We start from the raw sequence: 72,089 nt of genomic DNA, 5'->3' as shown, positions 1-72,089 counted from the left end.
AGCAATGAAGCCATTTTAAATCAGAAATGCTGTGAGATTGTAGGACCATAGACCAGGTATTACAGAGACTGGAAAACTCCCACATTGCCTGGAAATGCCCTCACAAGAACTTTGATCTTCAAAGCCAGGAGCCAAGCTAGGTGGTCATTGCATATTTTTGTGACTTCAAGTGGAAAACTTGTTTCTATTTCATCCTCTAGGATTTGGCATGAATTCGAGGTCTCTGCTTTGGTTAAAATGCAAAAATGCCACTGATCAGAATGATCATCATCAAAAAATAATCTACAAACAATAAATGCTGGCGAGGATGTGGAGAAAAAGGAACCTTACTACACTGCTAGTGGGAATGTGAACTAATACAGCTACTATGGAGAAAAGTATGGAGATTCTCTAATAAGCTAGGAATAAAACTACCATGAAGTGAAAAAATGAAAGTATTCATCGTTTAGTTGTGTCTGACTGTTTGTGACTCACTGGACTGTGGCCCACCAGGTTCCTCTCTCCATGGAATTCTCCAACTGGAGAGGGTAGCTATTCCCTTCTCCAGGGGATCTTCCCAGCCCAGGGATCAAACGCAGGTCTCCTGCACTGCAGGCAGATTCTTTGCCATCTGAGCCACCAGGGAAGCCCCAGACTACCATATGACACAGCAACCCCACTACTGGGCATATACCTTGAGAAAACCGACCACAATTCAAAAAGATGCATGTACTCCAAGGTTCATTTCAGCACAATTTACAATAGCCAAGACATAGAAGCAACCTAGATGTCCAGCTACAGAGGAATGGATCAAGAAGCTGTGGTACTATATACAATGGAAAATCACTCAGCCTTAAAAAGGAATGAATTTGAACTGACATAGATGGACCTAGAGCCTATTATATAGAGTAAAGTAAATCAGAAAGAGAAAAACAAATATTGTATATTAACACACATATATATGGAATCTACGCTCGATTCCCCTTCTGATGTCAATGTCAGAAACTTTCTCTGTCCCTTTTTCACTTTAATAAAACTCTGCTACACAAAAAAAAAAAAAGAAAAGAAAAATGGTACTGATGAAATCATCTGCAGGGCAGGAATAATTGAAAAGCAGAGACATTATTTTGCCATCAAAGGTCTGTCTAGTCAAGGCTATGGCTTTTCCAGTAGTCATGTATGGATGTGAGAGTTGGACTATAAAGAAAGCTGGATGCCGAAGAATTGATGCTTTTGAACTGTGGTGTTGGAGAAGACTTGAGAGTCCCTGTACTGCAAGGAGATCCAACCCGTCCATCCTAAAGGAAATCAGTCCTGAATATTCACTGGAAGGACTGATGCTGAAGCTGAAACTGCAATTCTTTGGCCACCTGATTCAAAGAACAGACTCATTTGAAAAGTCCCTGATGCTGGGAAAGATTGACGATGGGAGGAGAAGGGCACGACAGAGAATGAGATGGTTGGATGGCATCACCGACTCGATGGACATGAGTTTGAGTAAGCTCCGGGAGTTGGTGATGAACCCTGGCGTGCTGCAGTCCATGGGGTCACAAAGAGTCGGACACAAATGAGCGACTGAACTGAACTGAATAAAGATGCAGACATACAGAATGGACTTGTAGACACAGCAGGGGAAGGAGAGGGTGGGACAAATTGAGAGAACAGCATTGAGACATATATTAATACATCACCATAAGTAAAATAGATAGCTAGTTGGAAGTTGCTGTATAACACAGAGAGTTCAACCATTTGCTCTGTGACAACCTAGAGGGGTGGGACAGGATGGGGAGTGGGAGGGAGGTTCGAGAGGGAGGGGATATATGTATACTTATGGCTGACTCACATTTTTGTATGGCAGAAATCAACACAACATTGTAAACCAATTATCCTCTAATTAAAAATAAATTTTAAAAATAATAAAGTTCTCCTTTCAATGAAAAAAATGCAAAAATGTCTATTTCCATAGGATACCAGGTACATTAGAGATTGTTGGGATCAATGTACAGAAATGTGAAAAATGGGACTTGGTCTTCGTCAAGAGACCACAGCCATGGTCTATGGCTTATTCTTTTTGTTGTCAAGAAATTAAGAAACACATACCTTGCTGCACTCACTATCCCTTGCTTCACATCAGCAAGGTCATTTTATTTTTCCATGATCAGAATGAAGTGGTGTCACTGCTGCTTAGTTGCAAGGGCTCATGGGAGCAAACACTCTTCTTAATAGATCTCTAGCCTTCTAGATGATGCTATCCCCAACCTTGTTGCTATGGTTAGAGCATACGCTGCCCTTCTGTCTCTAACCTTCTGCTGCAGTACAATCATCAGCATGTATTCGTGCTATTCTCAAGCTTACTATAAAACTGAGCGAAGTGAATATTCACCCTCAGGCATTCAAGAAATACTTACTGTGCATCAATATGTGCTTACTTGGTATCTCAGGTTGATTTCACCGATCTGAAAAATTCTTGCTTGCAGATGGATTACCTTTCTATTGTATTAGTTACCAAATGTTCCAAATAAATGTACAGGTGGAGGCTTCATGAAAATTATAAAAATGGAAGTGACATATCCCAGGATTCCTTAGTCAACCCTTTTTCCTTCCCCTTCTCACTCCACTTCTCCCTGGAGTATAAAATGTCCTTTTATGGTTATAATTACTGTCTAAAGTCTATATCACCTGTCCATATATCAGTGCTGAAATTCAGATCTGTATGTCCAACTAACCAGTCATCTTCAGAAGTCTGGCAAGAAACCAGATTCATGATGTTCCCAAACCAGAATTCACTGTCTGACAACCCCCAGCCCTTCCTCCTCACCTTCACTGCATCCTGCATCCTTTCCCTGCCAACAAACCAGTTTCCCTCCTTGGACTCCAGGTCTTAGCTGGACGCGCCACCATCTAGCCATCAAAAACACTGCTGTCCCACTAGACCGCTTGTCCTCTCACAGCAAATCAGAAACAAGTACTGCTGAGGAAACCTCCCAGACAGTCCTCACAGCTCTTTCTCCCTTTCATCCCACAGCTATCACTGAAGTCTCAGTATCTCTCACTTGGACTATTTCTCTGACTGGTCTCTTTCCCTTTAGCTAAAAACCTCAGTGGAGGAATTCCTTAGTTGTCCAGTGGTTAAGAATCCACCTTGTAATGCAGAGGACTGGGGTTCGAGCTCATTGGGGAACTAAGGTCCCATATGTCACAGGACGACTAAGCCCACTTTTGCTGCAACTACTGAGCCCACTGGGGCACCAACAGCTAGACAGAAGTCCACACACAGCAACGAAGACCCCACGTGCCTCAGCCAACCTGACACAGCCAAACAAATAAACATTAAAAAACAAAAACCTCGGCGATCTTCCTAAAATGCCAATCTGATCATGTTACCCTCTACCTGGCCCCACCCCATCTCCCACCATCCTCTGCCCAAAATGCTCAAACTTTCCTCACCACCTGTGCAGTAAAATCCAGGAGGGATCGGATCCCTGTATTTTCTCCCACTCCCCCTGTACTTAATCTGTGATTCAGGTCTACCTATCTTTAATAATCCCCACATGGCCAGCATAGTCCTGGCCACCATATTGCTGCCCTTGCTTCCACTGCCTGAAAGCATTTTCCATTTCATCCATCTTGTAAATCCTTGCTGATGCTTGAAAACCCACTGGTTGTACCGCCTCTTCCTGGAAGTCTTTCCTGACTCTCTTGCTCTGTTTTGTGTCTGCCTCTTACACCCGCATCTGCTATTATTATCCCATTGTTGTCACTGGGGACCCCCTAGGAAGCCATGAGCTTCTTAAGAGAGGGATTATGTCTTTCTTTCTCTATCCCCTCAGCTCTGGGTACTGTGCCTCAGTCGCCATAGAAGTAAATGACTTAGAAAGCGTAAAGAAGATGCTCTCAACTGGATTCCCAAGAAGAGGGAAGTCAGGGAGGGGGAGAGATATTTTTTAAACCATCAGTAAATTGTCTTGTCCTTTAAAGATGGGGATTTGTATTCACCTCTGAGGGCACACTGTTCCTTTGTTGCTGTAAAACTTGAATGATCCTTTATGCAAAAGTGAAACTATGATCCTTAACTGTGATGGAGAGCTTCTACAGATGATGAGAAGCTACACTCCTCCACATGAAAATATAAAGAGTAGTCTTTCTTGATGATGGAGAGGCATCCTGAGATAATTACACTGCTGAAAGACTGCCAGGGACTAAAAGTAAGGAGGGCACGGGAGTAGTGAAGAGGAGGAGGGGTCTGCAGCAGACAGGCAGGAACCTGGCGAGAATGCACATTGTGTAGGGATGCAAACCAGCCCAGCAGCAAGGCCAGGGTGGGGAGAAGGAGGAGGGACAACTGGGAGGGGATCTCCATGAAAAAGCATGGCCAAAGGACCTGAGAAAAGACACATGGTATCCAGTTTTAAGGAACCCGTGACTCCCTATGTCATTCCTTCCATGACCCTACGCTTCAGTAAAGCTTTATAAAATTTCACAGCTCCATCTTAGTTGAAATTTGGGGAAATTAACAGAGCAGCCAGTGTCCACTATCACACAATCAACACAAAGACCATCAAAATAGTCTAAAATGAAGGCAGCAATTTGTTACCAAGCAAGCAAAGGAGATTCATGTTCCTTAAGAAAAGTCAGTATGCTGTGCTTAGTCGGTCAGTCATGTCTGACTCTTTGCGACCCCATGGATTGCAGCCCACCAGGCACCTCTGTCCATGGGGATTCTCCAGGCCAGAATACTGGAGTGGGTTGCAGTGTCCTCCTCCAGGGGATCTTTTCAACCCAGGAATCGAACCCAAGTCTCCAGCATTGCAGGCGGATTCTTTACCAACTGAGCCACCAGGGAAGCCAGGAAAGGCAGTGGGTCTCCCCAAAGCTGAAAGTGAAATGGACTGATAAAATATGGAAAAGGGGAAGTTTTCCCAAATTTCTGGTTGGTTCAAAAGTGGATTGTAAAGTACCATGCCAGACCCCCAAAACTGGTGCTCTGTGACAACCTGGAGTGATGGGGTGGAGAGAGAGTGGAAAGGGGGTTCAGGAGGAAGGGTCTACACATGTATGCCTACAGCCGATTCAGGTTGATGTATAGCAAAACCCATCACAATATTGTGAAGTAATTATCCTCCAATTAAAATAAATTTTAAAAATCACAAACAAACAAAAAGAAACATATAGGAGATCAAATGGTCTAGGGAAGGGTTAAAAAAAAAAAAAGTGGATTGTAAAATCTCCCTTGAGGCACAGGTGCAGTTCTCAAACAGGTCCAGAGGGCTATGAGAGGCTCTAGGGGTTTCCACATCACTCTGTGTCACTTGAATGGGCATACTCAAGGCTTGGAAATATTGTTCTTCAATATTTTTCTTGGAGTAACAGTAAATCATCTGAGCCACCAGGGAAGTGTCCCAGTGGTAAAGAACCCATCTGCCAATGCAGCAAACACAAGAGATGTGGGTTTGATCCCTGAGTTGGGAAGATCCCCTGGAGGAAGAAATGGCAACCCATTCCAGTATTCTTGCCTGAAGAATCCCATAGACAGAGGAGCCTGGCAGTCTACAGTCCATGGGTCACAAACAGTCAGACATGATTTAGCGGCTAAACAACAACAGTAAACAGGTAGCTTATAACTGTCTGAGTGGCCATAGTTTAAGGCCAGACGTCAGGCCAAGGTGAGAAGAAACAACCAGGGTACAATTTGAAATGCGTGGGTGTTTCTGAGGATCCATCAGCACCCTGGAGAGGTTCACGTGCTAGACTATTAGGGACTTATACAATGGATATTTGGCCTTTAAAGGAGAAAGACTCCTGAACTTGGAACAGCTAGGGCCCTCAGGGTTATATATGGCACACCACCGCCAAAATAAAAATAGTTATAAATCCAGTTCTTCCCTACAACCGGTAATACTGATTCTTACTCTCCTTCTAAATTGAACTCAGGGGAAACATCACACCAGAGTTAGAGGTGGGAAATTTGATCTATTTTTCATAAAGCAAATCATGCTCCAAGTTACACACCAAACAGACAAAACCAAAACAGATGCTGGTTTTGTCTATTTAAGCAACACAAGGCCTCCACAGTTTTGTTTTTTTTTAAAGAAATCATTGTCATTTCCTTTCTATGAAAAACTACCATAGAGGCCTCGTTCTTTTTTTTTTTTTTTTAACACTATTGAAATTGTATGGTAGGGAAGTTTTTAATTAGTCTGTTCTGAGCAGGAACTGTGTGTGCTCACTGCAGTAGGAACCTCATAAATTACTTCATAATCTCAATTGGAGGCTTTGTGTTGGAAAATACTCATTAGTTTGCACCAGCAGCCAGTGGCTTCCCCTGAAAGGGCTTAGAAACGTGAGGCATTGGTGTAGGTCAAGTTTCTCACAGCAAACTTCCAGGGCAGTAAAAACAAACCAGGCCTAGATGGAGAGGGAATCCAGGTGCATCCGAGCTTTGGTGCCTGGAGACAAAGGAACTTTCTAAACTCCATACCAGCCCCTTCTGCCCAGTCCTCACTTTCCTGTTCCTAAAGTTCTTCTCTGCCCCGCACGCCTAGAAAGGGCTTTTTAGCTTTTAAATCATCCCACTGCCTTTTTTTTAACTGTGAAGAAATCAAATGTTTGGAAATACTTGTCCCAGACTAGTAAAGAAAGGTGTTTTTTTAAATTGGAGTATAATTGCTTTACAGTGTTGTGTTGGATTTTGCTGTACAACAGCACAAATCAACTATAAGTATAGATATTTCCCATCTTGAGCATCCCTCCCATCCCCTACTTCCATCCCCACTGGTCTAGGTCATCATTGAACACCAGGCTGAGCTCGTTGTGCTATACAGGAGCTTCCCACTAGCTATTTTACACATGGTACTATATGTATACGTCAATGACCCTCTCTCGTCCCAGCCTCTCCTTCCCTCTGCCTGCACCCACAAGTCCATTCTCTATGTCTATGTCTCTATGTCTATACCATTCGATTTAGATAGATGGTCTTCCCTGCTGGCTCAGTGGTAAAGAATCCCATGGCAGAGGAGCCTGGAGGGCTACAGTCCATGGGGTCAATCGGTGGTGGTGGTAGTGTTCGGTTGCCCAGTCATATCTGACTCTTTTGCAACCCCATGGACTGTGGTCCTCCAGGCTCCTCTGTCCATGGGATTTTCCACGCAAGAATACTGGAGTGAGTTGCCATTTCCTTCATCAGGGGATCTTCCTGATCCAGAGATCAAACCTTTGTCTCTTGCACTATTGGGTTTATTCTTTACTGCTGAGCCACCAGGGAAGCTCCAAGACAGACACATACATATATACATACATGTTGATCCATCCATACGCATGTACAATACAGATAGATGTAGAAAGTGAGTGGGCAAAAATACTAGCCCAGCAGTAAGTTGGTTCCTCTCAAAGGGAGCATAGTATTTGATATACTGATAGGTCAACTGGAGTAAAGGTGAGGTCCCCAGAGGCAGGCTCTTAAGGGTTAAAAAAAAAAAATAGTTCCCTAAATTGCTTTCTAAGAAGAGACGAGTTTGCTGATTTCAGGGTTTTAATATGGTTGCACCCTGATGGTTTGGTAAATAACCGTGTAGTTGCTGAGGTAGACTGGTTCTGCAAAATAGAGGTGAGACTTTGAAACTGGGGATGGAGGATTCTGAGAGAGAGGAATGAATTAATAGCATGAGGCTTTGTATGCAAGAAAGGAAAGAGGAAAACACTCATTTCTTAGCAGAAGAGACCTACAATGTCTATGGGGGATTTTAAAGTTATTTGCTGTAGGAGATGACAGTAAATTCCTTCCAACTACCCTAGAAAACTATTTCCCAGAAGCAGACCCTGAGACTAGATTGGTGTACAGGGGTTTTGTTAAGGAACCAGTAAGGAAGCAGGGAAATGAGAGGGGGAAAGTCAAACTATAGTGTGAGCCGGGTGAGGTCCATCAGGAGTGAAAGGACAGCTCAGGGTCGTCCCACCAGAGGCAGGGAGCTGGGCTTCCACACTCCTGCACTTGTCAGTCATGGTCAAGGGTACGATGGGGCAAGGGAATCAAGCTCCAGATGCTCTGGGACCTATTTTGGAGGGAAAGTGGCACCTGAAGCCCAAGGACACTCTACCTGAGTCCCCGCAGCGTACTCTGAAGAACAAGTGCTGAGTGTCAGAAGCTGAAGGGGCAAGCGGGGATGCACAAGATTGTACAAGGGGAATCTGAGATCTGACAGAGCGTGGACATTGTCCACCACAAAGTCTTGATAAACCCTATGCTTGCTCACTAATGTTTGTGCATGAGTCAACTCTTCACAGCAATAAAATGGAACCGATATATGCACCCAGGCCAGACCCCAGGGAGTAAGAGCAGAGACTGTGCCTGTGGCTGCAGAGGGTGAGGGAACACTTGACGTATGAGTCCATGTGCGCTTAGAACCAAACTCACAATCAAATCCAGATATGTACATGCATGAACTTATACTGCTAATGCCATAATGAAATGGACTTCCTCCTCTCAACGTGTGGTTTATTTATAGGAGATGCACATAGTCACATATGTGACCATTCAAAACAGCCATTGCTCCTGCTTGCTCAGCCTCCACAATCCGGCTCCAGCCGTGCACTCCAATTCATCTGAGCCACGCTCCTGCCGTGTGCTGCCTCTCACCCACAGTTCACGCTGTCCCATCACAGTTGCCACCAACTAGACCTTAACATGCACCAGGCACTGGGCTACTGTGGGTTATGAGTGTCACTCAGTCCTAACAACAACGCCACGTCCTAGGTGCTACTGTCTTTACTCCACAGAGGAGGAAACTGCGGCTAAATGAGGTCAAGCCTAAGTTCGCTGAGTGCGTATGGCGTTGCGTGGTGTTTGGACCCAGGACTGGGTGACTAAAGACCAGTACTTTCAGCTGCTGGGCTTCTGGCCTCTGTGGACACTGTCCCCCCATTCTAAAGCCCCTTCTCCATCTCAGGATTTCAGTTCCTACCACCTTCCAAGATGCAGTTCCAATGCAATATCCTCCGCAGAGCATTTTAAATTAGGCAGAGCTCTTGGAGGAAAGAGACAGAAATCCAATATGACTATACAAAAGAGGAAAATTACAATACAAAAGAGGTTTGAGTTGTTGGGAAGAACGCTGGGGTGGCCCACGTTTGAAGGGATTGATTGCCCAGAAACTAGGGCCTAATAAGGGACTTAATGCAGCTGGAATTCTCTACCTCGATATTTTATCTTGCACCCCCCATCACTCCCCCAACCCCAAACCTCAGCCGTCTGAAACACTTCTCTCTCTCATTGTCCATTTACCAACCCAGAAAGGCCTTGATTGGCCCTTCTTGGTCCATGTGCTTGTCCTTGCCTTAATCTCAAAGTCCAAAGGAATGGAGTACGGTGATCCACCAGACCAAGGAGTCTGGTTTGTAACCTAAGGAAGTTCAGTTCAGTTCAATTGCTCAGCCGTGTCCAACTCTTTGCGACCCCATGAATCACAGCACGCCAGGCCTCCCTGTCCATCACCAACTCCCAGAGTTCACTCAAGCTCATGTCCATCGAGTTGGTGATGCCATCCAGGCATCTCATCCTCTATCGTCCCCTTCTCCTCCTGCCCTCAATCTTTCCCAGCATTAGGGCCTTTTCCAATGAGTCAGCTCTTCACATCAGGTGGCCAAAGTGTTGGAGTTTTAGCTTCAGCAGCAGTCCTTCCAATGAACACCTAGGACTGATCTCCTTTAAGATGGATTGGTTGGATCTCCCTGCAGTCCAAGGGACTCTCAAGAGTCTTCTCCAACACAACAGTTCGAAAGCATCAATTCTTCGGCGCTCAGCTTTCTTTATAGTCCAACTTTCACATCCATACATGACTAATGGGAAAACCATAGCCTTGACTAGATGGACCTTTGTTGACAAAATAATGTCTCTGCTTTTTAATATGCTGTCTAGGTTGGTCACAACTTTCCTTCCAAGGAGTAAGCGTCTTTTAGTTTCATGGCTGCAGTCCCCATCTGCAGGGATTCTGGCTAAGGAAGGGGATGGGAGGAAAGCATTTGGGCAATTCACAGCGACAGTTCCTGCTCCTCGCCACACCATGTATGAAGATGCGGACAAAGTCAGGCTGTGCCAGTTTCTCTGGCACAGAACAACTATTTATCACGCTTTCAGATCTGCAGGTGAGGCATGTGGAGGGACACAGTGCGGAGGGCTTTGCTCTGCTCCACACTGTCTGGGGCCTGAGATCAAAGCCTCTAAACCAGGGGCTGGGTTCATTCACTCTCACATCTGGCAGTTCATTCTGACCATCAGCAGGGGAGCTCAGTTCTCTTGTCTTGGCCTCTCCATGTGGGCTCTCTGCCCGAGATGGTTGGGGCTTTCTCACCACAACCTAGCTAATATACTGACATACTGAACATACTGACAGAGCCAGTCAGGTGGGACATATATTGCCTTTTTAACGTAACTTCAAAGGTTCTGCTGCATTCAACTTGTTGGAGCCTCACAAGCCTGCCTGGGGCTTCCCAGGTAGGACTAGTGGTAAAGAATCTGCCTGCAATGCCAGAGACCCAGGAGACGTGGGTTCAATCCCTGGGTCGGGAAGATCCCCTGGAGCAGGGCACCACTAACCACACGAGTATTCTTGCCTGGAGAATCCCATAGACAGAGGAGCCTGACGGGCAATAGTCCAGGGGTCGCAAAGAGTTGGATGCAACTGAGCGACTGAGCATGCGCGCGCGCGCGCGCACGCACACACACACACACACACACACACACACATACACATACATACAAGCCTGCCCAGGGTTTAAAGGGATGGGAAATAGACTCCATTCCTTGCGGAGCAAAAAGTATTCTGGAAGAGAATATGAAACCAGACATACTGCTGCAACATTTTTGGAGAATACAGACTGCCATACATTTTTCTTCCTGTGAATTCTCTTTCTGTGTGTTTGTCATATCTTTCCTAAACTATTGTGAACTCTGTGAGCTATTTATTTTTGTAATTTTATGCAGTACCTTGAACAAGACCTTCGACACACAAGGTTTTTGGAAATGTTAGTATGCTATCCCTGACATAATGGTATCATAATTTTCCCACCAGCCAGCTGTGCAACTCTGAGACAAATGACATATCATCTCTGAGACTCAGCTTACAAACTGGGAAAGTTTAAATAAAGTTGTTGTTTCTAAACATTCTGGTTTAGCAGCAAATTATAAATCATTTTCTTCAAATTACGTCTAACACAGAATACTAGTCTATACAAAACTAAAAACACGGATATAGAGAAAAGGGAACATTTGCACACTGTTGGTAAGAACGTAAATTTGTGAGGCCACTATAGAAAACAGTACGAATATTACTCAAAAAACAAAAAGTAGAATTACTACATGATCCAACAATCCCACTTCTAGGTATCTATCTGAAGGAAATGAAAAGAGAATCTCGAAGAGATAGATATACTATGCACTTCCGTGTTCACTGCCACATTCTTCACAAAGCCCCGATATGGAAAAAATTTAAGTGTCCATCAGTGGATGAAAAATACCTACAATGGAACATTATTCAGCTGTGAGAAAGAAGGATGTCCTGCCACTGGCAGCAATATGGATGGACCCAGAAGGCATGATGCTAAGCAAAATAAGTCAGACAAACGAAGATACTATATGATGTAATTTATACATGGGATCTGAAAAAGCTGAACTCCTAGAAGCAGAGAATAGAATCTTGGTTCCCAGGGACTTTAGGGGTGAGGGTACTAGGAGAGATGTTGATCAAAGAATACAAACTTGCAGTTAGAAGATAAGTTCTGGGGATATAATGTACAGCCCATAATACTGTATTGTATACTGGAAAGTTGATAAGAGATTGTATCTTCAATGTTCTCCTCATAGTAAAGAAATGGTAGTTCTGTGAGGTGATGGTGATGGGGGTGTTAGCTAACACTATGGTGGTAATCACTTTGCAATATATAAGTGTATCAAATCACCTTAAATTTATATAATATTATATGTCAATTATGGGGTTCCCAGGTGGCAGAAGAGGTAAAGAACGTGCCAGCCAATGCAGGAGATGTAAGAGATGTGGGTTCAATCACTGGATCGGGAAGATCCTCTGAAGCAGGGCTTGGCAACCCACTCTAGTATTCTTGCCTGGATAATCTCCTGGACAGAGAAACCTGGCGGGCTACAGTCCATAGGGTCGCAGAGTCAGGCACGACTGAAGCGGCTTAGCACACACACGCACATATGTCAATTATATCTCGGAGCTGGAGGAAATAAACAGAGATGCTCTTTTGAAGCAGGTGTAAGAGGACTAGAGATCTACCCACTTCCTTCCCCTCCCTGTCACTGCCTTGGCTGATCCTGAGACAGTGTTGTGGAGCTGGTGGCCATCTGCTATTTTTAATCTTCTAAAATCTCTTCTGTAAACAGAATCTACCTCTTTTCTAGGGGAATTACTCAAGATTTTGTATCCGTCTCTCCCTCTTTCCCTCTCAATCTGTCTCTCCCTCCAGGTCTGTTTGACTCACAGGGGACTCCCCAGCACCACAGATGGGAACGTGACCAGATCTGGTGAAGCACAGTCACCAGTGACTGCCTCGGAGATGAGAACATGACTCATTCAGGGTCCATGAGATTTAATTCTAAGATTTTTTTTTTTTTTCCTGAAAATATGAGGAAGGAGGATGCTCTTTGTCCTGGAGCTGCTGCTGGCTGTCTTTGCTACTTTATGGGAGAGAGTCTGACTGAGAATTAAGCTCTAAAACAGGGAAGAGGAAGTAAGAGACAAAGTTAAGGGGAGCGGGGAGGGAGCAACTTGAGAACACTATTTAAGCACCTGGATCCAAGCATGCCTGATGCTAATATAAACCCGAGATTCTCCCAGACAGTTTGAACAGTTTTTATGCCACTGTAGAATGAAAGAATTATGGCAAATACACAGAACTGCAGGTTCTGTGAAACATGGTTTGAAAACCACTGAATGTTCCCTCAGGTCCCTTCCCCTGACGTGAACCTCTGAAGCTCTTTCAGCTCCTCATCTTTCGTTGCTATAGCACCAGAGCATACAAAATGCTTTGGTTTCTCTGAAATTGCAGAGTATCAGGAAAATGCCCATGGATACAGGCGAGGCTCACTTCTGATCCTATTTGACATTTGTTCTAAGGCATCCTGGACTCTCTGAGACTGAGCTTACTAGATATGCAGGCTGTTAATCACACATTCCTTCTATATTAAAAAGCCATATGTCTTCTGTAGGAAGAACTGCATCAATGGACCTTCAAACTACTGTTGATTGTGGAGTGGGGAAGCAGGGCATGTAGTCAGATACCCATGTGAGCAGAAGAATAAACAATGACACTGGCCACCAGATCTGACTGGCTAGCTTGCTGCCGTCTGCCATGTCCTTTGCAAAGCCTGGTCCCCTTATCCGTGGAGAGGGGGATCTCACACACACCGCGAGACATGCTTTAGGGATTGAAAGTAATCCCTGATGCTGTCTGGCACTTCTGTTCTGACTCCTGACTCCTGAAATGTCCTTTGACTTTTTCATGGAGATTTATATGAAGAACATGGAGGGCTTCCTTGGTGGCTCAGATGGTTAAAGATCTGCCTGCAGTGCAGGAAACCGCCTGCAATACAGGAGACGGGAGTTCGATCCCTGGGTCGGGAAGATCCCCTGGAGAAGAAAATGGCAACCCACTCCAGTCCTCTTGCCTGGAAAGTTCCATAGACAGAGGAACCTGGAGGGTTACAGTTCATGGAGTTGCAAGAGTAAGAAACGAATCGCCAGTCTAGGTTTGATGCAGGATATAGGATGCTTGGGCTGGTGCCCTGGGATGACCCAGAGAGATGGTATGGGGAGGGAGGTGGGAGAGGGGTTCAGGATTGGAAACACGTGTACACCCATGGTGGATTCATGTTGATGTATGGCAAAACCAATACAGTATTGTAAAGTAAAATAAAGTAAAAAAAAAAAAAAAAATGAAACGACAGCGACTAAACCACCACCGCCATGAAAAACATGGAACCACAGAAACACCAGGGACGGATCTCTTATCCTGGTCAGTACTGACCACTGTAGGATCTGATGTCTTTATCAGAGGACGTTATTCCAGCATCTCAGGGCCCAGAGCAGGCTTGGTGCTGAGTCACCAGCCGGTCAGGTTGGATGCTTTGCCTCCACGTGATGCTGCCTCTGCTCATTTCCCTGTGCTTATTTCAGAGAGCGTTCATAATAGACAAAAATTACCACCAAAGAAGATGATGTGAAAATGGTATTTAAATAGGAACCCCTGCTCTTTTCCTGTGCTTTTCTTGAGTTACCTTTGTGCCTTTTCTCTTTCCAAATGATATCACTGAAACAGCTGTGTTTTCAATTGAGTCCCTACCACTTGCAGGAATTCCTCTCTTTTTTGCCGGCTGCTTCTTCCTGACTGCAGTCAGACTGTCATGGAACAGTCGTTTTCAGGAAAGCAGATGCTGCTGCCAGAGGCCCAGCATCATGGTTTCCCTGTATAAAACAAGACCATTTTCAGTGCAATCGCTTTTAGAAATATACACCTCAGAGCGAACCCGAGGAGATAATGATGAGGCAAGAGTGAGGCCTGAAGGTAAGATCTCTTCCTGGTGTAGGAGCCCCTCCTAACTATGAAGGGGACTGGACCTAGCACACAGTAGGTACTTAATGTGCCAATTGAATGAATGAAAGACCAGATGGGTGGCATAAAATGTGCCATTAATACAGTAAATTTCCACTGCTATCTAATTTTACATATGGTAATGTGTATGTTTCAATGATCCTCTCTCAGCTTGTCTAAATCCAGTGCTCGGGGGTAACCTAGAGGGGTGGGACGGGGTGGGAGGTGGGAGGGAGGTTCAAGAGGGAGGGGGCATATATACACCTATGGCTGATTAATGTTGATGTATGGCAGAAACCAATGCAAGATTGAAAGCCATTATCCTCCAATTAAAAATAATAAATTTTAAAAATAGCTGGATACAAAAATCGAGAGGTAAACAGTCTGGGCTAAGCATAAAAAATAAAGAGTGGTGTCACGGGGCTATGAGATACAGCATAGGGAATACAATCAATAATATTATGATAACTTTGTGGTGACAGATGGTAACTAGACTTACCATGGTGATCATTTCATAATGTATAAAAATATTGAATCACTATGTCATCTACTGGCAATTAATATAAGACGGTATGTCCATTATAACTCAATTAGAAATACAGAATAGAAAAAATGTGCAATTTCATTCCATTTCAGCGATTTTTACATAGGAGTCCTGATTCTAATTAGGATTCTAAAATTTTAAAAACTAATTTTCTAAAGAAATTATTAATTTCCTAAAGAAATACCCTAGATCCTCACCTTATTGATACTGGGAATCGAAGACCTGGAAAAGATTTTACATGCAGAAATTCTCTTTTAAATATCTCCAGCTGGCCCTGAAGTTCTCCAAACTGAGTTTTTCAGAGAACATCGTAGAGTATTAAGAGAACATGGTAGAATATTAAGTGTTGTTTGGGGACTTCCTTGATGGTCCAGTAGTGAAGACTCTGAGCTCCCAATGCAGGGGCCTGGATACGATCCCTGGTCAGAGGACTAGATCTCACCTGCTGCAACTAAGAGCATGCATACTGCAACTAAAGGTCCTGTGTGTCACAACTAGGACCTGGCACAACCAAATAACTAAATAAATAAGTCAGTCTTGTTTGCAGAAGGGACTCCACATGGAAAAGAGTTTGGGAGGTAACATGGTAGGTAGAAGTACACAGGCGTCTTCACTCCATGATTTCTCCAGTCTCTCAGACTTCCCCACTCTAGGACTTTAACAGTCTTCATCAACAATTGCTCACTGTAAACATCCAAGGGGCAACACACTGGATAGTGCTGATCAAATATTTTGAACATATAATCCTCTTTTTAAAAAATTTCTTCTGTTACCATTGGAAGGGTCTTTGATAAACATTTGGAAAGGCTGTCCTGGAACAAAGTTCCACTGAGTTTCTTTTTATGTCTCCTATGGATATATTCAGAGAAGGAAATGGCAAACCACTCCAATATTCTTGCCTGAAGAATCCCACGGATGGAGGAGCCTGGTGGGCTACAGTCCACAGGGTAGCAAAAGAATCAGACATGACTGAAGCGACTGATCATGCATGGATATATTCAGCACGAAGGAGAATCTATTTTCTTCCCCTGCTCTACCATGACCCTTCCCTCCTAAAAATATAGACCCAAGACTTCAAAAAATATGTTGGTTTTCCTTGTTATTTAATGAAATACAAATAAAAACACTGATAGGTTTTTTTTTTAACTAGTCAAGATAATTCTAATGTTTAGATGAAAAAGCAAAAATAATGATGATACAAAGAAAGGCTGGGGTGGTCCTCATCAGATGCCAAAATTTATTATAAAGTTATGGTAATTAAAACTATATAATCCTAGCACATGACCACATCAACAGATCAATAGGATAGAATACAAAGTCCAGAAATGGACTCAAAGTTTACAGGCACCTGAGATCAGTGGGGAAAAGTTGAGTCATACAATATAGAGAATTGGGACACTGGCCAGCCACGGAGACGAAAACAAGGTCGGATCCATTCTTAACACCTCATGCCAGAACATATTCCAAGTGTTCTTAACAGACAAAAGATTTAACTGCAATAACTAAAATTGTAAAAGCACTGGAAAAAATTGTGGAGGAATTGTCTCAGTCTTGAAGTAGGAAAGAACAACTATAAGAAAACTTCAGAAGCCATAAAAGAAAAAAAATGATAAATTTGATCCTTCCTCCAAATTTAAAGCTTCTGCATGACAAACCCCAACGTGAACAAAGTTGACAAACAAGAAAAAAGTGTTTGCAACTCTTATCACAGAGGAAGAGTCAAATGCCTAGTATAAAAGAGCTCCTACTGGTCAGTAAGCGGAGGGCGGGCGGGGGGGGGGGTGGAGACTGAAAATGCAATAGAAAACAGAGAATAAAGGGTATATGATCACACCACAGTAAAGGACATATAAATGTCTCTTAAAACATCAGAAAACATAACCAACCTCATTCATAATAAGAGAGGTACAATTTAAACTATACTGAGCTATCACACATAGGATATGTAGTGAACTGCTCTGCGTAGAGAAAAAGGGAGGTGGGAGGGCACAACAAGGGCTGGCACAGACATTCCTGAAATATATCTGCAGTTTCACTCAGGAGAGGTCTAACCCTATTGCTTATGAGGAAGCTGGGTGGTTAAGAGACTGGGAAGGAAGGGAGACTTCACTGTATTTCTGTCCATACCTATAGAATTTCAAATGTGAATAACATGGACGTATGTGAAAAACATAAAGAAATAAAACTGGGTCTAAAAAACAGATTCTCATTCTTTTCTGGCTGTCGGGCTTGGCTCAGCTCTGGCTGGCCTCGGCCACGCCCTCCCTCTGGCTTCCTGGGCTCCTTCAAGAACTGCAGCGGCTGCTCAAAGTCTTCAGGATGCCTAGAGCTGGCTTTGTAGCTCATGAAACAAAAGTTGTCCTCAGAACACTGCCAAATGGTTTCAGAACACATTTTAATGTGATGTTTCTGACAGAGCAGCTGTGGCTTCATTTAGCAGAGTATTTGAGCCTTTCTGTCTAAATGCAGCAGTTGGGTTCCTAGAACAAAAGGTGGCAAAGGGATGCAAGTGTGAAAAATGTGGAGACTGATTTTTCTATGCAGCACATATTACATTTCAGAACTGCAGTTTCATTTTTATATTGTTCTTCTGATTGGGTTTTCTTATATTGTAAATGTTATTTATACTAATTCTGATATAGAGGGGTGAGTTTTGCCTTTTGTCTCTTATCTTTTGTCTGATAAAATCTGATTATTCTCCTCACAGCCCTCAGTGAAGTGCGGCAGGATGTTAGAGCTAGAAGGGACTGGAAAGATCATTTAATGGTGCTTGACATTTTTTCAAAAATCTCTTTTCAGGGAATCAAGGGCATACCAGGTGGCCTCCTTCCATCTGTATCTGAACCATTGCCCATTTCTGATAGGGCTCAAAACAACCATCCATTTCAGATTCTGAAAAGACCTGTGGGTTCACGATAGTTTCTTAATGTATTAAGCTCCACCGGAGGGTGATAAAGAGAGCTAAGGGGAAACTTAGAACTGCAGAGGCTTGCCTGGCTTAGAAAATCATAGGAAATAACAAGAGAGCCTGCCAGCACCATGGGAGCAAGTAACACAGACTCAGTTCAAACAAACGAAAGTGACAAGGATACAGGTTAATCCTCCTTTGCCATGACACCATCATGTTATAGCTCAACCTCCTCTCATTAAGAAAAAACAAAACAAATCAAACCCTGTAATGACCACTTTAAACTCACAGTCTAACCCCCTAGCATAACCATAATAATCCTCAACCATTCCTCAACCAGTACGGAACACAGGAAGAAAGGAGAATGAAAGCCACAAACACAAGCTTTACTCCCAACGGGTAGGAGACACATCCGGTCGTTCTTGTGGGCATCTCGCATCCTCTGCTATTCCGTACCTGCCTTTGATGTTGCAAGGGTCCTGAAGACCTTCCTGACAATTGCGACATATATCCAATGTGTCCATATCGGCTACAGAATCTCTTCTTTGATGTTCGCTTCTCATTTCTATGTCCTAATTGTTTGAGAAAACAATCCGCAAATAACATTAGCCTGAAGTTGGTTGATCTAGACTGCAAAAGCACTCGAATGAGAAGGCAGATTATGATGGGAGGGCCTCACCCACCAGCAGGGACGTGTGGGACCTTAGAGAGCTCCAAGCGTGGAAAAACACAGCTGGCCGAGGGCTTGAGAAGCCCTTCACCTCAGATCCCCCACCCTGAGGCTAGGTGCTCACCACTGTTCTCCTCCGGAGCCTCTCCTCAACCTGCTTCGAAAAGTTTCCAGCAGGGTGAACCACACTTCGTACTGATGGGAATTCCATTCTCGCGTTCTCATACGGATCATCCTGAGAGGAAGCCACGTGGAGCAAACACTGCCAGCTCTCTCTGCCCTTACGCTGGTGCCTCCACGCACCTGGGATGAGATGCTAAGACCCTGACTTCCACGGTGTGCATTCCCCAGAGGGTGGGGACAGTGGCGCTGGCCTTACCCTCTCATTGTCTCTGCCTGAGTCAGACCTGCTCTGAGCCTGTGCCTGGTGGGTGTCTGTGCCGCTGGTCCACATTCAGCAAGCAACCATGTGCCTCTCTGTTCCCTGGCTTTAGCTCTCCAGCTGGCCTCTCTCACTCTGCCCCACCCTGGCCCCATTGTTTTCCTAGGGTGCTCTCTGTTTTACTTGCAGTTGACAAGATATGAAGTCAGCTTCCTTCAGGCAGCTGGCAGGGTACGGGGCCTGGAGCTCACTGTGCAGATCCATCCTGTTCCCCTAGATGAGTTCTCTGAAGTTCTCTGATCTCCTGTTTCTTCATCAAACATGAGAGTGATCATTCTCTTGTGGGTTTTTGGTAAAGATGAAACTCAGTCACATACATTCAGTGCTCAGCACACAGTCGGTGCCCAACAAGTTGAGCCTGTTAACATTTCTGTGTAGCTGTAACTGGCAGCACAAAGCGTTCTCCCTGAATCTGCAGGACTAACCTGACTACAAGAATAACACGACAGCTTAGGCCATTTCACAGATAGAGCTGCAGCCGTGGAAGGCCCAGCCTCTGTGACACAGAGGGCTGGGACCCACTCAAGTAGGTGGGCTCTGGTGGCAGCAGGGGGTGGGGGAATGGAGTCATGTGAACTCTGAATCTGCGGATCTTCGGGTGGTAGTGGGGCTCCTCAGAGAGCCTGGCACGATGAGAAGGGGCTGCTGAGCCAGGGACAGCCCTTGACAGCAGCTTCCCAATCGAGGCATGAGAACAGCTGAAGGGGAGGCACTGGCAGCCGCGAGGTGTAGGAGGACAGATTGGCCATCACTAAGGCACCAGCCAGCATTTCTGAAGCTGTTGTGCAGCAGCCTGTTTGGCAACTAAGTCAGCGCTGCTGAGACGGCTCAGCACAGACACATCTGCAGAGGACCCCGGCTGCAGCGTGGAGATGCTGGACTGCTGCAGGAGCAGTGATGAGGACCGCTGGTGTGAGTCCTCTCTGCATGGTCCACGGGGAGGACAACTCAGGGATGCAGGTGTGGTGGTGACGGTCAGCAGCCCCATAATTCAGTTTGCAAGTGTATCTATTTCCTGGGGCTGCCAAAGCACCAAGAACTGGGTGGCTTAAACAACAGGAGTTTATTTCTTCCTGGTTCTGGAGGCTAAAAGTCCAGGATCAAGATATCAGCAGGGTGTTTGCTCCTTCTGAGACTCGGAAGGAAAATCTGTTTCATTCCTGTCTCCCAGCTCCTGGTGGTTTGCTGGCAATCTTTGGGGTTTTTGGCTTGTAGACACATCATCCTGATCTCCGCCTTCATCTTCTCATCTATCTCTGTGATGAAAATTTCCCCTTGTATGAAGACACTAGTCATATTGAATGAGGGCCCACCCTAATGAACTCCTTTTAACGTTATTATCTCGATAAAGACCCTATTTGCAAATAAGGTCACATTCTTAAAGACAGAGGGTTAGGACATCTTTTCTGAGGGGCACAATTTAACTCACAACACTGAGCCAGCCTCACAGAGAGCAGTGGGGTCATTCTTGGAAGTCTGTAGGGTTATTGTTTAGTCCATCACGCATCCTTCAGGGTTTCATTCCCATCTAAGTGGGGCAAGAGTGCACCCGGGCATTTAGACAGGCATGTGCCTGTGAATATTCATTAGCAACTCTGACCTCTACCCATCTGGTGCTAGTAGAGCCCCCTCCTCAATGTTGACAGTCAGAAGCATCTGTAGACATCGCCCCCCACAGAGAACCACTGCTTTAGATAATGACAGAATGAAGCTATTCGAACCATCAAGACTTAAGAACGATGTGAAACAGACAGAAAGAGTAGCACTGAATGAAGGTAATTCTAAATGATCCCCACTTCCAATTCTAAAACATTTATTGGGAGATAAATTCTTATGCAAAGGATTAATTTGATTATTGATGTCTATAATCATAGCAGCCTTAGACAAAAGCAGAGCCTAAGCTCTGCTCTAGGAACAAGATAGAGAAATCTGTGTAGATCTCCTGATAGGCTCTGATTAGTTGGGAAACCACATGTCACGCCAATAATCAGTTGGAAGGTATGTGCTTCCCTGTGGCTCAGTGGTAAAGAATCTGCCTGCCACAAAGGAGATGTGGGTTCGATCCCGGGTTGGGAAGATCCCCTGGAAAAGGAAATAGCAACCCGCTCCAGTATTCTTGCCTGGAGAATGCCATGGACAGAGGAGCCTGGTGGGCTACAGTCCATGGGGTCACAAAGAGTCAAACATGACTTAGTCACTGAGCACAGATGGACCTAGGGATTATCATACTCAGTGAAGCAAGTCAGAAAGAGAAAGAAAAATGTCGTAATATTGCTTGCATGTGGAATCTAAAATATGACACAGATGAACTTACCTACAAAACAGAAACAGACTCACAGACGTGGAGAACAGGCTTGCGGTTGCTAAGGAGGAAAGGGTTGGGGGAGGGATGGAGTGGGAGTTTGGGATTAGCAGATGCAAACTGTTATATATAGAATGGATAAACAACAAGGTCCTACCATACAGTACAGTATCCGATATCCTATTCGACATCCTATGATAAATCATAATGGAGAAGAATATGAAAAAGAATATATATGTATACCTGAATCACTTTGCTGTGTACAACAGAGATGAACACAGCACTGTAAATCAACTATCCTTCAACAACATAAATTTAAAAAAAAAAGAATCAGGCAGAAGAAAGAGTATAGAGAGGTGGAGGGCTTCTGGGTCTTGCTGGTGAGTCTTTCTCACAGGGCTGCCCAGGTTCCCTCCATAGTGAAGTCCTGGAAGACCAGAGGGACAGTTACCAACCCAGCAACCTAACATTTACTGAGCATCCTAGATCGGTGCAAGGCATTTCATAAACAGCACTTTTACTTCTATTTTCTTACTCAATCCTCACAAAAACCTTAGGAAGTGGGTACTATTATCATCACTTGAAAGATAAGAAAGCTTAGATTCAGATAGATTAAATACAAGTTCCTACAGCTAGTAGTGGCAGATCCCAGATATAAATCCAGATGTTCTGGCTCCAAACCTTGTGCTCTTCCTGGTACACAGAGCTGACCAGGAAAACTGGATGAACCTACTTCTCCAAGATCACTCTTCAAGATAGTCTGGGTTGACCCCTATGTGATTTCACTAGGCAGGGAGAGAATCAATTTTCATAGGCAGGCCTGGGTAAGAAAATTACATGTTCCAGGGTATGCAGGCTTCAACAAGGTCCTGATATTTCCATCTGAGGAAAGGGATTGGTACAGTCTCCTTAGAATCGATCCTCGAGGGATCTGGGGCAATGAAGGACCAGTAGCAACCTTCTTAAGGAAAGGTCCAAGTACACAATGGGCCTTCTCCAGGGCCACCTTCTGAGGTTCTAAAGGACAGGATTTTTGCACAATGCTATTAACCAGTCATTACTTACATGGGCAGTGAATCGGGTAATCATGTTCCACCTGCTTGAGTAGGTCAGTGGTTCTCACACTAGAGAGTATATCAGAGTCACCTGGTGCTTAGTCATTCCATTGTGCCAGACTCTTTGTGACCCCATGGACTGTAGCCCACCAGGTGCCTCTGTCCATGGGGATTCTTCAGGCCAGCATAGTGGAGTAGGTCACCATGCCCTCCTCCAGGGCATCTTCCCAACCCAGAGATCAAACCCAGGTCTCTCACATTGCAGGCAGATTCACTTCTGTCTGAGCCACCAGGAAAGGCCAAGAATTCCAGAGTGGATAGCCTATACCTCCTTCAGGGCAACTTCCTGGCCTAGGAATCGAACTGGGGTCTCCTGCACTGCAGGTGGATTCTTTATCAGCTGAGCCACCAGGGAAGCCCAAGAATCACCTGGAGGGCTGGTTAAACCACCAATTGCTGGGCACCACCCCCTGAATTTCTAATTCAGTAGGTCAGGGTATACCTGGTAATGTCTAACAAATTTCTAGGTGATACTGATGCTGCTGGTCCAAGGAACACAGTTTTGAATTACCTTATTAAGCCAAGAATAAGGAAAGCCAGTCCATGGTACTTGGAGGCAAAGCACCTTTCTCCATGCCAGACTCACAGTCATACAGCATTGTTTTATGAATCCAGGTTATGCCTTCACAGCTCACCAGAGCCTGGGCAGGAATTCAACAGGTCAGGATAAGGAGAGTATAGGGCCATGACTCCATCCTAACAGGAATGACAACCTTCTCAGAGTGGGGTTCTTCTCTTCTTTGAGGACTCAGAATGCCAAGAAGTTCTTGCCCAGCCACAGAACAGCATTTCCCACTGGCAGAGCCCAAAGGCCACATCACAGTCTCTCCCCACTCCCTGCCAGCAGCACCCACCAACACCCCATCACCTCCCAGGCACTGCTCCTTCCCCTAACCCCCTCCTCAACAGCTGTCTCCTCAGGAGCAGGGTGCTGTTCTGATTCACTGCTCATCTTGCAAGCACACAGGGGCCCAAGGAGAGAGCTGGGGACAAGGAGGCAAAATTATTACTGTGAAAGACAGGCTGTTTGTAGGAAAAATCCTTGCTGAAAAGATAATCGTCCAGGGAGGCCAGCCAAGCAAGGGTCAATACTTAGGTCTGACTAAGGACTCAAGGATGGTATCCACAGAATGGTATTTAAATGCCCCCATGGTGAGTCCCTTGGAAGTTCTGGATCTGGTCCTCAGTCTGTCCTTCCCTCTGATAAAATAAGGACAAGATGCCAAGCTGATACCTGAGTGGTTTCTGATGGAGTAGAGATCCAGGTGTCCAGGACTGAATAAAAGCCCTAGCCTTTTATTTCAATAGGACATCAAGGCTACGCTCAAAATGTCGCATCATAACCTGCTTGGCCTGTTAAAGATACTTGATCATATTATCAGAGACTCTGAGTCTGCTCAACTGGCAAGTGACTTGCAGACAAAGATAACTTAGAATCTCTGTTATCTGGTATCATAACCAGTCTGGTAAGCCAGGGAATTCTTCCTTCGGGTGATACATCTTGAAGTCTGAAGAACCAGGTAAGAATGCCAGAGGCTTTGGTAGAAACTGTTGAAAAGGTGGGGTATGTGTGTGTTCAGTCACCAGAAGATGGAGAAGTAAGCAAACTCCGCAAACTATAGTTTCAGCTCTAGTACTGGTCAAGCCAGATTTTAGACTGATGCTGACCCCTGCGTCAAAGAAAGGCTTCTGACCACACAGTTCCAGGTCTGCATGTGGGGGTCTGAGGTGGGACAGCTGGGGCTGAGTGTAAGTATTCCCCCCACCCATAGTGTGGAGCCCCACAGAGCATCCAGCTCCCACAGACTGCAGGAAGGACTCGGAGATAGAGGAGAGAAGAGAAGACAGGCTGCCTTGAGACTAGTGATGTTGGATCATGCTGCAGTTTAGAATCACTGGGTGCCTTTAAAACCCTTCATGCCTGAGCCTCACTATGCAGGGATTATCTCAGGATCCTAGAGGCTGGCCCAGGCACAAGTACTTACTTTGAAGTTCCCAGATAATTTCAACAAGCAGGCAAGACTGAGACACAGTGGGGCTAGGCTTTAACCCATTTGTGTTTACCAAAAGGAAAGCTGAAGCCAGACAAAGAAACTGTGTGGTTCCACGTGGGTGGAACTCAGAGATGGGGCAAAGACACAGAAGACACATTTCCTTGGTGAGTTTCCCTGATCAGGTAAGTCCTTCCTGCCAAGAGGGATAAGAGACAGGCAGGAGCTTTGTCTCTCAGGGTTTCTGTTGGCAAAAACTGCCTACTCTGTGGGCTAAGACAAACGTGTGGGGAGACAAGTCATAATAACAGCTATATTTAGTGAACTCCTACTGCGGCCAGGAGCTGTTCCATCTACTTTCATACATTTAAATCTTGCAACAGTCCTGTGAGGTGAGTCTAATTATTCCCATTTGACGGATGAGGGATAGAGGCTCAGAGAGGGGTTAAATCACTTGCTAAGTTGAGAGATTTCTGGCAAAGGATCTGCCTGCCAGTGCAGAAGATGCAAGAGAGACGGGTTCAGTGCCTGGGTCAGGAAGATCCCTGGAGAAGGAAATGGCAACCCGCTCCATTATTCTTGCCTGTAAAACCCTATGGACAGAGGAGCCTTGTGGGGTACAGTCCATGGGGTCACAGAGAGTCAGATGCAACTGAACACACACAGCACAAGATGAGAGATTAACTGAGCCACAGTGTTGCTGTGTCTGGCTGCAGAGTCTGTGCTTGTCCTGTCATATCTGGCTACTTCTCCAGACAGAGAGGACCAAAATCCCCAGAGAGTTGTGTGTGTGTGTGTGTCTGTGTGTGTGTGTGTGTGTGTCTGTGTGTGTGTGTGTGTGTGTGTGTGTGTGCTTCATTTGGGCACTTCAAATGCTGCAAATGTTCTTTTAAATACCCACACATATACCACTTATGAATAGTGTCTTTCCATGAAAAGAGGAACATAAAGTTCTAGCATCATAATCTACCTGGAAAACTGCAGTGATGCCCTGGGTATGGAAATCTCTCTGATCTCAAGTGATTGGGTATGTCTTTCTAGAACTAGGAATTTAGCCAACCAGAAGCCATTAGATTGGCAGTTTTCCTCTTGCCTTTAGAGGCTGCAGAAGAAATGACATTTTTTACAGACATTTTCCCTGAAGCTTCTAGAGTATGAGTCTTGGTGTTTGGGTAGCGACTTTATCATTCTTGCCTGGAGAATGCCATGGACAGAGGAGCCTGGTGGGTTACAGTCCATGGGGTCACAGAGTCAGACACGACTGAAGTGACTTAACACTTCATCATCCTGGCTTCTGCCAACTGCAAGGTGTGAGGATTCCTTGTCAGGGACCCGTGGACAGTTTTGCTGAGGGGTATGCCATTTGCAAGTCAGCGGAAGGAAGGTTTCTGCATTTCTTGACCACCTCATTAGGAATAAAATCCCTGGGAAGGAGACGCTGTGTGGGATGACTTGAGCCACCCCCTTGGTTTTCTTACAGAAGAATGGGCGTGCATAGCATCTGTGTCCCTAACCAAGTCATCCTAATGTAACTGTGCATCTGACAAGATAAATGACAAAGACAGAGTATGAGGCAGTGTGGGACGCCATGGTCCCGGAGCTTACAGAAGACAGCTTTGGGTCAGGATGTTTACAGGTTGTCAGTAGTCGCCCCATGATCTGGAATTCATAATAATGCTGAGTTGAGAGGATGTGAGCTTGGGGATGTGAGTCAAGCATGAGTCAAAGTCCATGGAAGCTCCCATCAAACCTCTTTCTTTTGTCAGGAATCCTTCAGAATGCCCCAGTTTCATGATGTCATTTCAGTGGAATTAAGTTTCAAATGGTACAAATTATAGAATTGCTTACTTTAGGCTTTAGTTACAAGACCAGTCTCTAAAGAGGCAAACTCGTTAGAGGACCCTAGAGGTAATCAGGGCAAACAGCAGGAGGCAGGTTAGAAACTCCAGCTTCTTGGTTCAGTGGAGGCATAAAGCGATTAAGCAGTGAGCCATCAAGTTAATCCTCACCGCCTACTCCCAGGGGGATGTGTAATTATACCACACAGCAAATGTGCAATGAAAGATCAGCGTTCTCTTCATTTCCTAACAAAATATGACTCTTTCCCCCTGGAGAGGTTTGGAATGCCCCTTCCACTGACATGGTGAAGAGAGAAGGGCATTGACGCTGCAGAGGGAAGGCAGCTGTCCAAGGGGACACACAGAACCCTCTCCCTGGAGGGAATGAAACAGAAGGCTGCTCCTTTTCATTCCCATTAGTGGCAATAGAAGTCTGCAGCCTGTTACCAAGAATACAGCTTGGAGACGGCAGTGGGAGGAGCAACTTCACGGAGCATCTAAAAATGGTTCTTTCCGCAAATTGTGGGTAAAGGGTTAAGGATTAAACATCAAGGACAGTGAAGAAATCAGCAAATGGTCGGCATAAAAATGATATAGGGCACATTATTGCAGGACCCAAAAGAATTCCCCAAACTTGAAGAAAAATAATCCAGACCTTCATTACTGGGCTGTCACTAGTTTCCTAAGGAGATGCTACTAAAAATTGGTACCAGAATCCACTGTGTATACTTTGTAATACATCAACACTTTATGAAGTTCTAATTAAAGAGTCATTCTGAATACACAGGTTCAGGTCTTCATAAAATGACAAATTAAAGAACCCCTTCAGGTACCATCAGGTGGAGAGGCTCCTAACCTGAGGAAATCCTACCTTAACTGTAAGAAATCTTACAGTTAAGTTGTTGGTGCTCAGTCAGAATGGGTAATGCTAAGCAGACAGCTACCTAAAAGACTGTTTCCTAACAAGGTTCGTTTCTACTTCTATGTGATACACATTAAACTGGTTAGCTAAATTGTAAGACTTAAACATTGCAGGCAGGCTGACTCTAAGGTCAGGAGGTAGCCTGCGCATGACCACATGTGATACATGCCCAGGGTTTAAGATGAACTCCAATAGGGATCCAGTGTGGATTCAGACATATTACCTATTAAGCTCTGTGATAATTCAGTTCAGTTCAGTTCAGTTCAGTTCAGTCGCTCAGTCGTGTCCGACTCTTTGCAACCCCATGAACCTCCAGCACGCCAGGCCTCCCTGTCCATCACCATCTCCCAGAGTCCACCCAAACCAATGTCCGTCGAGTCAGTGATGCCATCCAACCATCTCATCCTCTGTCATCCCCTTCTCCTCCTGCCCTCAACCTTTCCCAGCATCAGAGTCTTTTCAAATGAGTCAGCTCCTCGTATCAGGTGGCCCAAGTACTGGAGTTTCAGCTTCAACATCAGTCCTACCAATGAACACCCAGGACTGATATTTAACTGACTGGTCTTAAAGATAGTTCTTTTTAATATTTTATTTATTTTTAATTGAAGTATAGTTTATATATATATATCGGTAGTTCTTAAAGTCACCAAAAGTGATGGGACCCAAATCCTATGGCTAATCTGAAACAGGAGAGCTGAAATATTGGGAATTAAGAATCTAGCAAGCTCCAGTTGTCCTTCAAGTTTGTTTAGGCACATTCAACTAGGAGATGGTATATACCAAACACCGAAGATATTTAGTATAGTCTTTTCTTCCGCTTTACTGAAGTATAATTGGCAAATAAAATTGTTATATATATATATTTAATTTTTTTTGGCTGTGCCACACAGCATGTGGGGCCTTAATTCCCAGACCAGAGGTCAAGCCCATGCCCCCTGCAGTGGAAGCGCAGAGTCCTAACTATGGACCAGCAGGGCCATCCCTGTAATATATTTCAAATGTGCAGCATGATGATTTGGTATATATACACACTGTGAGATGACTTCCGCCGTAAGTCAGTTAGTGTACCCTTCATCTCACGTAGTTACCTTTCTTAAAAAAATAAGAACACTTACGTTCTACTCTGTTAATGAATTTTAGTTTAGTTACCCTTGTGTTTCTCTGAATGGGCCAAGTCAGTCACTACAGTATATGGCAGTGACTGGTCTGTAATTGTGAAGATTTTTGTCAGCTGGTTCATGGATGGTCACGGATGTCTACTAATTCCACTATCTTGATTATCCATGGGCATGTTTTCATTATCTGTTTTCTCTTAGTCTTACCTCTGGGTGTGTCTGGTACTTTGTAATTTAATTTGGATATTTTCTATTTTTTAAAAGCTGTAGAGGCTCTGGAGAGGCTAGCAGGGAGGCTAGAGGCAGATCTTTTTAACTAGGGCCTGAGTTTGTTTCGCTTTCGTGAGGCCTGACCTATTCCTGGTTTGCTCTTACTCTGTGGATACAGTTCTTGAAGATCCTAACTAGCAAGCACCTTGGAGCCTTTATCAGGGCCTCCTCTCCTTGGCAGAAACTGAAATCCAATTTTTATTTCCCCAGCACCACGAAAAAGCTTTGGTTAGCAGCCAACTCTTTCTGGTCAGTGAATGGTTCTGGGATAATGGTTCAGACTGTCTCACTTCTCTGCAGGATTTTGGGCTCTTGAGTTTTATCTCTGTAGCCCTAAATCCCATTTTTTGTTTCCCTAGCCATGAGAAAAGGATGAAAGCTCTAGTCAAATTTTCTGCCTCTTAGAAGTCACTTTTTGCCTGGTTTCTCAAATTCTTTGTCCTTGCTGGTTAAGAATCAAGAAGAAAAGTCGTGAAGGGAAAAGAAGTTTAAACCATCAGGCTCACCTCAATGAGTTTGCTTCCTATTCAGAATTTTCTCCAGCCCTTGTTATCTTTGTATCTCTCCAAAGTCTTCAAATATTTCTTTTTTAAATTCACCTTCTCTGGTTCTTTTCCAGTGGGAGATCTGATTAGCAATACAATAGCTTACCATTGGAGAAGGCAATGGCAACCCACTCCAGTACTCTAGCCTGGAAACTCCCATGGACAGAGGAGTCTGGTAGGCTGCAGTCCATGAGGTCGCTGAGAGTTGGACACAACTGAGCAACTTCACTTTCACTTTTCACTTTCATGCATTGGAGAAGAAATGGCAACCCACTCCAGCGTTCTTGCCTGGAGAATCCCAGGGACCGGGGAGCCTGGTGGGCTGCCATCTCTGGGGTCGCACAGAGTCGGACACAATTGAAGCGACTTAGCAGCAGCAGCAGCTTACCATTACCAGAAGCAGAATTCCTAAGTCTTTGACATTACATTCCACAAGTGCTCTACATTGCAGGATTCTGTAGAGCAAAGGTTCTTGACATAGAGGACTGCAGATGGAGTTCAACAGACCCAGCAAGTCTTCAAATTGTATGTAAAGTGTGTGAATGTGTGTAAATGTCTTCAAAAGGATCCACAACTCCAGGAGTTAAGAACCACTGCTGTAGCGTGTCTACAGATACTTAATCTGCATTCCATAAACTTAGTAATTATCTATATTAGATATTGAATGTATTAAATACCTAATTTAGTTCAACACTGACAAGGTCTTGTCCTAGAAAATGGTGCTTTAGGCCTAGTGTCAAATACTCAATTCCAAACCAGTGAATATTTTTCTATTATAATATTTGTTTTTCTACCATTAAATAACACCATTATTATAATGGCATACTGCTGCTGCTGCTACTAAGTCACTTCAGTCGTGTCCGACTCTGTGACCCCATAGACGGCAGCCTACCAGGCTCCCCCGTCCCTGGGATTCTCCAGGCAAGAACACCAGAGTGGGCTGCCATTTCCTTTTCCAGTGCATGAAAGTGAAAAGTGAAAGTGAAGTCGCTCAGTTGTGTCCGACTCTCAGCGACTTTATGGACTGCAGCCTACCAGGCTCCTCCGTCAATGGGATTTTCCAGGCAAGAGTACTGGAGTGGGGTGCCATTGCCTTCTCTGAATAATGGCATAGACCTCTCTTATTTTAATTTATTTTTAATTGGAGGATAATTGCTTTACAATGTTGTGTTGGTTTCTGCTGTACAACATGAGTCACTCAGTTCAGTTCAGTTCAGTCGCTCAGTCGTGTCTGACTCTTTGCGACCCCATGAATAGCAGAACACCAGGCCTCCCTGTCCATCACCATCTCCCGGAGTTCACTCAGACTCACGTCCATCGAGTCCATGATGCCATCCAGCCATCTCATCCTGGGTCGTCCCCTTCTCCTCCTGCCCCCAATCCCTCCCAGCATCAGAATTTTTTCCAATGAGTCAACTCTTCGCATGAGGTGCCCAAAGTACTGGAGCTTCAGCTTTAGCATCATTCCCTCCAAAGAAATCCCAGGGTTGATCTCCTTCAGAATGGACTGGTTGGATCTCCTTGAAGTCCAAGGGACTCTCAAGAGTCTTCTCCAACACCACAGTTCAAAAGCATCAATTCTCATACTTATAAATATATTTCCTCCTTCCTGAGCCTCCCTCCCACTCCTGATTCCCACCCCACCCTTCTTGGTCATCACAGATCCCTGAGCTGAGCACCTTGAGCTATACAGTTGCTTCACACTAGCTATTAATATTTGTTTTACACATGGTAGTTTGTACGGCATAGACCTCTTTCACACTTGAATAGAACTCATTTCTAGAACTGTAGTTTAACTCTAGAAACCTATCTATAAAACTGAAGTCGCTCTTTAGGTCTGTCAGACACAGTGACAGCCAACACAGTTCCATCATGATGCTGTGAGTCGATGATGCCCCTGTGTTTCCTCTGAAATTCCTGTAAGGATTGCTTTCTCTTTATAAACAAACTTTGCTTTGTTTTCACAGCTTCTTCTGCAGAGACACAGTGCATCCACTTTAAGCTCATTCGACCTCTCCTTTTGGCTATGCTGGTTAGAGATCTGTTGTGGAAAACACACTCATACAAGTCTCTATCTCCTTTACATGCTTGGAAATCACAGAATAGGATTTGGCTATGGGATTGTGGATCCACTGGAAAGTCAGCAGATTCACAAAAATGGCCTGTGGCTCCTACTGCCCTCCCGCCCCTGCCCCGACCCACCTCTAAACTTCTCTGCTGAAAGACGCAGGGAAATGTTTCCACAGACTATTCCCTAAAGAAAGAGGTGTCTTAGAGAAAAAGCCTGAGTAGAATACACCCACCTCCCCCTTGCTGCTAAGGCGCTTCAGTTGTGTCCGACTCTGTGCGACCCCATAGATGGCAGCCCACCAGGCTCCCCCGTCCTGGGATTCTCCAGGCAAGAACACTGGAGCGGGTTGCCATTTCCTTCTCCAATGCATGAAAGTGAAAAGTGAAAGTGAAGTCGCTCAGTCGTGTCCGACTCTTAGCGACCCCATGGACTGCAGCCCACCAGGCTCCTCCATCCACGAGATTTTCCAGGCAAGAGTACTGGAGTGGGGTGCCATCGCCTCTCCACCTCCCCCTTAGGTCCTTACATGTTCCAAGATGTTATAATGTCTCTCTCATACCCTCTACCTTGATCTGACCAGTCTGCCTTCCCAGGCCCTCTGCCCTAGTTAAGGGCTAGGCTGATGGCTGGGTCCTGCTGCCTTTGGACACAACCCCCCTCTTCCCCACTCCCTCACCTCCCTCATTATACCATCACTGCCTGACATCCCTGGACCCCTTGCCACACTCAGATCTCCCACCTGGAACCTCATCCCTGAAACAGGGTCACAAAGTGGAGCCAAGGAAATAGGGTGGCAGCCCTGGGACAGAGTCTGGCAACTCATAGAACATCTGAAGGAAGGAAGGATATGAATGAATGTGACGGGAGGCCAAGGAGAAAGCAAAACTCGAGAGATGGCTACTTGGCCTGTGGCTCCTACTGCCCTCCCGCCCCTGCCCCGACCCACCTCTAAACTTCTCTGCTGAAAACCCTTCAGGCCTCTGGGAGTTCTCTCTGTAGGATCTGGTTCCCTACAAACAGCATGGCCTGCTTGCCTCCTGGGCCTGGAAGAACTTCCGAATCCTCATTTCTGGGACAAGCTCTCAACTGTTCTCTTGCCTAGGCTTTGATCTTGCCCAGGGTTTACCTTGCCTGCTCAATGGCATTTCCAGATATAGAACTCTGAAGGCATTTCTTAAACACTAGAGTTATACTCAGTTCTCCAGGAGTTTTCCCTATGTGGCTTTCCCTGTGTGGATCTGGAGCCAGACATTTGACATACATTTGGGCCTGGAATAATAGAGGTGTAATTTACATTTTTAATACATTCCTCAGAGAAAATCATGTCTTGGCACTGCACACTAGAAAGTTTAAGATGAATAAAATGTGGAGTTTACTTTCAAGAAATTTACCACTTCGATACCACATTGGACTCAGTCAGAATTTTTCTGGTTGCAAATGACAGATTGAATTTTTTTTTAATTTTATAATGAAATTATGGAAATTTCTAGCCTTGAAAGTCAACTAAAATCAGGAATAGAAAGCCCTCTGAACTCTTAGATTATCATCTCAGCCTCTGTCTGTGACAGCTTTCTTCGTTTAGGCTTTTCCACATCACTGGAAACATGACTTCTACCAGCAGCCAGGCTCATCTCACTCAGCTCTGTCATTCAACATGACCCAAGAAAAAACAATTCCAGTAAAGGATTGTGGTTGACCCACTTTAGGTCAAGCTCCCATTCTCAGAAAAATCAGCTATAGTGATGGGCTAGGTGGAATCATTGGCTCAACTTGGATCAGATGTCTATCTCTGGCCACTCACCAGTGACCAGAGGACTGAGAACTCTAGAACAGAGTAGATCTCATTCAAATTGTATGTCTAAGTTAACTCTTTTAAAAAAAATTTTTTAATGTCATGTCTGTATTAGTTATAATTCAATAAATGGATTCCTTTCCATATATATCTTAAGATCAAACATCTCAGTGCCATAAATAGCATGATTGAATAATCGTGTAATAATGTATATTTTCCTGGGTCAGGAAGATTCCCTGGAGGAGGAAATGGCAACCCACTCCAGTATCCTTGCCTGGAGAATTCCATGGACTGAGGAGCCTGGTGGGCTACAGCCCGTGGGGTCACAAAGAGTCGGACATGACTGAGCGACTAACACACACAATGTATATTTAATATCAGATTTGTATAGTGATTTAAAACAATAAATACCACACGGCGAAAAATTTATCATAAAGTAAATGCAGTAACAAGAGGAAACAAAAGCTTATGTATACTTTACCATGGAGAAGGGAATGGCAATCCACTCCAGTATTCTTGCCTGGAAAATCCCATGGACAAAGGAGCCTGGCGGGCTACAGTCTGTAGGGTCACAAGAGTTGGACATGACTCAGTAACTAAAACACACATACATTACCAAGGTCTTCACAATACATTAGAGCATATAGTTCCATCACAGCATATTTGTATACAAAGCCACTAAGGTGAACACTGCCAGAAATCTGCAGTGTTTTAACAGATAAAACAATCAACATCCACTACCTCTTCCATAAGACCAAGTTCCTTCCACACTTAAACATTCTAGATGGGGGCATTTCCTGGGGGGGTTATTTATTTTTCAATGGGCTATAACATTCACTATGTATATAGATGCCTCTGATTGAAGAGAAAAGCATGCGTTTGCTCACTGTCTGGCTCGAGCCCTCCTGGGGTTGGGTGCCAACCCCTGATGGGGTCCCACCTCTGTTTTCTGGCCTTAGGAATGAAACGTAAGAAGCAAGTGTACTTATATGTGACAAACAAAGTTCCACTTTTAAGCTCCTAAATTGCCTGGTGGCTCTGGTGGAGTGGTGACCTGTGAGTGACAAGGCGACCTCAGATCCAAGTTCTGGCCAGATGCTACCGGTCAGGTCACTTCTCTTGTGTCAGGAAGCATTTAACAGGAGGCTTCCTGGGTGCTGTTTTGGATCTGTCAGGAAGTCTCTGTTCCTTGTTAATTCCTGAATACTCAGGAATTAAGAGGAGAAGCAAGCCTCTCCTGGGGGCTGAGGAATCCAGGCATTTCCTTCATTAGTTTTTCTATACGGTGATAAGTTCCTTCTTCCTTCTTGTGAACCGTCCAGTAAAAGTGATTGTTTATAACTCTCTCTTTAATATGGATCACCTATGTCTTGTAAGTCTGGAATTTTCATCTTTATCTTTGCTGAGAATAACTACCTTGTAAGACAGGATATATGCCCACACCATGTTGATTAAAACACCTTTGCTCCACCAGAGCTTTGGTTCCCGTGTCTTTCTTTCTCTTTCTCTCTCTCTCTCTTTTTCAGGCTGATCCCCTGGAGCGCAGAGGCTCTTTGAGTTCATTTTCCTTTCCGGGCTTCTAAGATCCTTTCAAGGAGGCGCCCTGCGCCTTCACCCCATCAAGGGAGTGCCTGAGGCCTTCGTGAACAGAGCAAGCCCTGTGTGGGGGCTTTATTGGCTTTCTGCATAAACCAAGGAATATCAGCCTCTTTCTCTCTCCTTTACTTTCCTATCAGTCAACTCCAAACCACCAGGTTCCGGTCCAATAAAGGACCTCAACACTCTTGCCGCTCAAGGACCCCAATATGTGGACTTTCAGGGCACGGATAGGATCATGGACGTGCGGATGAGCACGTACATCTGTGAAATGCTATGCAGACCTAAGGTGGCTGTTAATACAGACCTACTGAGGTCTCTTCTAGAGCTTTTCAGGCTCAGAGTTGGCCTCGGGCCCAGAAGTTCCCCCTACTTTTAGGTCCCAGCTCTGTCCGTCCTGCCTAAGGCGGACTGGCTTCCCTCTGGTCCTTTGGACTGGGGTAGGGGAGCAGATAACCATTCTCAGTCCTAATCTGAAGTGGGCTAAGCCTGCTCATGCCCACTCTTTACAGTGTGGCTAGGAACGGATGCCCTGCCAGCCCAGGACTTGCTGCTTTAGAATGAACAGGGAGTGGGAGGGTAAGGGGAAAAAGGAAAAGTTTACCATCTGCTCAATCTGGAGGACACTGAGAGATCAAATTTTTGGCACAAAACATTACCAGAGGAGAAAGACAATTTTTAATTTTTAGTACTAGAAAAATCTCCAGACGGGGAAACAAGGGACCCAAGTTTTATTGTTGATTCAGCTACTAACTAGCAATGTGACTTCTGAGACAGTAATTTCTCCTCCATTTCCTCATCTTAAAGCAGAGTGATTGGATTCAGTAATTGGTGTATCTTCCTTCCAGCTCTAACGTTTGTTGATGTGGACACCTGTGCCCAGGAAGGAGTAGGGGAAGTGGAGAGGAGAGATATAAAGAATCAGCCTAGACGTGAGGTTCCTGAGCTTGTCACACCCACCTCTGCAGCAGAATGCATTCAAGGGGTTCTCAAATCCATACATGAGCCAAACATCATCTGAAGACTGAACAAAAATCATGTCACACACACATATGTAGTGTTTTTAAATTTATAGAAGTGCTATTGAAAGAGAAAGTGTTTAGTCGCTCAATCATGTCTGACTCTTGGCAACCCCCTGGACTGTAGCCCATCAGGCTCCTCTGTCCATGGGATTCTCCAGGCAAGAATACTGGAGTGGGTTGCCATTCCCTTCTCCAGGGCATCTTCCCAACCCAGGGATTGAATGACAGGGTCTCCTGCATTGCAGGCAGATTCTTTACCATCTGAACCACCAGGAAAGCCCGCTACTGGGATTCATTAAGTGCTACTTTACTTTATTTAACTGATTTATTTGGCTGCATCCGGTCTTCCTTGTGATTCAAGAGATCTTTCGCTGTGAGTGCCCTTTGTGGCCACCCTCGGGCTTCTCTAATTGCAGCACTGAGCCTGCTCTCCCTGCGGCCTATGAGATCTTCGTCCCTCAACCAGGGATGAACACCTGAGTCCCTGCATTGGAAGGCAGATTCTTAACCACTGGACCACCAGGGAAGTCCCACCAATTCAGTTTAAAAGTAAGTTTTCCTCATTATAAAAATTTTTAAATCAATAAATACCAAAAGAGAAACTACCTATGTTCTTTGGTCATCTTTGTTTGTTTGTTCAAAATACTTACCAAAGGAAGACCCACTGACTAAGTAAAAACTTACAGTATGGAGAGATTGTGCCTGGGGATGTATCAACTGAACTATCATTGCCTTTGGATCGTGAGGAATTAAGGCTAACTTAATTTTAGACAAAACTCTATTTAGCTTTTAAACCTGAATCCCAGCATCACCTCCTTTGTGAAGCCCCCTTGCTGGTTCACTATACTGTCCCACCCCAACAGGATGAGACCCAACATCAGCCAGGGACCCAGCAGGAGAAACAACACACTCAAATAAAGATCATTTGACAAAGACTTAATAAAGGGCTATTTACTGAGGATGAGCCATTCATAGGGAAAAACAAGGCCGGCACAGTACCTGGGATGCTAGAGCAGGGCTGTTACCAGACTGTTTTCTTGACAGACAATGGGAGAAGTGGTTGTTGGAGGTGGCTGGTCACAGAGGGTCATGTGGAGGGTACTTGTTGGAGGGGTACAGCCAGCTCAAGGCTACTTTGCTGGGAGGAGGCCAGGAGAATCAACTCCCTGCTCACTTATAACTCAGCATTCAAAAAGGTAAGATCATGGCATACGGTCTCATCTCTTTAAATGGGGAAAAAGTGGAAATAGTGACAGATTTTTGGGGGGGGGGCTCCAAAATCACTGTGGACAGACTGCAGCCATGAAATTAAAAGACACTTGCTTCTTGGAAAGAAAACTGAGACAAACCTAGATAGCATTTTGAAAGCAAAGACATCACTTTGCTGACAAAGATCTGTATAGTCAAAGCAGTGGTTTTTCCAGTAGTCATGTACAGATGTGAGAGTGGAATCATAAAGAAGGCTGAGCGCCAAAGAATTGATGTTTTCGAATTGTGGTGCTGGAGAAGACTCTTGAGAGTTTCTTGAACAGGAATGAGATCAAACTGGTCAATCCTAAAGAAAATCAACCCTGTACATTCGTTGGAAGGACTGATGCTGAAGCTGAAGCTCCAATACTTTGGCCACCTGATGGGAAGAGCCAGCTCATTGGAAAAGACCCTGATGTGGGGAAAGATTGAAGGCAAGAGGAGAAGGGGGTGACGGAGGATGAGATCGTTGGATGGCATATTGACACAATGGACATGAGTTTGAGCAAACTCTGTGAGATAGTGTAGGACAGGGAAGCCTGGCGTGCTGCAGTCCATGGGGTCGCAGAGTTGGACATGACTTAGTGACTGAACAACAGCCACGTATCAGTGCAGCCAGAGGCTGGAAGACAAAGGAAACCACTGATGAAGTTCATGCGGTCAGTCTCCTAAGGCAGAGAGCAACATGAAGAATACAGTGCGGACCTGGAGGAGCACCCAGAAGAGGTCCCCACCCAGTCACTCTTCTCTGAACTCCCACAGCGCTCTGTGCTTAACCTCTTTCTAGCACTTCCCATTTTCAATTGACATTTCTAACTCCCCACTATACTGCAGCTTCCCTGAGGGAACCATGGTCACTTCCTGTTCACTTCTGCGGTTACAAACCATATACCATGTAGATGCCTAAGAAGTAGTTGCTGAGTTTCAATTCAAGGCAATGGTTTTGAAAAACAAGCACCATATGGCCAGCATAGGTGGCATCTGCTGATGCTGCTGGGTGTTCCTGGGACCCGTGGGTCCTGGAACACATCTCCCTTCCCAGAACTCCACATGAAATGAATGGAGAAAAATCACACTATTCATGTATTTGTGAAGCTGAAGCCAAGGAGGGAATATGTCAAACCAACCTCTTGACTGAAGCTTAGGATTGTAACACAAGTGATTAACTCCATGCTGATGGAACCAACTGAATCTTCTGAAAGTTTCTGAAGGGCAACTTCTTTTTCTTACTTCAGAGTGCTTCCTTTTAAAATACCCCTTTCTTGTTTCTAGAGTCATAGGACGTTGGAGGAACTGGGGACAGTACCTGTGAGGAAAGGCTTTGTGCCAAGATCTCTCAGATTCTGGAACAAGACAGTTCTGCTCCAAAAACTGTGACCACAAGACACAGTGTTTTTGGAAGAACCTCTGAGAGGCTGGGGGAAGTTTCTCGGTAGAGAAGTCTGTCCCTCGCAGGTCCAATCACACTGACCGACTGGCCTTCTTTTCCTAAGTCCCTTTCCTTAGCATCAGGTTGGGAGAGTTTGCAAATGAGATGCAGATTTCAAGTACAATGACTTGTCCCTGGTTTCTAAGCTGAGAGAAGTACTATCAAGGAAACCCAGGTCCCAGCCACATATTCTCAAGTCATATTTCAAAATGCTTTCCAATCCCAAGACAAAGCGTTGGTGACATGGCAGGAAGTGCTGTATGGAGGCGAGAAAGACTCCGTAAGCATTCTGTGGTTCTGTGAGAAGATGGAGGAAAAATGTTTAGTGTAGGTGGTTCACACAGTCTTTGTAAATGAATGTTGCCCAGAATGAAGCCCCAGAGTTGGACAAGGTTCTGTGCTGGAGTGGCTGGAGGGGTCGGGGGATGGAAGGCAGAGCTGCTCAAACCCTTCTTCTGTAGGTGCACGCAAGCCTTCCTCTCTAGTCCAGCAATACAGTCATTGCTACAGCAGATAAATTAGCCACACTCTGACCAAAGTATACTCTGATCAACTGCTGAAATGTAAAGGAGAAGCCAAAAGTAAGAAGGCGATGTGTGTATTTAAGATAGAGGGATGGACCATTACACGTGGTATCAGACTATTGGCCAGTGGCCAGAGGATATAGCAGACTACGTCTGCAAGCTCTTCTCCCAACAAGTTGCAGAGAGGCACAGACCCTATGTCCTTTTTTTAATATTTATTTTTATTTATTTGGCTGTGCTGGGTCTTAGTCATGGCATGTGGGATCTAGTTCCCTGACCGGGGATCGAACCAATGCCCCCTGCATCGGGTGTATGGAGTCTTAGCCGCTGGACCACAAGGGAAGTCTCTCTTATGTCTTTTTAAATAGAAGGGAAGAATCAGGCCCATTCCTGAGGTAGAATCAGAGGGAAGAACTCACAATGCTTATAGAATATAAGTAGTTGAAACTAGATTTCCATCTAAATCAAGAAAGTAGTAGAAAGGAAAAGAGAAAGATAGCAAAAGTTAATGAGATGGGAAAAAATCCATTAGAGATCAGCCATCCAAAACACTGGTTCTTTGAAAAGATTCAAACATTGATCCAAACATTGGTAAGCCTTCAGTAAGATGATTAAGAGTAAGTTAAGTAAGCCTTCAGTAAGATGAAAAAAAGAGAAGGTAAAAACAAGCAATAACAGTAATGAAAAGAGAGACACACTTATGATGCTGTGGATCTTAAAAAGATATAAGGAATGTATTTAACTATATCATGCCAATAAATTTGAAACCATATGAAATGGACAACTCCTTGAAAAATATGAGGTACCAAACTAACCCCAAAACACCTAGAACATGTTCCATAATCTGTAAGAAATTAAATCAGAAGTCTAAAATCCTTCACTCTCAAATCCCAGCTCTTGTAGCTTTACTGGCAAGATCTACAGAACTCTGGTAAAGCCAATAACACTATCATACCCAAAGTTTCTGAGAATGTAAGGCCTGTATAACTGTGGATCTAAAACCAGAGAAGAATGTGAGGAAAAAAAAAAGGTTTTCTAGTTAATATCACTTATGAACATATCTACAAACTATTTAAATAAAATATTAGCAAACCAAATCTAGCAGGTTAGATTTAATTCACAAATGTGAAAATGATTTATCATTAGAAAATCAATTAAAATAACTCACTTTAATAAATTGAAAAAAAATTCATATGACCATTTCAATAGATGCACTCAAAAAAGCATTTGTCAAAATTCAACATCATTTTATCATAAAACACTCTTTGCAAAATAAGGATAGAAGAATACTTTATTGATCTGAAAAGGTCATTTGTGAAAAAAAACTATAGCAAATATCATTCTACATGTGAAATATTAAATGCTTTCCTTTTGAGATGGGAACAAAGGGACAAGGATGCCTGAAATTGCATCTATTCAATATTGTACTGAAGGTTCTAGCCAGTGCAGAAAAGCAAGGAAAAGAAATAAAAATTACAAGTATCAAGCAGAGAGAAACAAAATTGTCATTATTTACAGATAATAAAATTGTGTCATAGAGACTCAAACAATCTTATAGACAAATTATTTTAACTAATAAAGCTGTTCTAAGATGTCTGGCTCTATATCACATCATCATGATTATCTGGGTCGTGAAGATCTTTTTTGTACAGTTCTTCCGTGTATTCTTGCCACCTCTTCTTAATATCTTCTGCTTCTGTTAGGTCCATACCATTTCTGTCCTTTATCGAGCCCATCTTTGCATGAAATGTTCCCTTGGTATCTCTAATTTTCTTGAAGAGATCTCTAGTCTTTCCAGTTCTGTTGTTTTCCTCTATTTCTTTGCATTGATCACTGAAGAAGGCTTTCTTGTCTCTTCTTGCTATTCTTTGGAACTCTGCATTCAGATGCTTATATCTTTCCTTTTCTCCTTTGCTTTTCACCTCTCTTCTTTTCACAGCTATTTGTAACGCCTCCCCAGACAGCCATTTTGCTTTTTTGCATTTCTTTTCCATGGGGATGGGCTTGATCCCTGTCTCCTGTACAATGTCATGAACCTCATTCCATAGTTCATCAGGCACTGTATCTATCAGATCTAGTACCTTAAATCTATTTCTCACTTCCACTGTATAATCATTAGGGAATTGATTTAGGTCATACCTGAATGGTCTAGCGGTTTTCCCTACTTTCTTCAATTTGAGTCTGAATTTGGTAATAAGGAGTTCATGATCTGAGCCACAGTCAGCTCCTGGTCTTGTTTTTGTTGACTGTATAGAGCTTCTCCATCTTTGGCTGCAAAGAATATAATCAATCTGATTTCGGTGTTGACCATCTGGTGATGTCCATGTGTAGAGTCTTCTCTTGTGTTGTTGGAAGAGGGTGTTTGCTATGACCAGTGTGTTCTCTTGGCAAAACTCTATTAGTCTTTGCCCTTCTTCATTCTGCATTCCAAGGCCAAATTTGCCTGTTACTCCAGGTGTTTCTTGACTTCCTACTTTTGCATTCCAGTCCCGTATAATGAAAAGGACATCTTTTATGGGTGTTAGTTCTAAAATGTCTTGTAGGTCTTCATAGAACCGTTCAACTTCAGCTTCTTCAGCATTACAGTTTGGGGCATAGACTTGGATAACTGTGACACTGAATGGTTTGCTTTGGAGGTGAACGGAGATCATTCTGTCGTTTTTGAGATTGCATCCAAGTACTGCATTTTGGACTCTTTTGTTGACCATGATGGCTACTCCATTTCTTCTGAGGGGTTCTTACCCACAGTAGTAGATATAATGGTCATCTGAGTTAAATTCACCCATTCCAGTCCATTTTAGTTCGCTGATTCCTAGAATGTCAACGTTCACCTTGCCATCTCGTTTGACCACTTCCAATTTGCCTTGATTCATGGACCTGACATTCCAGGTTCCTATGCAATATTGCTCTTTACAGCATCGGATCTTGCTTCTATCACCAGTCACATCCACACCTGGGTATTGTTTTTGCTTTGGCTCCATCCCTTCATTCTTTCTGGAGTTATTTCTCCACTGATCTCCAGTAGCATATTGGGCACCTAATGACCTGGGGAGTTCCTCTTTTGGTATCCTATTATTTTGCCTTTTCATACTGTTCATGAGGTTCTCAAGGCAAGAATACTGAAGTGGCTTGCCATTCCTTTCTCCAGTGGACGACATTCTGTCAAACCTCTCCACCGTGAGCTGTTTCAAACCCTGAAAGATGATGCTGGGAAAGTGCTATGCTCAATATGCCAGCAAATTTGGAAAACTCAGCAGTGGCCACAGGACTGGAAAAGGTCAGTTTTCATTCCAATTCCAAAGAAAGGCAATGCAAAAGAATGCTCAAACCACCGCACAATTGCACTCATCTCACATGCTAGTAAAGTAATGCTCAAAATTCTCCAAGCCAGGCTTCAGCAATATGTGAACCGTGAACTCCCTGACGTTCAAGCTGGTTTTAGGAAAGGCAGAGGAACCAGAGATCAAATTGCCAACATCTGCTGGATAATCAAAAAAGCAAGAGAGTTCCAGAAAAACATCTATTTCTGCTTTATTGACTATGCCAAGCCTTTTACTGTGTGGATCACAATAAACTGTGGAAAATTCTGAGAGAGATGTGAATACCAGACCACCTGACCTGCCTCCTGAGAAATCTGTATGCAGGTCAGGAAGCAACAGTTAGAAGTGGACATGGAACAACAGACTGGTTCCAAATAGGAAAAGGAGTGCGCCAAGGCTGTATATTGTCACCCTGCTTATTTAACTCTATGCAGAGTACATCATGAGAAATGCTGGACTGGAAGAAGCATAAGCTGGAATCAAGATTGCCGGGAGAAATATCAATAACCTCAGATATGCAGATGACACCACCCTTATGGCAGAAAGTGAAGAGGAACTAAAAAGCCTCTTGATGAAAGTGAAGGAGGAGAGTGAAAAAGTTGGCTTAAAACTCAACATTCAGAAAACGAAGATCATGGCATCTGATCCCATCACTTCATGGGAAATAGATGGGGAAACAGTGGAAACAGTGTAAGACTTTATTTTTTGGGGCTCCAAAATCACTGCAGATGGTGATTGCAGCCATGAAATTAAAAGACGCTTACTCCTTGGAAGAAAAGTTATGACCAGCCTAGATAGTATATTCAAAAGCAGAGACATTACTTTGCTGACTAAAGTCCGTCTAGTCAAGGCTATGGTTTTTCCAGTAGTCATATATGGATGTGAGAGTTGGACTGTGAAGCAGGCTGAGCGCCGAAGAATTGGTGCTTTTGAACTGTGGTGTTGGAGGGACTCTCAAGAGTCCCTTGGACTGCAAGGAGATCCAACCAGTCCATTCTGAGGGAGATTAACCCTGGGATTTCTTTGGAAGGAATGATGATAAAGCCGAAGCTCCAGTACTTTGGGCACCTCATACGAAGAGTTGACTCAATGGAAAAGACTCTGATGCTGGGAGGGATTGGGGGCAGGAGGAGAAGGGGATGACAGAGGATGAGATGGCTGGATGGCATCACTGACTGGATGGACGTAAGTCTGAGTGAACTCTGGGAGATGGTGATGGACAGGGAGGCCTGGCATGCTGTGATTCATGGGGTCGCAAAGAGTCGGACACGACTGAGCGACTGAACTGAACTGAATAAAGGTGTTAGCAAATTTTTAAATACAAAATCAGTTTCTAGAAACCAGCTATGTTTTGATATAACCAAAGAAACAAAAAGTTAATATCATTTACAATGTAATTTAAAAAATTTTTATCTGACAAAAATGCATAAGACTTTAATAGGGAAAATTGCAAAAACTTAATTTAAAATACATTAATGTAAACCAATCATCAATCAATTAAGAATAAATAAATATTTTAAAAAACAGAATGGAGAGAGAACTTAAAAATGAATAATATACATCAAGAATATCTAAATAGATGAAGAGCTATAGAATGTTCATAGACTGAAAGACTGAATTTTGTTGCTGTATAAGTTCCTCAAATTGATTGATAGATTTAATGCAACTCTGATTAAAAACCCTATACGTATTTTGTAGGATGTGATAAGCTGATGTTAAAATGTATATGGAAATGCAAAGAATAGCCAAGACACTCCTGCAGATGATTAAGCTGAAAGAATTTTCCCCACTGTGTGTCAAAATACCAGACCGGAATAGAGAAGTCACTAGTGGAATTAACAGTGAGCCCAGGGCAGACCCAATTGCACATGGACATTTGATATATAATAAAACCAGCACTTTGTTGGGGAAGGGATAAGCTTTGCAGTAAATTGATGCTGGAATAATTTGGTATCCATGGGGGGAAAATGTGAGATGGAATCCTTCCCTCTTACTGTGGCTTCCCTGTGGCTCAGATGGTAAAGAGTCTGCCTTCAGTGCAGGAGACCCGGGTTTGATCCCTGGGTCAGGAAGATCCCCTGGAGAAGGGAATGGCAACCCACTCCAGTAGTCTTGCCTGGAAAATCTCATAGACAGAGGAGCCTTGCAGGCTATAGTCCATAGGATTGCAAAGAGTTGGACATGACTGAGCGACTTCACTTTCACTTCACTTTCACCTCTTACTATACACAAATAATAACTCCGTGTATATTAACTCTAAATGTCAAGTCATTTAAAAGAATCACTTATAAAGAAAATATAGAAAGCTCACAGTAAGGAAGAATTTCTTAAACAAGGCATAAAAAGTTCTAACCATAAAATAAATTAGTAACACATTTCCTGACATTTAAACTAAGTGTCCAAGACAGTGAAAAGAGCCATCTCCTACAAATTAGGAGATATTTGTAACACATATAATCAGCAAATGACTTACCTCTAGAATCTATAAAGGCTCTCCAATAAGAAAAAGACAAATAATTGAATCGAATCGTGAACAAAATATTTGCGCTTGCACTTTAGAAAAAAAGATATCCAAATCGCCAATGACTATAAAAAGAAGCTTATTGGGCATTAGGGAAAGTCATTAAAACCATGGTGAGAATGCCATTACACATCTATCAGATAGACAAATATTTATAAGTCTGATATTACCAAGTACTGGCAAGGATGAGTCAGAACTCACACACACTGCTGCTGCTGCTGCTGCTGCTAAGCCACTTCAGTCGTGTCTGACTCTGTGCAACCCCATAGACGGCAGGCCGCCAGGCTCCCCCGTCCCTAGTGGGAGGCATAAAAGGAGATCACTCTGAGAAATAGTTTAATAATGCCTAATAAAGTTGACTACGCACATATCCTCCAACCCAACTCTACCCCAGGGACTACACCCTGGGAAAACTTGCGTATGGACCCAAGGAGACAGGTACAAGAATGTCCACAGTAACTTTGTTTTTCATAGCCCCAGACTCAAATCAGCCTAAATGTTCATGAGCAATAGAATGAATAAGCAGCTGTGGAACACTGCTCACCAAAGAAAACCAATGAACCACAGCCACACAGAATAACAATAGAGATGTTTCTCAAACAGGATATTTAACAAAAGAAGTAAGACACCTAAGAAAATATTTACTATGTTTCTATTTTGCACAGAGTTCCAAACTGGACAACATTGAACAATATATTGTTTAAGCATCCAGGCATAGGCTGTGTTTCAGTTATTGCTGTCAAAGCAAACCATGCAAAAACTTGGTAGATTAAGACATCAGAGATTCTATGTGCTCACAATCTTGTGTGTCAGGGATTTGCACGGAGCACACCAGGAATGGCTCATATCTGCTCTACGCTGTCTGGAACCTCAACTAGGGTGACTCAGACATCTGGGGGCAGACTGAGACTGCTTAATTGGCAGTGGAGGAGGGATCGGGGCACATAAGCCTGGAGCTTTGGCTACCTTGGGCTTCCTGAAAACATGGTGGTCTCAGAGTTTCAAGAGGAAATATTCCAGAAGAACCCATCCCAATGTCCAGTTCGGTTTATTTTAGTTGCTCAGTCGTGTCCGACTCTTTGTGACCCCATGGACTGCAGCACGCCAGGCCTCCCTGTCCATCACCAACTCCCAGAGTTTACTCAAACTCATGTCTGTTGAGACGGTGATGCCATCCAACCATCTCATCCTCTGTCATCCAATTCTCCTCCCACTTTCAAATTTTCCCAGCATCAGGATCTTTTCAAATGAGTCGGTTCTTTGCATCAGGTAGCCAAAGTACTGCAGTTTCAGCTTCAGGATCAGTCCTTCCAATGAATATTCAGGACCGATTTCCTTTAGGATGTACTGGTTTGATCTCCTTAAAGTCAAGGGACTCTCGAGAGTCTTCTCCAACAGCATAGTTCAAAAGTATCAATTCTTCCGCATTCTGCTTTCTTTACAGTTCAACTCTCACATCCATACACGGCTACTGGAAAAATAGCCTTGACTAGACAGAACTTTGTTGGCAAAGCAATGTCTCTGCTTTTTAATATGCTGTCTAGGTTGGTCATAACTTTCCTTCCAAGGAGTAAGTGTCTTTTAATTTCAAGGCTGCAGTCACCATCTGCAGTGATTTTGGAGCCCAAAAAAAGAGTCTGTCACTGTTTCCACTGTTTCCCCTTCTATTTGCCATGAAGTGATGACACCAAATGCCATGCTCCTCATTTTCTGAGTGTTGAGCTTTAAGCCAATGTTTTCACTCTGCTCTTTCACTGTCGTCAAGAGGCTCTTTGGTTCTTCTTCACTTTCTGCCATAAGGGTGGTATCATCTGCATATCTGAGGTTATTGATATTTCTCCCGGCAATCTTGATTCCAGCTTATGCTTCTTCCAGTCCAGCGTTTCTCATGATGTACTCTGCATAGAAGTTAAATAAGCAGGGTGACAATATACAGCCTTGGCGCACTCCTTTTCCTATTTGGAACCAGTCTGTTGTTCCATGTCCACTTCTAACTGTTGCTTCCTGACCTGCATACAGATTTCTCAGGAGGCAGCTCAGGTGGTCTGGTATTCCCATCTCTTTCAGAATTTTCCACAGTTCGTTGTGATCCACACAGTTAAAGCTTTGGCATAGTCAATAAAGCAGAAATAGATGTTTTTTTGGAACTCTCTTGCTTTTTTGATGATCCAACAGATGTTGGCAATTTGATCTCTGGTTCCTCTGCCTTTTCTAAATCCAGCTTGAATATCTCGAAGTTCACGGTTCATGTATTGCTGAAACCTGGCTTGGAGAATTTTGAGCATTTCTTTACTAGCATGTGAGATGAGTGCAATTGTGCAGTAGTTTGAGCATTCTTTGGCATTGCCTTTCTTTGGGATTGGAATGAAAACTGACCTTTTCCAGTCCTGTGGCCACTGCTGAGTTTTCCAAATTTGCTGGCATATTGAGCACAGCACTTTCACAGCATCATCTTTTAGGATTTGAAATAGCTCAACTGGACTTCCATCACCTCCACAAGATTTGTTCATAGTGATGCTTGCTATAGGCCCACTTGTCTTCTCATTCCAGGATGTCTGGCTCTAGGTGAGTGATCATACTATCGTGACTATCTGGGTCATGAAGATCTTTTTTGTATAGTTCTTCCTAATGTTCAAGCACTTGTCAAATCTTTGTTTCAGTTCAGTTCACTCCACTCACTCAGTTGTGTCTGACTCTTTGTGACCCCCATGGACTGCAACTTACCAGGTCTCCCTGTCCATCAACTCCCAGAGCTTGCTCAAACACATGTCCATTGAGTAGGTGATGCCATCAAACCATCTCATCCTCTGACGTCCCCTTCTCCTCCTGCCTTCAATCTTTCCCAGCATCAGGGTCTTTTCCAATGAGTCAGGGCCCAAAGTATTAGAGCTTCAGTTTCAGCATCAGTCCTTACAATCATGCTTATTACTGTTCCATCAGCCAAATCAACTCATGTGGAGACAGATCCAGAAGTCAGCATGCTAGGGGACTGCACAAGGGCTGATTAGGGGGAGCCATGGTTCATTGTGGGGGCCACCAATACAATGCTCCACCATAGCTGGTAAAGTGAAAGAATAATTTTCTTAAAAGTAATGCTTACCTTTAGGAAGAAAGGGGGCTCCAATTAGGCAGAAGCATAAAAGGAGTGTCTAAAACATTGGCAATGTTCTGTTTCTAAATGGATGCGTAGTTAGCACAGAGTTTACTTTACTCGTCTTCTTTATCAGTTCCGCATGGCACAGCATTATGCAGGCATTAAAATTTACATTTGTATACTTGCAAATAATCTATAATGGAATGTTGACATATTTCATTAAGTGAAAAACAGAGAGATATGTATGTGTATTGTAAAGATCCCAATTATGTACCAGAAATGTTGGAAAGAATAAGCTTTCATGCCACTGGTTGATTTAAGCTTTCTTTTCATATTTTTCTATGTTTTCCAAATTTTGTTCTTCTATATTTCGATATGTCTATATTTTCTATGCTGTCCAATATTAAACCATGGCTTTTAGAATCCTTAAAACTTTATGGAGGTAAAAAATAAGAATTACTGCTCCCAAGAAGTGAGGGATACCAGTAACCCCTGCACGTCCCTTGGTAGTTTCAGGCTACCAGCAGTTAATTTCTGGTGCATGAGTTATCCCAGGCTCTTCAGAATAGACTCTGATAAAAATGAAATCAGAAGCACTTGAATTAGTTCTCAGTCATGAATAGTACTGCCAAGTCCTCGGTTTTGGGTCTCCAATGGAGACTGTCAGTCAGAGAGGGAAAAGGGCAGAAGGGACAGAGAGTGATGAATTAAGGTGTCTTGCAGCCTCTCTATTTTGAACCATGAGATACCAAGAATTCAGCAGCGTGGGCTTTTTCTGCAGGTCATCTACAAATGTTCCTTCTCCTCTGACTTATAATTGGAGGAAGTTAACTCGAAGACCTATGGGAAGTTACAGCGGAGGAGGGGAAGGCAGCAATAACCTAATAAATTAAAAGCTTGGAATTCTGATATCCAGCTTAGTCACTGCATGGCTTTGTACACGTTACTTAACCTCTTTGTGCCTTAGTTTCCCCATCTCTAAAATGGGGCCATAATAATGCTACCCCACAGGGTTGCTGTGAAGATTAAATGAGATAATGTATGTAAAGTGCTTGGCACAGAGCTCGACTCATCAAAAGCCTTCAGTGAACAGCTCTTCCCACTGCCAGTCTGCATGAGGCACTCACACGTGTCAAAGCACACGCTAATATATGGTATAAAATGGGCCAGCTCTCCAAGAGCTCACATACATTGACTACCAACTATCACATATAAGCCTCACGATACCTGGGAATTAAATATTATTATTCCCATTGTACAGGTGGAAAAATAAATGGAAGATGTGAGGTCCAGGCCAAAGGCACAAAGTTCCTGAACAGTAGAGCAGATCCTCCCCAAACATCTGATTTCAAGCTTGCTCACATCCTTCCTCTTGGTGGGAGGGCTCCTGGTATGGTTGGAGCCAGTGATGATTAAACTGCCTCATCCAGAGGAGCCAAGTGACTTATCTCATCACCTGCCCTCAAACATCCCTGGAGAAGAGAAATTGGAAAAGAGCATTTCCCCCAGTGTTCACAGAAACTCTGCCTTAAAAAAAAAAAGTCCCTCCAACCAGAGTATGAAATCCTCCCAAAATACTTCATTTTACACCTCTAAAGAATGTCATTTCCCAGAATTCCCTTTCTCAGCCTGAAGCACATTGTCAAATCTGGGTTTTTTTATGCAAAAGACTTAGAGAATTCAGGTTTTCCTGGGTGCTTTTTCCCCCAAAGAGCAGATTTTGCACACTGGAATGAATAGGCTTCAAGTTACACAAGCAGCAAGACTAACATCTTCTGCTAATAATGCTCTGAGGGGTTTGAGTTCCCAATGGGCTATTATTCATAGGAAGACTTTGACTACACTGAGTCTCAAAAGTACTTGACTGATCTGAATTAATTAAGCCACATAAACCTCCCGAGAGGAAGAGAGAAGGCAGGGGAAAAAAAAAAGGAGGGAGAATGATGGTAAAGTTTCTCCTGATACTGAGTCAAACTTCCCCCAGGGTCTAGTAATATTACAGGAGGCAAACCTCACTACACCAGCCAATGAAACTCCAGGGAATTGACAAATCATTTGTAACGAAAGAAATGCCATTGATGTAATTAAAATATTGGAATCATAATAGAATTAGAGCTCAGAAGATCCTTAGAGATCACCTGGCACAATCTCTCCTTTAAGACTAAAAATCTGGCCCTTTCAGTTGTGTCTGACTCTCTGCAACCCCATGGACTGTAGCCCGCCAGGCTCCTCCATCCATGGAATTCTCCAGGCAAGGATACCAGAATGGGTTGCCATTCCCTTCTGTAGGGGATCTTTCCAACCCAGGAATCAAACCTGGGTCTCCTGGATTACAGGCAGATTCTTTATCACCTGAGCCACCAGGGAAGCTGACTAGCACAAAAGGTAGATCGTCTGATCCTCAAAATCTTTCTGGCTCCTGGTGATGAGCTAACTGGGACTTTTGACAAATGCTCCCTGCAGCTGGAGGGCTGTGCCCAGACCAACTTCCCCCAAGACCGGGGGGCCTAAAGACTGCAGGTGCTTCATAGAGTGCCCTACCAGTGGCACCTCAGCACAGCCTACTTGGCACCTAAATGCAAAATATTTGTCATCAAAGGACAAGGCCACTCACTCCCTTTGTTTCATTAAAAATGAGAGCATTAGAGGCAAGGTACCTCTGCTAGAGCACATTCCCCAAGTGCCCCTTGACCCCAGCACGTTTCTCCTCAGGATCCAGGAGACTGAGGGACTGTGTGTCTCCAGGACTCTTCTCCCAGGAGTCCCGACCCCCAGCAGCTATGCTGGGTGCTCACTACACCTTTGGCATGATATCCACAAACTCATTAGCCCTTCTAGACCTCTCCTAGGGCTAGTTTTCACTGAGTACTGTATGAAAACCTTTCCATGTGTTAATCGCTCAGTCGTGTCCAACGCTTTGTGGCCCCGTGGACTGTAGCCTTCCATGTAAGTAGCTGGCTGCCCAGGTGGCTCAGTGGTAAAGAAGCTACCTGCCAATGCAGGAGCTGCAGAAGACATGGGTTCACTCCCTGGGTTGGGAGTAATCTCTGAAGAAGGAAATGGCAACCCACTCCTGTGTTCCTGCCAGGATAACCCCATGAACAGAGGAGCCTGGAGGGCTACCGTCCATGGGGTCGCAAAGAGCCAGACAGGACTGAGCAACTGAGCATGCACCCATATATAGACTAAATATTGTGTTTTTAAATGACTGCATGGCATTTTACTGCGTGGATGCACTGGAGTCATATCAGCAAGTCTCCTTTTATTGTCTTCAGTTTAGGGTCCTTCCAATTTTTCACGATTAAAAACAATACAGAAATGATCAGGACATCCCTGGTGATCAAGTGGCTAAGAATCTGCCTTCCAGTGTCAGAGATGTGGGTTCAATCCCTAGTCAAGGAACTAAGATGCCACATGGCTCAGGGCAACTGGAGAGCAGTGCCCTGCAACTAGAGAAGGCCTGCACACTGCAACAGACAACAAGCGCAGCTGAAGCTTTAAAAAGGAAGTGACCACTTATACAAACGTGGTTGATAATTTCTATAGGATGAAGTGAGGTGAAGTGAAGAGAAGTCGCTCAGTCATGTCCGACTCTTTGCAACCCTATGGACTGTAGCCTACCAGGCTCTCCGTCCATGGAATTTTCCAGGCAAGAGTACTGGAGTGGCTTGCCATTGTCTTCTCCATTCTATAGGATAAATCCTTACAAATGGAGTTGCCAAGTGAAAGGATATGGACTTTTAAATGGCTTTTGATAAAATCTGTTAAATTTCTCCCCTACAGAAAAGTGTTGTCAGAATAGTTTCTGAGGTGACTAATGACTTCAAATAGTTTCCCTGCATTTCATTCAGCTTCATTGCAAAAGAATTTGACTTATAGCTTAGTCAAATACCAAGTGGTATGTTTACCAAAAGTCTGAAGATGTTGGACAACTTTCTGTAAGTTGTGACAGTTTCAAAGAAATGAGGACAGGCCACTATTGGAAGCAGTGAGATAAAGGGATTTTGTCATTTTTATGCACTTTAATTTTGATGAAGATGTCCTTTCCTTTTTGTAAATTTCTAGTTTTGGATAGCGATTATTTCTGCATGGTGAAATTATGGGCTATTATTATTCTTCATTTTGCATATTGGCATTTAATATTTTTACAGTGTCCCTTTAATACTAGTAACAGAATTTCTCCACTTCAGCACTACTGACATTTTGATCCCGATCATTGGGATAGAGGCTGTCCTACATGGCACAGGACATTTATCAGGGCCCCTGGCATTTACCTATCAGAAGATAGTAGCACAGCTGATCGTGACAAGCAAAAGTATCTCTAGATATTTCCAAATATCTCCTGGGGGTCACAAATACCCCCAGCTGAGAATCACTATACCAGTACAATAGACAATACTAAAAATAATAATAAACCTTGTAGTACCCTGCACCAGACACTATTCCCACTGGAGTATTATCTTCTCGATTCTTTTCAACAATCCTTGAAGGTGGGTACTGCTACGGTCCTTTTACCTAGAAGGAAGCTGAGAACAGAGAGGTTGAGGAATACGTCCAAGCTGACACAGCTAGAAAGCACAGCAGCCCAGACTGGAACCCGGGCAACTCCAGAGCTTGTGTTCATAATCCTTTTTCTGAAGCTGTCTCTCTTTGCAAGTTTTTTAAAAGACTGTTCATAGCCATCAATTTTTTCCAGGAAATTCTTAAAAAATATTTTTTAACACATACAATAATATAATGAATATCTGAACGTTGTTGTTTAGTTGCTAAGTCATGTCTAATGCTTTTGCGACCCCATGGGCTGTAGCCCACCAGGCTCCTCTGTCCATTTGACTCTCCAGGCAAGAACACTGGAGGGGGTTGTCACTTTCTACTGCAGGGGATCTTCCCCACCCTGGAGTCGAACCCAATGTCTCCTGCATTGGCAGGCGAGTTCTTTACTCTGATCCACCAGGGAAGCCCAAACATCTGTGCACTCATCACCTAAGTTTAACAACTATCAAGACCTTGCTATACCTGATTTGTTTGTTGCTTTCTCTGTCTCTCTGTCTCTGTCTCTTTCCTATCCTTTTCCCTTCCCATTCTCCTTTCTTCCTTTCTATTAAATACGTCATTTCATCCCTTACATATTTCTAACCATTATGAGTATTTTCTTATGTAACCATAATGCCTATCACACCTAACAAAATTAACAAGTATTTGATGTCAATACATATTCAAATTGCCCTGATTATCTCAAAAACATTCTTGAAAATGTCTAGCCTTGGACACTGTAAAAGAAGGATGAAGCAGTGTTTCCCACATACTGTGAATTCTACAGGGAAGAAAGTTGTATTCGCACAAATACGTTTCATAGGAAGTCTCTGCATGGTTTGGGCTGAAAATGAAAGGAAGATACACAGCCCACAACAGCAAAGATCATATTTCTGGTTTATAGATATGAGTCCTAATATGCAAAAAATGCCAAAGAATGTTCAAACTACCGTACAATTGCACTCATCTCACACTCTAGCAAAGTAATGCTCAAAATTCTCCAAGCCAGCCTTCAACAGTACATGAACTGTGAACTTCCAGATGTTCAAGCTGGAGTTAGAAAAGGCAGAGGAATCAGAAATCAAATTGCCAATATCCATTGGATCACCAAAAAAGCAAGAGAGTTCCAGAAAAACATCTACTTCTGCTTTATTGACTATGCCAAAGCCTTTGACTGTGTAGATCACAACAAACTGGGAAATTCTTCAAGAGATAGGAATACCAGACCACCTGATCTGCCTCCTGAGAAATCCGTATGCAGATCAAGAAGCAACAGTTAGAACCGGACATGGAACACAGACTGGCTCCAAATTGGAAAAAGAGCATGTCGAGGTTGTATATTGTCACCCTGCTTATTTAACTTATATGCAGAGTACATCATGAGAAATGCTGGGCTGGAAGAAGCACAAGCTGGAAGATTGCCGGGAGAAATATCAATAACCTCAGATATGCAGATGACACCATCCTTATGGCAGAAAGCAAAGTAGAGTCTCTTGATGAAAGTGACAGAGGAGAGTGAAAAAGCTGGCTTAAAACTCAGCATTCAAAAAATGAAGATAATGGCATCTGGTCCCATCACTTCATGGCAAATAGATAGGGTAACAATGGAAACAGAGACAGGCTTTATTTTGGGGGGTTCCAAAATCACTGTAGATGATGACTGCAGCCATGATATTAAAAGACACTTGCCCCTTGGAAGAAAAGCTATGACCAACCTACCATATTAAAAAGCAGAGACATTACTTTGCAGGCAAAGGTCCATCTAGTCAAAGCTATGGTTTTTCCAGTAGTCATGTATGGATGTGAGAGTTGGACTATAAAGAAAACTGAGCACCAAAGAATTGATGAAGAATTGGAGAAGACTCTTGAGAGTCCCTTGGACTGCAAGAAGATCCAACCAGTCCATCCTAAAGGAAATCAGTCTTGAATATTCTTTGGAAGTACTGATGCTGAAGCTGAAACTCCAATACTTTGGCCACCTGATGTGAAGAACTAACTCCTTGGAAAAGACCCTGATACTGGGAAAGATTGAAAGCAGGAGGAGAAGGGGATGACAGAGGATGAGATGGTTGGATGGCATCACCAATTCAATGGACATGAGTTTGAGTAAACTCCAGGAGTTGGTGATGGACAGGGAGGCCTGGCATGCTGCAGTCCATGGGATCGCAAAGAGTCAGGCATGACTGAGCAATTGAACTGAACTGATATTAAGGAACACAACTGATGGCTTATTTTAATAACAGCAGGGAACTGGGCTAGCCTTCGGACTTTCTCTACTCAGCTTTCTCAAGCATATTTATGATTTTGTTTTACTGTTTGTCCTATTCAAAAGAAAACCACAAAAGCCCTGACTTTTCCTTTTTGTTGACCTTGAAACACAGTGGAAATTCTTCACAAGTCTATCCTTAAAGACTGGCCCCAAGGAAGTGCAGACAGCTCAAACTGATCTTAATGTATCTGAAGCCAGCAAGTTAATGAGTGAATAGGACTCTTTGGCGGGGCTGTGGCGGGGGGAGTGGTCACTGGGAACTACTGCTTCCCCTGCACCTACTTGACCCCTGCTGGAGTGGGTTAGGGGCAACAGGCAGGGCCCTCCTCATATTAGTTTTCTACAGTTGCTTAGTGGCTTAAAATAGTACACATTAATTCTCTTACAATTATGGAGGTAGGAAGCCCAAAAGCAATTTCACTGGGCCAAAATCGAGGTGTTGGCAAGGCAGTCCTCTTACAGAAGGATCTATTTTCTTGCCTTTCATGCCTATCAAACTGCATTCCGGGGAATTCCCTGGTTGTCCAGTGGTTAGCGCTCTGTGCTTCCACTGCCGTGAACCCAGGTTAGATCCCTGGCCAGGGAACAAGGATCCCTCAGGTTGTCTGGGCTCATGGACCTTCCCTTCATCTTGGAAGCCAGCAGGGTAGCATCTTGCTTCAGTGCTCACACTGCCTTCTAATTCTGGGTCACATCTCCCTCTGCCTCCCTCTTTATTTCTTTTAAAAATGTGTTTATTTTTTTATTGGCTGTGCCGTGCAGCATGTGAGACCTTATCTCCCTGACCAGGGATCAAACCCAGGCTTCCTGCAGGGAGAGCATGGAGTCTTAACCACAGGACCACCAGGGAAATCCCTGCCTCCCTCTTTAATGAATCTTGTGATTATACTGAGAGCCTACTAGGAAAATCCAAGATAATCTCCCATCTCTGATCCTTAATTTAATCACATCCACAAAGTCCTTTTAGCACTATAAGGAAATATTCATGGGATTAGGACATGGATATATTTGGGGGCCACTATTCAACCTACCATGCTCCTCTTGAGAACAACTCATTTCGAAAGTAACACTACTTACATGTTGAGACCAAAGAGCCTTTGAAGTGTGTTTTTCATTTATCACAACAATCCTTCAAGGATCTTCAATCTCAAGGCGAGATTCCCCAGGAAGCAAACCCTGAAAGCAGGGAGCGAAGTGCATGTACTTTGCTTAGATGGTGATCCTCGAAATCACAGAGAGTTCGGAAGTGAGACAGGAAGGGGAGGAAGCCAATAGAGGGTGTAGAATCAAGCTGCTATCACCGTGGGAAGTGGAACTCAGTCCCCGGGGAGACTCAGAGAGACAGTACAGAGACCTTGGTTATTCTACTGGGGGCTGAAGAGGCTGGGGTTTATCCACCAGCTCCCCGGGCCTCCTATATGGAGGTCTGCTTTGGGGACATTTGCTCTCCAGCACTTCCAGCTGTCCCTGCCCTTGCAGCCAGTGTTCCCCTGAAGCCAGGAGGAGACCTCAGAATCACAAGAGTTTTCAGGAAGCAGCCAAAGTGGGGAAATAAATACCTGAGGGGTTGGCCAGACCACCAGCAGTGTCTGCTAGGATCCACAGGTACCAAGGAGACTCATTCACTCTTTCACCAAACATGTGTGGAGTGGTAGCTTCCTCTGGGCCCCACCATGTGCCAGGTGCCACAATTGGCAAATGAATGAAGCTCATGCACCTAAGAACCTTGCAGTGTGTACAGTGTGTAGAGACAAGTTCTGATACGTGGCGGTAAACACTATGCCAGAACTCTAAGTGCTTGCACCTGGTATAGTAAGAGTTTGCAATACAAATTGGCTTTTGGAAATAAAGTATCATAAAGTGCATAAACTGACCTTTTCCAGTCCTGTGGCCACTGCTGAGTTTTCCAAATTTGCTGGCATATTGAGTGCAGCACTTTCACAGCATCATCTTTCAGGATTTGAAACAGCTCAACTGGAATTCCATCACCTCCACTAGCTTTGTTTGTACTCATGCTTTCTAAGGCCTGCTTGACTTCACATTCCAGGATGTCTGGCTCTAGGTGAGTGATCACACCATCGTGATTATCTGGGTCGTGAAGATCTTTTTTGTACAGTTCTTCTCTGTATTCTTGGCACCTCTTCTTAATATCTTCTGCTTCTGTTAGGTCCATACCATTTCTTTTTTTTTCTTTTAAATTTTTATTTTTACTTTATTTTACTTTACAATACTGTATTGGTTTTGCCACACATTGACATGAATCCACCACGGGTATACATGCGTTCCCAAACATGAACCCCCCTCTCACCTCCCTCCCCATAACATCTCTCTGGGTCATCCCCGTGCACCAGCCCCAAGCATGCTGTATCCTGCATCAGACATAGACTGGCGATTCATTTCTTACATAATAGTATACATGTTTCAATGCCATTCTCCCAAATCATCCCACCCTCTCCCTCTCCCTCTGAGCCAAAAGTCCACTCTACACATCTGTGTCTCTTTTGCTGTCTTGCATACAGGGTCATCATTGCCATCTTTCTAAATTCCATATATATGTGTTAGTATACTGTATTGGTGTTTTTCTTTCTGGCTTACTTCACTCTGTATAATTGGCTCCGGTTTCATCCATCTCATTAGAACTGATTCAAATGTATTCTTTTTAATGGCTGAGTAATACTCCATTGTGTATATGCACCACAGCTTTCTTATCCATTCATCTGCTGAAGGTCCATACCATTTCTGTCTTTTATGGAGCCCATCTTTTCATGAAATGTTCCCTTGGTATCTCTAATTTACTTGAAGCGATCTCTAGTCTTTCCCATTTTGCTGTTTTCCTCTATTTCTTTGCATTGATCACTGAAGAAGGTTTTCTTCTCTCTTCTTGCTATTCTTTGGAACTCTGCATTCAGATGCTTATATCTTTCCTTTTCTCCTTTGCTTTTCATGTCTCTTCTTTTCACAGCTATTTGTAAGTCCTCCCCAGACAGCCATTTTGCTTTTTTGCAATTCTTTTCCATGGAGATGGTCTTGATCCCTGTCTCCTGTACATGAACCTCATTCCATAGTTCATCAGGCACTCTATCTATCAGATCTAGGCCCTTAAATCTATTTCTCACTTCCACTGTATAATCATAAGGGATTTGCTTTAGGTCATACCTGAATGGTCTAGTGGTTTTCCCTACTTTCTTCAATAAAAGTCTGAATTTGGCAATAAAGAGTTCATGATCTGAGCCACAGTCAGTTCCCAGTCTTGTTTTTGCTGACTGTATAGAGCTTCTCCATCTTTGGCTGCAAAGAATATAATCAATCTGATTTCGGTGTTGACCATCTGGTGATGTCCATGTGTAGAGTCTTCTCTTGTGTTGTTGGAAAATGGTGTTTGCTATGACCAGTGTGTTCTCTTGACAAAACTCTATTAGCCTTTGCCCTTCTTCATTCTGTATTCCAAGGCTGAATTTGCCTGTTACTCCAGGTGTTTCTTGACTTCCTACTTTTGTATTCCAGTCCCCTATAATGAAAAGGACATCTTTTTTGGGTGTTAGTTCTAAAAGGTCTTGTAGGTCTTCATAGAACCGTTCAACTTCAGCTTCTTCAGAGTTACTGGTTAGGGCATAGACTTGGGCACTGCCTCTTGAGAAACCTATATGCAGGTCAGGAAGCAACAGTTAGAACTATGCCGGGATCCAGCGTGAGGAACTCTGCCCGTGGCAAAGGTCATGAGGAGGAGACTTGGCATAATGCAAAGGCGGGATCGAGCCTCAGGAGACTCCCTGTTCCCGAGCATCTACCCCCAAAACCAGAGTCTGCCTATTTTATTGCTTCATGCTCTCACCTACACCTCTGACTTTACGGGGGGCTGTCCTCCACCACCTCTCTCAGATAAGGAGTTATTGTACAGCTCCAGTTAATAAAAATTCCTGGGCGTGACAAGAGTGTTTCAACTTACAAACTCCTCTGAAGTTTCTCTAGCCTGCCTGAACAGGTTCGTCTGGCCACATGTGATTGTTTACAGGCTCCCAACCGTGAGAGGCATGAGATGTTTTAAGCTTTCTAAAGACAGATTCTTTTAGGAAGTTAGAAATTATTAGTATAGTGGGTTGACTAGGAATTATATTGGTGAAGAGTTTTTCATTTATTGGGCCAATGTTTGCTGCTAAATCTCCATATTCCCTGCCCTTATAATGAATATAACTAGCATATAAGAGAAATAAGTATTAACCTTTAAGATTAATCATGCTAACCTTAGGATAAGTAAATTCCTTTCTTAATTGTAACCCACTACACCCTCACTCTATAGGAATGCAAATTTATCTGGTACCTTCAGAGGGTGGTGCCTGGTTTAAGAAAAAACCACCCCTGGAAAAAATAAGTTTTCTGGTTGACTGACCGTTATCAGAGAGAAAGGATCATAAAATGTTAGCAGGCCCCCTGGCCAGAACATGATGTAAAACCCCTAAGACCTTTTGGATACATTTATATGTAGTACCTGATTTTTATAAAGGTCAGGACTGCTGACCTCTGCGTGACTTTAAAATTTCCATTTGTCTCTATGTGTAACAAAAGATATATAAGCAAACCTGAAAATAAAGAAATCAGATCAGTTTCTGGAAAGACTGGTCTCCTCATGTCCTTCTTTCTCTCGCTTTCTGGCTGAATTCCCATCTGGAGCATGGATACTCGCCAAGCCTGCTAACTTTGCCCTGGCTTCTAAGACCCACGTGAGAGGGAGCCCAAGGTGGGGCACCCTCCGCTATTCAAGCGGGTGCCGCTGGCCTATGTAGGTGGTGCAAACCTCTTGTCTCGAGGTGTTATTGGTATTCCACATAAACCAAGTTATTCAGCCTCTTTTTCTCCACTAGTACTTTCCTACTATACTGTTTCTTTCTAATCTCCCTCCATATCTTTAATTAAGCAATTAACTCCTAGGACACCGACTCTGTCCCCGCTTCAAATTCCCTAGATCCACAGGGGCTGGACCCTGGCAGAACTGGACATGGAACAACAGACTGGTTCCAAATAGGAAAAGGAGTACATCAAGGCTGCATATTGTCACCCTGCTTATTTCACTTCTAGGCAGAGTACATCATGAGAAACGCAGGGCTAGAAGAAGCACAAGCTAGAATCAAGATTGCCGGGAGAAATATCAATAACCTCAGATATGCAGGTGACTCCACCCTTATGGCAGAAAGTGAAGAGGAACTAAAAAGCCTCTTGATGAAAGTGAAAGAGGAGAGTGAAAAAGTTGGCTTAAAGCTCAACACACAGAAAACGAAGATCACGGCATCTGATCCCATCACTTCATGGGAAACAGATGGGGAAACAGTGGAGACAGTGTCAGACTTTATATTTTTGGGCTCCAAAATCACTACAGATGGTGACTGCAGCCATGAAATTAAAAGACGCTTACTCCTTGGAAGGAAAGTTATGACCAACCTAGACAGCATATTGAAAAACAGAGATATTACCTTGCCAACAAAGGTCCGTCTAGCCAAGGCTATGGTTTTTCCTGTGGTCATGTATGGATGTAAGAGTTGGACTGTGAAGAAAGCTGAGTACCAAAGAATTGATGCTTTTGAACTGTGGTGTTGGGGAAGACTCTTGAGAGTCCCTTGGACTGCAAGGAGATCCAATCAGTCCATTCTAAAGGAGATCAGTCCTGGGTGTTCTTTGGAAGGAATGATGCTAAAGCTGAAACTCCAATACTTTGGCCACCTCATGCAAAGAGTTGACTCATTGGGAAAGACTCTGATGCTGGGAGGGATTGGGGGCAGGAGTAGAAGGGGACGACCGAGGATGAGATGGCTGGATGGCATCACTGACTCGATGGACGTGAGTCTTAGTGAACTCCAGGAGTTGGTGATGGACAGGGAGGCCTGGTGTGCTGTGATTCATGGGGTCGCAAAGAGTTGGACACAACTGAGCGACTGAACTGAACTGAACTGAACTGAACTGGAAGCGCATAAGATAGGCCCTAGGGCACAAATGGCCCTCTTCATCATCAGAGCCAGACAATCAAATAGGGCACAGAGATGAAATAGGGCAAAATACAATACTAAGTGACTAGACCAAGGTCATCTAGCCTGTGAACAACAGAGCACTGTGTTGAACGACAGGATAAGAATCCATGTTGGTTGATTCCTAAGCCAGGAACCACCCCACCTAACCGTCTCCAGGAGGTAAAACCTAGCACCTCTAGGAGATAAGATCTAGGACCTCGGACTTCTCTGGTGGTCCAGGGGTTAAGAATCCACCTTTCAAAGCCGGGGACACGGGTTCCATCCCTGTTCAGGGAAGATCCCACATGCCACAGGGCAACTAAGGCCACGTACTCTAGAGTCTGCGTGCTGCAACCACTGAGCCCCCGTGCAACAACTAAAGAGTGTATGTTGTTATTTAGTCACTAAATCGTGTCCAACTCTGTGACCCCATGGACTGTAGCCCGCTAGGCTCCTCTGTCCATGGGATTCTCCAGGCAAAAATACTAAAATAGGTATCCATGTTTTCCTTCAAGGGATCTTCCCAGACCCAGAGATCAAACCCACGTCTCCTGCAGCTCCTGCGTTGCAGGCAGATTCTTTACCACTGAGCCGCCAGCAAAGCCCGCTTCCTGAAGTGGGCGCTGGATAAATGTGCAGGTTCTCTCTATGAAAGTTCATTCAGATGCACACTCACGATTTGTGCTCATTTCTCTAACATAAACCTAGATCCTATTATACAGAGTTAAGTAAGTTAGAAAGAGAAAAACAAATATTTATTATTGCACTTAAATGGAATCTAGGAAAATGGTACTGATAAACATATTTGCAGGACAGAAATAGAAAGGCAGAGGTTGAGAATGGACTTGTGGACACAGCGGGAGGAGAGGGTGGGACGGATTGAGAGAGTAGCACTGACATATATACACAACCATGTGTGAAACAGATAGCCAGTGGGAAGCTGCTGTATAACAGGGAGCTCAGCCTGGTGCTCTGTGACTGGGATGGGGTAGGGGGTGGGAGGGAGGTGCAAGAGGGAGGAGACATATGCCTACATATAGCTGATTCACAGCGTTGTACAGCAGAAACTAACACTACATTGTAAAGCAATTATCCTCCAATTAAAAATAAATTTTAAAAAGAAGGCAAAAAAAAAAGCACTAATGTAAAAATTAGGCTAGTGCTCCCATTATCCACCTCCATCATCTCTTGCAAATAGGTAATAAACGTTTAAATCAATTCCCAGTTTATCTTCGGGGCATCACTTTCAGAGAAATGCCTATCCTACCCAAGACTCCTTGGGTTTCAAGGAGGGAAAAGCCACTCAAACTAATTCCAAACAAGCGGGTGTTACTGAAAGCATCCTGGGAAATCACACCCATCTGAGTGGCAGGACTGCTGTCCTTCATGAGAACCTAGACATTGGCATCTGTGAGGGGCACTTAATGAATGTCACCCCTCTTTGCAACATGGTGCTGAAGAAACTGAGAAATAAAGCAAAGGAGTGGTCTGTGGAGGCCAAAATGCAGCCTTTATTTCTGAGAGAGACCAGACTGGAACCTGTGGCTTTTAGTCCATTAACTAAGCTTGCTTGCTAATTCCAACCTCAGAATTCAGATCACTTACCCAACTGTCTTAGCTCATTCAGGCTGCTAAAACAGATGAACATAGATTGTGAAGCTTATAAACAACAGACATTTACAATTCTGGAGGGCTGGAAGTCCAAGATCAAGGTGCTGGCAGATTCACTGTCTGATAAAGACCCACTTCCCAGTTCATAGATAGCTATTGTTCACTGTATTTATATATGGTAGAGAGGGTGGGGGAGCTCTTTGCCCCCCCCCACCTTTTTTGTCAAATCAGGGCACTAATCCTATTCATAAGAGTTTTACTCTCATGACCCAATCACCTCCCAAAGGACCCTCCTAATACTTCCTACTAACCACCACATTGGGGTTTAAGATTTCAACATTTGAAATTGGAGAGGCCAAAACTTCACTGATTTACAGAGGGAGATTTTAATCCAGTGCTTCAAATATTCATGCATATGGAAATTTTGAGGCTTCCCTAGCGGCTTGGCAGCAAAGAATCCACCTGCAATGCAGGAGACATGGGTTCAATCCCTGGGTCAGAAAGATTCCCTGGAAGAGAGCACAGCAACCCACTCCAGTATTCCTCCCCAGAGAATCCCATAGACAGAGGAGCCTGGTGGGCTACCATCCTTAGGGTCACAAAGAGTTGGACGTGACTAAAGTAACTGAGTACGCATGCATGGAAAGTTTACAGTGGAAATTAGTGATAATAATAAATCGACAGGTTTTAGGTGGAATAATGCTCTTTTTGGGCTAAGTGGCATGTCTTGAGGTTTATAATTTACTTTAAAATAATTCAGGATGAAAAATAAAGTATAAAAGTGAAGGGAGGCAACTACTGGAAAATAGCTTGACAGCTTCTTAAAAAATTAGCATTATCATATGACCCCAAAATTCTAAGTACCTACCCAAGAGAAACAAAGAATATGTGCACACCAAATCATGTACATAATTGTCCATAGCAGCCCTATTCATAATGATCAAATGTCTATCAACTGATAGATGAATAAACAAAATGTGGTATATAGAACCACACAATGGAATATTACTTGGCAATAAAAAAGAACAAAATACTAAAACATGGATGAATCTGAAAAACACCATATTCATTGAAAGAAACCAGATGCAAAAGAACACATACAGCATGATTCCATTCATAAAAAATAGTCAGAAAAGGCCTGTCTACAGAAACAGTAAGTAGTTAGTGGTTGCCTAGGATCAGGATCAGGGGTGAGAATAAGGAGTAACTGTAAATGGGCTCCGGGTTTCTATTTAGAGTGATAGAAATGTTCTAGAATCAGATTGTGGTAAAGGCTGTACAACTCTATAAACACATTGGAAGTCTTTGAATTATTTACTTTAAATGGGGAATTGCATGGAATGTGAATTACATCTCAATAAAACTATTTTTTTAAAGGACAAGGGAAGGAAGTGTTGGGGAGAGGAAAAGGAAGGAAGGAAAGAAGAAAGAGAGGGAGGGAGGAAGAAAGGGCAGAAGGAAGGAAGGTTTTGTTGGTCATGATGACCATAACCTTCACAGAACCTGAATTCGAGAGAAGCCAAAATTATCACCCGAATACTTGATGAGAGAGAAGGAGATCTTTAAAGATTTTAGATGCGTGCTATTCTGAAACCTAATAAACCTCTCATTCTCTGCAGTGGTTCTGAACAATCTTTCCTCTGTACAATGCTAGATAAACACAGCAAATGTCTGACCCATCGGTTCTCTTTTTTCTTTGGTTGGTGGGGAATATCCCTTTCTAGTTACACACTCTGAGTCTATAGGATAAAATATGACAGAACTAGTATTTTTCTCTAAAAATATATCCAAACTGGACTTCCCTCATGGTCCAGTGGTTAAGAATCCACCTTCCAATGCAGGGGACGCAGGTTGGACCCCTAGTCTGGGAAGATTCCACATGCTCAGTTGCCATAGTTACTGAAGTCTCTGTACCTTAGAGCCTGTGCTCTGCAACAAGAAAGTCACCGGAATGAGAAGCCAACACACAGTACTCCCCTCCCGCCTGTAGCAACTAGACAAAGCCCACACACAGCAACAAAGACCCAGTGCGGCCAAAAATAAATAAGTAAATAAATAAATATTAAAAATATATCCAAACAGCCCTGATTATGATCTTCTGTGTTTCCAAAACTTTTAGGTCATAATTATCTGAAGAAGCCCCTAGTTCCATCCCTTATCTGGATACTCTTTTTCATTATTTTCAGTATTTCATTAAATACTCAAATGGTAATCTTACTTCCAAAGTCTTGGCAAAACCATCACTCTCAGGTCCATGTAGCCCTGATAGCATATTAAGGTACAGAATTATCAGGGATTTTTGGCAACTCTAGTTAGATTATATGCATTTCTTTACCAATTCAATTTCATTAAATTTCTTTCAGTGATTTCTGCTCTGTTGATGCCTTTCTTCCTGTTTCCCAGGACTGCGATGGAATTAATCTCAAAATTCAGACTCACACAAATATTCTAATTCCATTTCTAGATGTTGAGAGCTGGGGAGGAAAGGTATATGTGTTTGATCTGTTTGATCTGCCAGTTTAATCCAATCTGCAACTTCATTCACTATGAATATAATAGAAAAGGCAGAGGAACAAGAGATCAAATTGCCAACATCCGCTGGATCATGGAAAAGGCAAGAGAGTTCCAGAAAAACATCTATTTCTGCTTTATTGACTATGCCACAGCCTTTGACTATGTGGATCACAATAAATTGTGGAAAATTCTGAGAGAGATGGGAATACCAGACGACCTGACCCGCCTCCTGAGAAATCTATCTGTAGGTCAGGAAGCAACAGTTAGAACTGGACATGGAACATCAGACTGGTTCCAAATAGGAAAAGGAGTACATCAAGGCTGCATATTGCCACCCTGCTTATTTCACTTCTATGCAGAGTACATCATGAGAAATGCTGGACTGGAAGAAACACAAGCTGGAATCAAGATTGCTGGAGAAATACCAATAACCTCAGATATGCAGATGACACCACCCTTATGGCAGAAAGTGAAGAGGAGCTAAAAAGCCTCTTGATGAAAGTGAAAGAGGAGAGTGAAAATGCTGGCTTAAAGCTCAACATTCAGAAAATTAAGATCATGGCATCTGATCCCATCATTTCATGGGAAATAGATGGGGAAACAGTGGAACCAGTGTCAGACTTCATATTTTGGGGCTCCAAAATCACTACAGATGGTGACTGCAGCCATGAAATTAAAAGATGCTTATTCCTTGGAAGAAAAGTTATGACCAACCTAGATAGCATATTCAAAAGCAGAGACATTACTTTGCCGACTAAAGTCCGTCTAGTCAAGGCTATGGTTTTTTCTGTGGTCATGTATATATGTGAGAGTTGGACTGTGAAGAAAGATGAGCGCCGAAGAATTGATGCTTTTGAACTGTGGTGTTGGAGAAGAGTCTTGAGAGTCCCTTGGACTGTAAGGAGATCCAACCAGTCCATTCTGAGGGAGATCAGCCCTGGGATTTCTTTGGAAGGAATGATGCTAAAGCTGAAGCTCCAGTACTTTGGCCACCTCATGCAAAGAGCTGACTTATTGGAAAAGACTCTGATGCTGGGAGGGATTGGGGGCAGGAGGAGAAGGGGACGACAGAGGATGAGATGGCTGGATGGCATCACTGACTCGATGCACATGAGTCTGAGTGAACTCTGGGAGTTGGTGATGGACAGGGAGGCCTGGTGTGCTGTGATTCATGGGGTCGCAAAGAGTTGGACATGACTGAGCGACTGAAATGAACTGAACTGAACTGAATATCCCAGTGTTTCAATGCAACAATAATCATTTCATATTTTTCTATACTAAAATTAATGTGTGTGATCAACACCCTTATATATAAAAATGTTTGTGTGTGATTCTGTTTCTAAAGGAAGCTTTTTAATGTCTGTTGAACAAAAGTAAAATGAGTTGGTGGTCTCTGGGTTTTCATAAATATATATTATCAAAAGGCTGAAGACCTGAATATTCAAAGTGATCATGAGATAAAAAAACAAAGCTGAAATGACCCACAGAGATGTTATGGGGAGGGAGGTGGGAGGGGGTTTCATGTTTGGGAACACATGTAAGAATTAAAGATTTTAAAATTAAAAAAAAAAAAAAAAAGAAAGTATCAGGTTCCTTGACTTCAGACTATATTATAAAGCTATAGTCATTAAAACAATATGATATCAGCACAAAAAGAGGCACACAGATCAATGGAACAAAATAGAGAGCTCACAAATAAACCCATGCACATACGGTCAATTAATCTATAACAAAAGAAGCAAGAATATACAGTGGGGGAAAAACAGTCTCCGCAATAAATGGTGCTGGGAACACTGGACAGTTGTATGTAAAAGAATAAAATTAGAACATTTTCTCACATTGTATACAAAAATAAACTTGAAATGGATTAAACACCTAAATATAAGTCTGGAAACCATAAAACTCCTAGAAGGAAATAAGCAGAATACTTTTTGATGTAATTCATGGCAATATTTTTTTGGATCAGTCTCCTCAGACAAAATAAACAAATGGGACCCAATTAAACAAAAGCTTTTGCACAGCAAAGGAAAACATCGACAAAACAAAAAAGACAACTTATGGAATGGAAAAAAAATATTTGCAAATAATATATCTGATAAGAAGCTAACATCCAAAATATGCAAGCAGCTCAAACAACTCAATATTTAACAACAACAAAAAAAAAAGACCAAAAATCTGATTTAGAAATGGGCAGAAGACTTGAATAGACATTTTTCCAAGGAAGACACACAGAAAGCCAACTGGCACACAAAAAGATATTCATCACTAATTATTCAGTTTAGTTCACTTCAGTCACTCAGTCATGTCCGACTCTTTGCGACCCCATGAATCGCAGCACGCCAGACCTCCCTGTCCATCGCCAACTCCCGGAGTTCACTCAAACTCACGTCCATCGAGTCATTGATGCCATCCAGCCATCTCATCCTCTGTCGTCCCCTTCTCCTCCTGCCCACAATCTTTCCCAGCATCTGGGTCTTTTCCAATGAGGCAGCTCTATGCATCAGGTAGCCAAAGTATTGGAGTTTCAGCCTCAGCATCAGTTCTTCCAATGAACACCCAGCACTGATTTCCTTTAGCATGGACTGGTTGGATCTCCTTGAAGTCCAAGGGACTCTCAAGTCTTCTCCAACACCACAGTTCAAAAGCATCAATTCTTCGGTGCTCAGCTTTCTTCACTGGAGAAATACAAACCAAAACCACAGCAAGGTATCACCCCACACCTGTTGGAATAGCTGTCATCAAAAAGACCACAAATAATAAATGTTGACTAGGATGCGGAGGAAGGAGAACCCTACTACACTGTTGGTAGGAATGTAAACTGGTGCAGCCATTATGGAAAACAATATGGAACTTCCTCAAGAAACTAAAAATATTAATAGAACTACCATATTATACAGCAATTCTATGTCTTGCCATATATTGAAAGAAAAAAAAAGCACTGATTCAAAAAGACATGCACCCTTATATTCACGGCAGCGCTACTTACAACAGCCAAGATATGGAATCCACCTAAGGGAACATCAACAGATGAATATATAAAGAAGAAGTGGTCATATATATAATATAATGGAATATTACTTGGCCATAAAAAGAATGAAATTCTGCCATTTGCGGTAACATGGATGGACCTGGAGGGTATTATGCTTAGTGAAATAAGACAGACAAAAGAAGGACAAACACTGTATGTATCACTTATATGTGGAATCTGAAAAATAAAACCAATGAATAAATATAACAAAACAGAAGCAGATCCAGGGATACCGAGAACACATTAGTAGTTGCTTTTGGGAAGAGGAACTGGGAGAGTGGTAAGATAGGAGTAAGGGATTAAGAGGTACAAACTACTATATATAAAATAAATAAGTTACAAAGATATATTGTACAGAAAAGGGAATATAGCCAGTATTTTATAACTTCAAACAGAGTATAAGCTATAAAAACACTGAACCACTATATTGTACACCTGAAATCAATATAGTATTGTAAACCAATATAATACTGTAAACTATTACTTCTATAAAAATTTTTTTGAAGGTTGGACATGTCAATGTGCTATGTTAATCTAAGGACAAGAAAATGAGAAAATCAGATGAACCTTCAGTTTAGGGATCAAACCACATAAGAATTCTCTACTCCCAAATCTGATTCTCAACAGTCCATTTTTCTCATCGTTCATTCCCTTAACCAAGATCCTCTACAGAATCAAAGGAAAGACAACACGGAGAAACATCTAAGCTAGTGAATAAGCTCAGCCCTGGAGAGCAAATGGATGTTTGGCTGGAACCACCCAGATACCTAAAACGTTTTCATCTTTGGAACTATTAATCTAACATTGTCACTTGCACTAGCTTTATTTTTTAACTTACAAAAAGATTTGTGAAAATTCTAGGCTCCTTTGTACTTTGTTTTGCACAACCGAATGAACCCTGATGAGCTGCAGGCATTTTTAGAACTCTGTTAATTCAGCACTGGAAAACAATTGAAGATACTTTACATCTCTGGAGGCCCTGAGTGAAATAAGAGAAGTTAGAGTTGTAAAGGTAGGCTTTAGTAAAGATCAGAGTTACCTGCTAAGAGCTAGAGAAGATGGGAGGAGGTACAGAGGAGGCGTGAACACCACCAGATACGTAGGAGGTTCTCAATATAACATTTGTTAAATAAATGAGTCAGAATTATAGCCAAGAAGGAAAAAAAAATATCAAATCTCTAACTAGGTGCCTCCAAACAACCATTTTTAAATCAAAAAGGGGGGAAATAGTACATTTATTATTTTCTAGGTTGAAAACAGGGTTGTAAGACATCTCAAATGTGATTAACCTAAATTTGGGAGGAACCATAAGATTTTACTCCAATCCAACATGAAAATCCACTTGCTGTCTTTCAATTTTCCTCTCTTCTCAATTCATCCATATCCTTTCCTCTCCTGTGACGAAGTGCCAGAATGAGGAAGGGGGCAGGACAAACAGTCTTTCAAATCTTTGTGTATCATTCATTCAACTACCATTTCTTGAGTGCTTAATACACGGAAGAGACCTTTCTCTCATTAAAACAAAAACGTTTTCTTATTACAAAATAACAGCAGAAATTTTGACAATTCATAAAAATATAAAGAAAATAGTAGCAATTAGGTAATGCTCCAGCTCAGTGGTAAAGAATCCGCTTGCCAATGCAGAAGACGCAGGAGACGTGGGTTTGATCTCTGGGTTGGGAAGAGCCCCTGGAGGAGGAGATAGCAACCCACTCCAGTATTCTTGCCTGGAAAACCCCATGGACAGAGGAGCATGGTGGGTTTCAAAAAGTCAGACCTGCCTTTGCAACTAAACACAATGCTCCACTCCACCACCTAGAAATAATCACTGCTAATATTTTGAGAGTATTTCCTTTTGGTCTTTTTTTTTCTATTCGAGCTTTTTTTTTTCAGTAATTAGGGGCCTACTAAATATAACATTTTTTCAAGTTATTTTAATGGAGTTTTTTTATTCTTAGTTTTTAAATTAGTATTGTATTGATCCCATTATCATGGGTCATTAAAAATATAAAAAATATAATTTTGTTCATACATAATACTCCCTCAACTGACTGTGCATATTCCCTCCAATGAATGTGCCATATTGTATATAACCTTTCCTCTGTTATTGGCTATTTCAGTGTATTCCAGTGTTTTACTACTAGGGCACTGTAAATTATTTTTTGCACATAAATATTTTTTGTGCTACTGTTTATTTTTATGGGAAAGTTCGCTAGAATCATACTGCCTGAGTCAACTGGATTATGATAAACACAATAGCTCACCATCATCCAATAGAATTTGGTAATGGTGAAACATTTATATCTGCACTGTCCAGTATGGTGGCCCATCACCACATTTGACTGCTCAGCACTTGAAACGTGGGTAATACATCCACAAAATTGACTTTTTTATTTTATTGCATTTTAATTAATTTAAATGTAAATAGCCTCTTGTGTTAATGGCTATGGTGTTGGTCAGTGCAAGGTCTTAATTTGTTTGATTCTTGGAGACTTCCACAGAATGGCTCTCATTCTGTTGCCATAGCACTGAATTCAGGAATTACTGTGTGGGTCTGGAGAGTCTGAAAATGATAATGAGGACTTTGTTTATGCCTCATGAACTGCGCCTGTTGTCATATCAGGTGTGCTCAGCAGACAGGAAGCCAGGCTATGAGTAGGCTTGGATCTGCCTCAAGAAAATAAGCCTTATGAATACATGGTGAACCTAGAGAGAAACACTTTGTTTCTAAAAGAGTTAGATGTGACCTTCCCTTACTCAGACATTGCTCTCCCCAAGTGTGCACTGGTTGGTGAAGCTGTGGGGACTTCCATCTACATCTTGAGATGAGTAAATGATGATTAATTTACTCATATGGTGCCTGAGCCTGGTCTTTCCACCAGTATACACTTACTTCTGACATGTTTCAGTATCAGTAGAATAGTCATGCAAAGGGATACACTTCTTTGAAGTTCTTTAGATATCTGAGCAGACTTCATCCCTGAGTTAGTACCAATACATTCCCACTAACATATGTGAGTACTCGTCTCAGCACCGCCCTGCCCCGAGTATTGGTATTATTTTTTATATTTACAACTTGAATGGATTAAAAAAATTACATAGCATTGTCATTTAAATTTAGAAATATTTTATCTCTACAAGTAAAGTGCTAAAGAGAGCTCCCTTAAAAAGTTTCCTCTCTTGACCCTACATCCCACTTCTGGCTATCATTTCATTTCTCTATTCTAAACAACAAAATCCTTCAAGTTTTCTCTGCTCTCTGCCCCCAGTTCCTCTTCCTCTTTTCCCTCTTGGACTCATTTCAATCAATATTTCACCCCCGGCCACCCTACCAGAACTATTCCTGTAAAGGTGACCTCCATGTTGCTAAGCCCAGTGTTCACTTTTTAGTCCTTTTCATATCTGCCAACAGAATCGATGCAATCACTATGCCCTCCCTGAACTGCTTTCTTCTTTTAGTTCCTTGGACCTCTGCTCATTGTCTCACCTCGCTGGCCACACCTTCACAGTTTCTTTTGCAGGTTCCTCCTCATCTCCCCAGCCTCAAAATGTTGATGTTCCATTGTACTTAGTACTGGAAATTCTCTAGCCTACTGATCTCTGCTCCCTAAGTTCTCATTAGATCTCTGCCTAAGATCTCATTAGTCCCAGGGATTAAAATGGCAATCATATCCCAACAGCTCCCAAAATTGTATCTCCAGCCCAGACTTCACCCCAAACTCCAGACTTGAACATCAACTCTATCACCAAGTTCACTTTGATATAGCAAATAAACATGTCCAAAACCAGGTTCCTGGTTTGCCACCTCAATTTTCAAATCTTAGAATCATCCTTGATTATATAATTTCCCTCACATCCCAAATATATCAGCAAATACTGTCAGCTTTACATTAGAATACATCAGAATCTAACCACTTCTAGCCACATCCATAAACCGATATCATCTCTTACCTGGATAATTACAATAGTTTCCTAAGGGGCCTCTCTGCTTCTGCCCTCAACCCACCTTGTTTATTTTCTATACAACAGCTAGACAGAGCCTTTTAACTATGAGTTGGGACTTTTTCCTCCTTTCCAGAACCTCCAACCAGGTCTGTCTCTAACATATAAGAGGCCCCATGCAAGAATAAAAGGAGCAAGGCTGCAGCCAATCCATGATAGACAAGCAGGATGAGCATACAGCCTTTGAGATCTGAGAGTCTTGTTGCCACAGCATAATCTATACACACATCTTGCTCTATGAATGTGAGTGACCACATCTCACTAACTTGTATCTCCA

The sequence above is a fragment of the Capricornis sumatraensis genome, chromosome 6 (genome assembly GCF_032405125.1).
Source record: "Capricornis sumatraensis isolate serow.1 chromosome 6, serow.2, whole genome shotgun sequence".
NCBI lineage: Eukaryota > Metazoa > Chordata > Mammalia > Artiodactyla > Bovidae > Capricornis > Capricornis sumatraensis.
The sequence above is the reverse complement of the archived record's forward strand: the minus strand, read 5'-3'. Positions refer to the sequence as shown.